A 72,089-nucleotide genomic window follows, 5' to 3' on the forward strand; every position below is an offset into this window, starting at 1 on the left:
CAGTATAAAAGCATAGACATACTCCTCTGGTAATTATCCAATACACACTGAATATAATCTTGTGTAGCTTTTGCATGAGACCTGACTCGGTTCATTATCTGACTTTGCCATCGGAGGCAGCTACCCGGCACACAAGCCGGCCCGCATCTAACCTTTCTTGCAGGACTCATCGTCCCGGATATGAGAGGAGGCTCAGTCTAATCCGAAGTATAATTGATCCAGCATCAATACCAAAAAAAAAAAAGAAGAAAAAGAAGAAAGAAGAAAAAGAAGAAAGAAGAAAAGAAGGAAAGAGAAGAAAAAAGAAGAAAGAAGAAGAAGAAAAGAGGAAAAGAAAAGGGGGAATACATACACAAAGGGCTTTTGGACCTTGTAAGGGAATTCATGTCGTTTGATGGACATTTTTTATTTTTTGCTCTTTCGAGCAAGAGAAAACATGCGATTTTTTTCTTCTTCCAAACAGTCATTGTCTAAGGGTGTGGGATTTGAAATAAAAAATAGGTAGTTTGTTCTTTGTATTTGGGTTAGTTAAGATCAGTTTTAGAGGACAAATGGTGCCATATTGTCCAGCAATTAGATTCCTTAGTTGCTTGCCATCACATCAAATTTGTTGGATTCACCCCCCTTTTGTTTAATCATCCTCTAGTTACAGAGGAACCTTTCTTTTTGGATGAAGAGACTGAATATCTGCTAGATCAAAATGCTAAAGTGGTGCTGGTCGCGAAAGGGTTGGATGGCAGGCCCTTCAGAAAACAAGCGGTTACAGAGGGATTGGTCAAGGCTTGGCACTTAATTCAAAGTGTTTAAGTTTCTCAGATCACAATAGATTACTTCACCTTGGGAAGTATTACTATTTGCAATTAAGGAGTATAAAGACTTCAGTTTAGCACAACCTCTGTTATCAATGTAACTTGCTAGTCTCCTAACTCTATAAGGAGACTAGTAAAACAACCTCCCATGCTCTTTTGAGAAAGGAGAAAAACTTGCTCAAAAGGCAATGAAGAGCGTGGTCATCCTTTTCTGGTCTCCTCCTCTTTAGAGTCTTCAAGTTGAATACACTGGGTGGAGTTGGACTTATAATCAGGAGGTTTAATTGGAGTTATGTTGCTGCTGTATCAGCTCCCCTCTCTTTTAATTCTCCTCTGGAAGGTGAAGGTGAAGCTGTAGCTATCAGGGAAGGCTTACTATTACCCGTGGCTGAGGGAGTGGATCATTTCTTGATTGAAAGTGATTGCTAGACATGATTAGGATGATCCTCTCTGAAGTACAGGTACTCAATCATTTGCGGAATCTAAACAAGGAAATAAGTATATATCTTCATCTTTGCTGTCTTGTAACTTTTCTTTTATTCCTAGAGAATGCAATGCAGTTGCACATTATCTAGCAAAGGAGACTGTCAAATTCATAGGTAAGATGGATGAGTGACAAAACTAAGAAGGATTAGATCCTAAAAAAAAAAAGGGATAAGATAAAGAACGATCATATTAGAGTTGGTCAAGGAGTAGTCCCAAAAAGTAATAAAACTATGAGAAAAGTCGTTTGAGGTGACACAACAACGTTCAACATAGGCCTATAAATACCCTTGTATGGAAAAGTGATATAACACATATTGAAGGAATTCAAAGAGGAACAAACATAAGATAATCTCATAAGACAAGTGGTAAGAAATGATGCATATAGCTTAGGCCTTACATCTAGCATGGCCTCAAACAGAACTGATTGGAAGGCAATAATCCATGTAACCGACCATATTTAGTTTGAACAAGGCTTCTTGTTATTGTTGTTGATTGATTGGTCAAGTACCAAATCTACCTCAAAATGCTATTCCTGCACTTTTTTGATTGAAGTTTTGTTAACAAAGAAAAAGGGAGGTTCGTATGCACTCTCAAGCTTAATCAACAAAGTAACTTACACAGAAAATTATAAATTTAAAAGTATAAAATCATAATTTATACAAAACTTAGAAGACCAGAGAGATTAAAAAAACAAAAACAAAAAACAAAAAACAAAAAAACAAAAAAAAAAAACAAAAAAACAAAAAACAAAAAAACAAGAAAACAAAAACAAACAAACATTGCAAGGGCATTTACGTGCAACCTACTGGGTGTATATGTAATTTTTTTTCTTTCTTTACTCTCATTATATTGGCATAAGGATGTAAGGATGTCAATCAGTTGGATTTATGGCCTTTGATCTGATTCCTTACTACATGTGCTTTAGACACAATGGTGACAACCTCTTATGTAAAGGTTGTAAGTTCAAAGACATCTTATGTTTGAACCTCTGGCTTTCCACACTTAGCTTACGCCCTCCTTCCTATTCTCTGGGCTTGTGGCCCCTAATCCTTATGAATGGTATTATAATGACCGAAGACAAACAGAGAACTTCTTGAAAATCAAAGTTTTATCACAAATAAAAAGGGATTTCATTGGCCTAATGTCTTGCTTAGCCCTCGATTATATTCTATTGGAATTCATAAGAATTTGATGGACATTTACCCAAGGAAAAAAAAAAGAGATTTCATTGGCCTAATGTCTTGCTTAGCCCTCGATTTATTTCTTGTTGGGTCTTATAGATGAAACTAGTAAAAATGCACGTGGAGTTTTTGCTCCTAATGTAATTAGATTGAAGTAGAGTATAGATTTTTAATGATGCATGGTTAAATAATTTTTAGCTCTATTTATGATTTTCTTTTTAAATTTAGAGAAATTACTGGAAGAAAAGATTGAGATATTGAAATAAAGTGTTAGAAGAGAGCTAATATGGGAGTTAAATGTTGTGCCATCTCAATAATCTGTTGAACATGACTGGCCGCGTTCTTTGTATTCCGTTCTGGGGTAGCTACTAATACTATTTTAATAAGTACAGTAGTAGTCTACCCTAACCAAATGGCTCCAAGTATGATGAAACCAACTCAAATTCGTACTAATTGATGTTAACAGTAGGGGATTAGTTTCTGTACGACACAGCAGGATTAGAAGTAGACCCAATCGGGTTGATCCGATCTAATCGGGCGGGTTTGAAATCCTTTGATAAAGATGACAAAAAAACTTCGGTTGGATTGTTAAACTACTTTCATTCAATTCTACCCTAACTGCATGAGCTTCTCGTCTAAAGCATATTGTATTGCCGATACCAAAAGAGCATATGGCAAACCTCTAGATTATTTGGCGTATAAGCCTTTTTTCCAAGAAATCAGGCAATATGTAATGTTTTTCTAATGATTTAGTAGGAATTGACATTGCAGATGTAAACAAGACCATGTCAACTTAATTTGCTCTGGCCTCCGAAGGCAAGGAGTGAAGTGTGAAGATCATCCCAAGTTTCAAAACGATATTGAATTCTGGCCACCTTGTGCTTAAAGCATTTGAATTTACTATAAAGGGTTATCCATAATGAGTATTAGTCCACTGCTTGAAAACATGAAACAATTCAAGAACATAACAGAACCTCAATCTGGAACCCCTCATCACATTTGCTCTCATACATAAGTTGATAGCAACCACACCCACTTGGTTGAAGCCTACCACATGTGGAACTCCTCCCACCCCCAACCAAACAAAAAAATAGCTCTTCATTGATGTACGTGTAGGACCTATTAAGTCTCCACACAAGATCATTAAAGCTCAATTGAAATTATGTATTGAATAGCTTCAAGTTCAACTTGGGTCGCTGAAAGAGCTTTTCTTGACTGCTCCTTAGCCAGAAGAAATTTTCCATCTGGCTGCCAAATGATCCCAGCTCTACTGCCTGAACCATCATTCTCATTCCATGCTACATCCGTATAAATCTAGAAAACATAGAGAAAAAAGAAGGATAGGATTGGATAAAATCTTAAAACTTTAGGTCTCTTGCCCCACAGCCACAAAACGTATTTGGTCTCTCACCAATGGCATCTCAACATACTCCATCAAGAACAAAGCACAACCCAATGTTTTTCTTCTTTTTTTTTTTTTTTTTTTCCTTCTTTTTTTTCCCCTTTCACTGGTCTCACTAATAAAATTCATGTACAACGCTGCAGCCCCTTCTAAACTTACATGGAAGACTCAAAAAAAGGAAACTCTTAACCCAATTCTCAACTAATAATGTAAAATAAACTGACTATGGGAATATAATAATGAAAGAAACTGACTCAGATTCTAGGCAGACGGATGAAGTCCAGTTTCTACCACATTTTAGGCTCATTAAATTGGCCAACAATGTAAACTTACGGAAAAAAAAAATCCTCTGTTGTGCACATCTCTCTGCTGTGCACAGCAGTGCACCACCACAATGCGCCACATAGAATATGCTAAACAAAGAGCTAAGATTAAAAATCAGATTTTAAGTGAAGGGAACCCAAAATCCAATTTTGAGACCCATTTGCTAAATACCCACCCATTTAAAAAAACCCGTTACCTTATACCCGCTGATTTCTATTCCTCCATCTTTCTTCTTCACTGCTATTACTCTTTTCATAAATCTTTCCTCCGTTTATAAACTCCTAAATGACATCGTATTCCTGAAAACATCTTCAATGGTAAAAGCACCCATTGTCTGGGGGAAAATAGTATAAACCCAAAATGCTCCAATGTCTGCAACATAGATCTTTGCAGTTTCATAGATCTTGCAGGTTCTTTTATTTTTTCTTTTCCTATATGCTTCCAAATGTGATGAATAATGAAAATCAGATCCTATATTGCATTCCTTAAGAATTATTTGAACATATTCATTACGGTTCAAAAATGATAGAGACGAGAGGAAAAAAGAGGGTTTCAGAAAAGATGTTTTCAGAAGACAGGGTTCAGATCTAGAAGAATGTGCAATTCAGAGGGTTTGGATGAATATTCTTTATTCTTCTTTATGCTTGACGCAGTACAGCTATTTATAGCTGAAGTAAAATTGAAGTAAAGCTAATAGAACCTACTAGAAGTGACACCTGGAACCCATACACCTTTTACCCAGTGACTACTCTTTCAATTAAAATCTCATTACATATTATAATCCTTCAAAAATGCACGTGGACGAGATATTCTGGAACTTCGTCGCACGACCTCCTCAGGCTGTGAGTCATCAAGCACCATCTCTCCCTCTTCCTGGGTCGTAACATTACTGTCGGCAACCAAAGGAACCTTGTCCTCAAGGTTGAAGGCAGGAAAAATATCGCTCAAGGTAGAGTTGTCAACCCATGTTGCATCCTCCAAAGGTTTATCTTGCCACTGTACCAACGACTGAGAAACACGGTGCTGACCACGAAACAGCAAACGACGACGAAGAATTACCACAGGAACAGGGGCATCCGGAGGTAACAAAGAGAGACTAGGCAGCACCATCGGCGGGTCGCCAACAAAAGATTTAAGTACCGAAATGTGAAAAACGGGGTGTATTTGAGCCCCATCCGGTAAAGAGAGTTTATACGCAACCTTGCCAACACGAGCGACAATTTGAAATGGCCCAAAAAATCGCATCGCAAGCTTATGATTCAACCGCCTAGCAATGGAAGTTTGGCGATATGGCTGCAATTTAACCCACACCCAATCTCCAGTGGAAAACTCCAAATCAGTTCGGTGCTTATCGGCCTGAATTTTCATCCGCTCTTGAGCCCGAAGCAAACTCGCCCGAAGATGGTGAAGGATCTGATCACGAGTACGCAGGGTATGGCCAACCGCCTCATTCGTGGTGCTCCCAGAAACAAAACGAGTGATGGTTGGTGGTGGCTGCCCATACAGAGCTTCATAGGGAGACATCTGAATTGCAGAATGAAAACTGGTGTTATACCAGAGCTCTGCCCAACCCAAAAACTTCACCCACCGAGATGGTTCAATCTCCACAAAAGCTCGCAAATACATTTCCAAAGTGCGATTCACAACCTCCGTCTGGCCGTCGGTTTGAGGATGGTAAGCAGAGCTATGTGCCAGAGTAGTGCCTTGAAGGCGAAACAACTCTTTCCAAAAATTGCTAAGAAAGAGGGGATCACGATCGCTGAGAATCGTTCGAGGGACCCCATGAAGGCGAACAATTTCACTAGCAAATACCTCCGCAACTCGAGTGCTCGTAAAGTTCGCCGGAAGCGCACAAAAATGGCTATACTTGGTCAAACGATCTACAACCACCAGAATAGCGGATTTGCCACCCGAAGAAGGAAGACCAGTCACAAAATCGATAGAAATTTCTTCCCATGTAGCTGCGGGAATAGGAAGGGGCTGTAACAAACCAGCAGGAGCAGTTGTGAGAGGCTTAATTTGCTGGCAAATTGCACATTGAGCCACAAAACACTTAACATCTTGCTTCATTCCTTTCCAGAAAAAATTACCAGCTAGACGTTTGTATGTGCGCAAAACACCGGAGTGACCTCCGACTAGCGTGGAATGAAATTCGTTCAAAAAACGAGTCTTGAGAACAGAATCAGGCGGCAACAATAAACGATCTCGGAAAAAAATCACACCATGACGGACCCGATAAGCTGGAAAGTCATGAGGAGAATTTAATATGTCTGCACTTAACTGCTGCATCTCCGGCGAAGAAGCCAACTCAGAACGAAGTTCATCCAAAAAATCAAATTGAGGTGTAGAAATCAAATATTGCTGCAAAGACACCTCAGGCAGACGAGATAAGGAATCTACAGCATTATTCTCCTTTCCAGGCAGATATTCAATATCAAAAGAATAGCCCAACAACTTTGTCAACCATTGATATTGCTCCGGCGTCTAAACAACCTGAAGCGTGAGCTCCCTGAGGCTCTTTTGGTCAATGCGTATGATGAATCGCCGCCCCAAAAGGTATTGTCTCCACTTTGCCACCGCCTGCGTGATGGCGAACATCTCCCTTACGTAAGTGGAGGCGGCCTGCAACCTTGGAGAAAGCTTTCGACTATAGAAAGCAATTGGACGGCCTCCCTGAGAAAGAACAGCCCCAATTCCCCGTCCAGATGCATCTGTTTCAACAATAAAGGGTTGGTCAAAATTGGGAAGAGCTAACACTGGGGGTTGGGCCAATACTTGGCGAAGGGCAATGAAGGCATGTTGGGCCAAGTCATTCCATTCAAATTGCCCAGTGCGTAACAAATCCGTAAGTGGAGCCGCCAATTTTGCATACCCTTGAATAAAACGTCTATAATAACCTGTTAAGCCCAAAAATCCTCTAACCTCTTTAACACATGTGGGTCTGGGCCAAGACAAAACGGCATCCACCTTAGAAGAATCCACAGCCAACCCATGGGCTGACACGACATGTCCAAGATATTCCATAGATGGGCGCCCAAAGCTGCATTTACTACGCTTGGCATATAACTGGTGAACCGCAGGTGTCTGAAAGACCTGTTGCAAATGCGCCATATGATCCACCCAAGAAGCACTATAGACCAGCACATCATCAAAGAAAATCAAAACAAACCGGCGAAGAAATGGTCTAAACACCGAGTTCCTCATAGACTGAAAAGTAGAAGGTGCATTCGAAAGGCCAAAAGGCATAACCAAGAATTCATAGTGTCCTTCATGGGTCCGAAAATCCGTCTTGGGCACATCCTCAGGGCTAACCCGTATTTGATGATATCCAGCCCGTAAATCCAATTTGGAAAAAACTGTAGCCCCATATAATTCATCAAAAGCTCATCAACAGTGGGTATAGGAAAACGATCCCGTATAGTAATAGCATTCAAAGCCCGGTAATCCACACAAAAACGCCAAGTTCCATCCTTCTTTTTAACCAATAAAATAGGAGAAGAGAAAGGACTATGACTAGGCCGAATGGTACCAGCATGCAACATTTCGATAACTTTTTTTCCAATTCATTTTTTTGAAAATAAGGATAGCGATATGGCTTTACCGTAACTGGTTGGCTACCCTCTTGCAAATGAATCTGATGGTCATTCTCACGAACTGGAGGCAACCCTTGAGGCTCAGAAAAAATGTCCTCATACTCTTCCAATAATTGAAGCAATTCTGGAGTGTCAGAGTCTGGAACTTGGGAATGTAAAACATTAGCTTCAAGCAAAAAAATAATAACATGCAAATGGGCCTCCACTGTTTTTTTTAATCCTTGATATTGTAAGGGCTCAGGATCGTGGGCCTTATTACCCTTCAAACATATGTGATCCATGCCTTTTCCAAAGGAAAGTAAGAGTTGGTTATAATCAAACAAGACTGGGCCCAATTGGGCCAACCATTGGACTCCCAAGATGAGGTCCGCTCCAACCAAAGGTAAGACATAAGCACTGACTGTAGTAGTATATTGTGGAATTTGCAAGGGTAGATGTGGAATTTCACCCTCACTTTGCAAACGGGACCCACTACCAACCATAACAGAAATATTAGGAGAGGCCATCACGGTTAAGCCCAACTGGCGTGCCACCTGTGATCGGAGAAAATTATGTGTCGAACCTCCGTCAACAAGAACTTGAAGCGGATGACCATGCACACGACCGGTAAATCGAAGAGTAGTAGCGCTAAGTTCTCCGGTCAAGGAATGATAAGATAGAGCCGGTGTGGTAACCTCCTGTTCAACATCTTCTGAAAGTTCCATCTGTGGTGCGTCCGCCATTAAAGGCACACAAGGGGTCTCCTCATCATACTCCAACAGAAGGAGATGACGCTGTTTACAACGATGACCTGGTACATAACGTTCATCGCAATTAAAACACAATCCCCGTTCACGCCGTTGCTGCATTTTTGCAAGCGATAATTTCTTAATTGGAAGAGAAGGTGGCGGTAACCCCAATAATGGTGCCTTCAGTGGCAACACAGGTGTGTTAGGCGTTGGTAGCAGAGGTGGTCGCATAGAAAGCGGAGGTGCACGTAGCCACGGTCGCCGACTGTCAACAAGTTTAGCCTCTTGCAAACGAGCCAAACCAATAGCTTGTGACATGTCGGAAGGGCGGAATGCCATAACTTCGCAGCGGATATCAGAGCGTAGTCCAGAAACAAAACAACTGACTAAAAATGATGGAGGAATTCCTGTTGTTCGATTAGCTAAAGCCTCAAATTGACTCTGATAATCAACAACTGTCGAAGTTTGCACTAATTTAGACAAGGAAGCTTGAGCATCATCGTAATCGGAAGGACCGAAACGTGTTTGCAAGGCTTGAATAAACACCATCCAAGAGGTGAATAATTTCGCTCGATACCGCCATTGAAACCACTGTAGAGCTATGCCATCCATATGAAACGAAGCAATTAACAATCGTTGATCATCTGGCGTTCCATGGAAATCAAAAAACCTCTCTGCTTTAAAAATCCAGCCAACAGGATCGGATCCAGCGAAGCGAGGAAACTCGAGACGAACTGTGCGAGTCTGGATCGTATTCGATGCAGTCGGCAACAACGACGACACAGGAGAACCACTAGTGCGATCGCGTGACTCCGATGCCGTAGAGTTCAACCTCAAGATTTGCTCCAATCGGCCATCCAACAACGTCAATCGAGTCACCACCTCTGTTAGAGTGTGGCGCTGTTCGTCCAAAGCCGAGCGGTGATCCGTCAAAGAGATCTGGATCGAACCGAGACGATCACCATGCGCTGCTACAGTTGTATTCAAAGCTTTAACCGATTCATCAACATGCTTGAATCGAGTTCCATCTGCCATGGCAGGTCGGACCAATGATAGAGACGAGAGGAAAAAAGAGGGTTTTAGAAAAGATGTTTTCAGAAGACAGGGTTCAGATCTAGAAGAATGTGCAATTCAGAGGGTTTGGATGAATATTCTTTATTCTTCTTTATGCTTGACGCAGTACAGCTATTTATAGCTGAAGTAAAATTGAAGTAAAGCTAATAGAACCTACTAGAAGTGACACCAGGAACCCATACACCTTTTACCCAGTGACTACTCTTTCAATTAAAATCTCATTACATATTATAATCCTTCAAAAATGCACGTGGACGAGATATTCTGGAACTTCGTCGCACGACCTCCTCAGGCTGTGAGTCATCAAGCACCATCTCTCCCTCTTCCTGGGTCGTAACAAAAAAGCACATGAGAGAGCTTAGAAAGCATACTGTTTCAGCACATTGAGAAGAAGAAGAAGAAGAAGCAGAAAAGAAAAATTCTGCAACTCGTGATTTGGGGCTTTTCTTGTTCTGGGTCGAAATTGGTGATTCGTCTGCTAGATCTTCCATCAATTTCCAAGCGTTGATGACTCCTGGATGTTCTATTTCCTTCTTTTGAAATTTTGGGGACACAAGACAAGGAGGAGACATCGTTACCTGTTTAATAGTTTCCTCCATGGATTCTTGATCGAGTTTCAAAACTCCATATGTGCTTGAAGTGAGAGAGACGACGTGATTCATGTAATCGCTGCCATTCACAACTCCAGTTTTCAGGTTGAGATCCTCCCTGGCCAGTTTCGATGAAACGCAACCCATCCTGTTGTCTCTTCTCAGTTTTCCAATTGCTATCTCTGATGTGAGTAGTGTTAACTGGGTTTTTAAAAAATGGGTGGGTATTTAGCAAATGGGTCTGAAAATTGGATTCCCTTCACTTAAAATCTGATTTTTAATCTTAGCCCTTTGTTTAGCATATTCCATGTGGCGCGCTGTAGTGGTGCACTGCTGTGCACAGCAGAGAGATGTGCACAGCAGATGATTTTTTCCCCGTAAACCTACGGATGAAAAACCCAACACCATACCCAAGCTTATTTTCAATAAAATAAGCCCTTTAGTATACTTATTTGCATCCGATCCCTTCAAAACAAAACTCAAGGCCAACAAATGGGCATAGTGAGTGATTCAACAAAGCTCTCTCTTGAATCTGATGGTACTGCTTAGAGAAGAGAAATTCAGTAACCAATGTCATAATAGAACAAGAAAGCAAGAACCGATCTAAGATTGAGTAAAAGGAACTCATGAAGACAGGAAATGGAGAAGAAGAAATCAAAGATGGAGAATACCAGAGGAAGGAAAGGTCAAAACTACCTGTCATGCTATCACACCACTCTGGTTATTATAAATGGGATCCTTCCTTCACATATAAATCTGCTGGTTACAGCCATTTATTTAAAGAACTAAAAAAGACTCCTAATCAGAATCTAAAGCTGAAACAGAATCATAAATCAAATTCAATCACTACTGTAGAGCCTTAGCCCCATTAAAAGTAAAACAGAAGATTAACAAATAAATTCAAATTATAAAAAACTGAATACATTAATAAAGCTATTATATCCAATTGAGCTGAAACAACAATTTGGACATAGTTCATCTCCACAAATTGCTCCTGCATCACTAAATTGTAAACTATGCGAAAACTACTGTAGCATTGCAGCATACATTTCGTAAGAAGTACTCTAGCACACAAAATGAATATAGCGCCCATGAGTCATCCAACATTACTTCCTCCCCTTCCATATTTAGAACAGGATCACAAAATGTGTTTTTTTTTTTTTTTTTTAAAATGGGTCATAAGGTGGGTCAATTTCACTTAAAACTCTGCCTTCTAATCTGAACCGTTTATTAGGAATATGTCATGTGTCAACTTGTGGTGCTGCACTGCTGTGCACAGTAGAGAGATGTGCACAATAGAGGATTTTTTTCCCTTCTACTCGGGCCTATGACCCTAGTTGATATGATTGGTTTGATGATGAGAAAAAAAAAAAAAAAAAAACTCACAAAAAAAAAAAAGAGAAAGAAAAAGAAAGTAATGTAGACTTTTTTCTTTTTCTTTTCTTTATTCATTTAAAACAAATACACTTCATCATGGACCAGCCGGCCAGATGGGCGAAGCCGAGTCAAAACCCTAGGATAGATCGGTTCGATTGTGCAGGTCTGTCAGGCTCGCGGCTTACCCGAATTGCAGCCCTTTCACTTCTCCCACTGTCTGTTAGTTTTTATCTTCCTCTTTGCCCTGGTTCCTCCTTTCGTTCATAAGTTCCCTTCCGCTGTTCTCCGAGCTAGTGATCCTCGATTATGTGAGAGCAATTCAACGAGGAAAAAGATAAGACAACCGATCAGGAGTGTTTATTGTCAGTATTGTTTGCTCTACCAGGTTCTTCCGCTTTGCATTTCTCCTTTTGTTTTAATAGATCAATTTTTCTATGTTTCTTCAGTTGTATGTTCTTCTTTTTAGTGATGAAATCGATTAGTTGAAGCAGTTAGTACAACTTGCAGGAGAGAATGGTGGTGATACAGTTTATCTATTATCTCCGTGACTTCATAGTTCTATTTGTTTGACAAAATTGCCTAGAAGAGAGTAATATAGAAAACTTTATTAAAAAATTGTGTTTTTCTTTTTAATTATGAAATCAGAATGGGGACCAGACTTTCTCTGTTTTTAGCATAGAATTCGTTTGTGAAAACAATTAGCAGGATGAGAGGAACACTGCCATCAATATAACTTCTCAGGTCATGCACATGAAGTAGTGGCATGAACTGCAGTTTCCGCACTAAGTAGTTACCTCGATCCTACTTGACAGGCAATAAAGAGAGATAACATTTGAAGGAGAAATCAGAGGGGAAGAAGCAGCAGAAATAGTATGGGTTGAAGTTTCAGAAGAAGAAGACATTTTTTCCATTAACGGTGGCAACTGATATCAAGAAAAATGTTTTGCTATCTTATTCACTATAGGATGGGTTTAATATATAATGAAATTCAATAAAAATTACACACATTGTATGATACTATACTTGAGTTTTAGTAGAAATCATCTTAGTAAATCTGTCTTTTGAGTTTCCAACAACCAACTCATTCAACGGATCATTTAAAGAATTTGCAAATGTTCTGTTTAAGCAGAAATTTGAGAAGCATAAAAGAAAGAGGCACTTCGATTGAAATTCTTTTGGCAGATTTTTCAGGTCGGCACTATTGTGTCTTGAAATGGCATTTTCTAGAAGTGCAAAATTCTCTATTGAGTTACTCCTCAAGCGGGTTAAATATTCAATGCATTCTGGGCATTGTTACTGTTCATTGGCGCATGGAGAGGCTTACATTGCTGGAATAACACAATCAAGAAGCTTGTTTGATTCTCGGTGTGCTTCTTCTTATCCTTATCCTCAATTATCGTTTATGAGAAGGTTCAGTAGCGGTGTTCCTGCTTCGGAGCAGATGAATCTTATCAGATTATTGAGGGAAAGAACCAGTGCTCCAATAAAAGATGTCAAGTCTGCTCTTGTTGATTCCAATTGGGACATCGGTAGATATACAAATTTTCCCCTCCTTTATCTTTTGATTCTTCTACGTCTAATTTTGTTTTTAATTATTATTTTTAACTCATGCTTGTCATCTTAAAGTAATAGTTTCTTATGTAGACGCTGCCCAAAAGGACCTGCGGAGAAGGGGCATAGTTCTTGCATCCAAGAAGTCCTCCCGAACTGCTGCTGAGGGTTTGCTTGCTGTAGCACAGAGTGAAAACAAAGCAGCTGTTATTGAGCTTAATTGCGAAACGGACTTTGTTGCAAGGAATGAAATATTCCAGTACTTGGTTAGTATGAGTTCGCCCACCCCTCTTTTTTGAGTTTGATTATGAAACTTCATTATGCTTTAGTTCCTTAGCATGAAGCTTGGGTTTTAGCTTTCCCCGAAATTCCTACATGCATCAGTAAACCATGGAAATGGAGAAAATCAACAAATGGGAACCAATTGATTTCCAATGACTCTTAACTGGGTTGGGGAAAAGTAGAGAGGTTATTCCTTGGTTGTAAGTCGGGAACAGTGACCTTGTCAGGCACTTTCCCATCCATTTTAGATGTTCAGTCACTTGAAATGGTTCGTGAGTCCACTTAAGAGTAAGTAGTGCATTTCTTTTTGGATGAAATATGTCCATGATACATGCTAATTTGACTTGATAACTGCGGCTGATATTTCTCTTTAATATACCAATCTAACTGACATGTGGTCTTTTTCTTCCAGTAACTGTTTTATGAATTTTTATCACTGTAGGCTTTGTCTTTGGCTAGGATAGCTCTGTCAGTTGACAATGCTGCCGAACAAGTCTCTAAAGCCATTCCTATTGGATCAGAAAACTTGGAGGTGAGACTTCCCCCCCCCCCCCCCCCCCCCAAAAAAAAAAATAAATTATCGCAAAAATATTTTTTTGGATGGCCCATAAAGTGCTCAGATATTTTGGAATAGTTTTTATGATCACATTACAAGGGCCTTAGCTCAACAGTGAAATTACTCCATTGAGAGCAAGTGGTTGCAGGTTTTGAGTCCAGAAACAGCCTCTCTGTAAAATCAGGGGTTAGGCTGCATATGTTATGACCCTAACTGGAACCTGCAGTTGCAGACCTCGTGCATTGGGTATGATAGTTTGTATGATTACTCAATCCTTCTCTTCCCCACCCACTACAGTTCCTCCTTCCTGGAGCAGCTTGCTATAATTAAAAAGAAGTCAAGAACTATCATCCAAAAACATGTGTGAATACTGAAATTTGTCAGGAATTTGAAGTTGATCTTTTCATATGTTGTTGTTATGTTATCCTATCCAGTTCCCAATTTTGTTCACTGTTCTTTTTTCCCCTGAGGTGGGGCTGTGGGGGGCAGCTTCACTAAGGCTGTATTTGGTTGGATATAAAAAAGAATAAAGGTTGTGCTTGGCATGTTGGTGAAGTGCTCAATTGCTGAATGCTTAGTCATTGATCCAGCTCTGGGAAACAGCCTATTTGGAAACATGGGTAAACCAATATATGTTTGACATTCCGTGCCCTAGACCCACTGCGTAAAACATCTTTTTTGGGTTGGATGGAGAAAAGAAAATTAAGCATTTTTGTCAGTCAATGATGAGGTTTAAGATGATGAGCTGGGACCATAAACTGGCAGAACCAATTTGGGTGTGAAAATTGACAGTTGACACCTTTCCAGCATATTCAACTACAGGCACCACAGTCTGCTCCTGTTTCTCCAACCTGTAGATGATTTTATTTGTAGCGTTTGCTTGTAAAATCAGCGTCTGATGTCCACATTCAGACCACCATGGTGACTTAACAATCACATGTAATGGTGTTACTTTTGTAGAAAACAGGTTGTAAAAACGTTGCTACACTAATGTCTGTTGGGGGGCTGCTGACTCCGTTGGGTCATTAGGAAATCTAGAAGCACTGTTTTCCTTGAAGCCAGAAAAAAAAGGATACTCCATATCGCCACCCCAGCTACTACCAGCATAGGTCTCTCTATCTTTCTCTTCCTTGCCCTCTCACCTGGCTTTATTTCTCTTTATTCCTCTGCTAACCTGGCTGTAATTTTCTCCCTTGAACCCCATCATGATATCTGCCAATTGCATACCCGCTGTCTCATCCTCTTTCTTTTCTTTTCTGGTAGGAGTTTTCTTGTGAAATCTTCTTCTTCCTTTTTTTTTTGGGGGGGGGGGGGGACTTCACTGCAAGATTTTCTATTTTGCAAATTTTAGGAATTGAATCTCTTAAGCCAATCTGGGAAGACGCAAACAGAGAGTAAATCCTTAGAGATGAGAAGAAATGTACCAAATTTGTACAGTTTTCTTTCCTGGCATTCAAAATACAGCTTAAGAAAAAAGTGTATGATCACTTACCAAAAATTTAAAGAAGGGAGTACTGTCAATCTCCATCATAGTATCATCTGTCACTTACACTAGCACCTGTTTTTGTCAGTTTTGCTCCGTATACTTGTTCTTTCTCTTTTTCTTCCCATTGCTGTTACTTGCTTAAAATAATTTTTTTGGCAAGCAAAGAAAAAATATATTTATGAAGAGGTAAAGAAGCAGGATGTTGTGGATATGTTGTCTGTGGGCGGGCTGTATGAAAAAATGGCACACAGAATAGTGAAAATACAATTCTAGAACAGTTTATCCCCTTTAGACATCAGAGACCTGCCAAGCCATTACAGCATTATTGCAAAAAACAGCTCCAGAAAAAGAGTAATGTTTCCGTTGTGACTCGTTTTGGGGGAATGCCCTTCTACCTCTATAAAATTTGCCTTGAATGCTGATGTGGTTGGTCTGATTTTCTATCTTCTTTTTACATACACAAAAGCTGATCGGGACTGTACTATGGTACAAACTTGGTCTGGACCGGTTGGGTCTGGTCTGGTGTTTCATAGATGAGCCTAATCTTCTTATGGGCTGGGTGAGTTGCACCTGCCCCCCATGGTATCTGCTTTTTGTAATAAGATGGTCTACCTTCAATTTTTTCTTAATATATTGTCTAGGGCCAGAGTCCAGGTGAATTGATTACATTGTGAGGGTCTACAGGAGGGATCGTGAAATCCTGATCGGCATCACTGGATGGGAATTGTCTTTTGTTTATGCCAATATTTTCTCTATTATGATATGAGTTGGTCTCCTAGCCCCATTGTACTCAATTCTCAATGAGAGTTGGTTAGAAAATTGAAAAAAAAGATGATCCTGGTGGAGTTGTAGTTGCTTTGCTAACATTTCTAATAGCATCTGTTCTTTTACGCAGAGCTTGAAGATAAACTTAGACCATCCAAAACTAAGTGGGGAATCAACAGTGCAAAGTGCAATTACTGAAGTGGCTGCAATTATGGGGGAGAATGTGACATTTAGAAGAGGATATCAACTGTCTTCATCTGCGCATGGTGTTGTTTCTTCATACCTCCATACAAGTCCCAAACCAGGTATGGCAGCTTCTGAGAAGTGTTACCATAGTTTGAGCAGAAGAGTGGGGCTCCTTTCTGAGGAAAAATGGTTACATTTCTACTTGAGTTTGAGATGTTGGAGCTGATATTTCCCAGGTTCCATTATCTTGTAGAGGTTGCCAAGCTTGTTTAACTTGGATGCAGGTTTGGGTCGTATTGCTGGAATTCTAACTCTAGAGGTGGAGGATGAAAATGTGCAATTGGATGCTCTCCAGGAAGTTGGTTCACAGCTAGGAATGCATATTGTGGCAGCAAAGCCATTGTTCCTGTCTAAGGAACTTGTCTCCAATGAAGCGCTAGAGAGTGAACGTGACATATTGAAATCTCAGGTACTATGTGATGTAATCTTGCCTGCATTGAGTAATCATGCTGTGCTGTAATAATTGGGATGCTATCAGGATAGTTTTTCATTAGTTAATTTTGAGAAACAGTGTATATGCGTTACGTGGATTACCACTTTGCTTTGCCCATTGGCTGATACCTACTTCAGGATCTAGTGGTTGCACTGTGAGAGGAGCGTTTTAGAGGTGGCAACAAAATGGTGAGGAAGCTTCTTTGGAATATTAATTAAACAAGTTTTCTGCTGAAAAGCCCAGAAAGAAGTCATGTGGTCGGATGGTCAGCTATGAGCTCTTATGCATGTGCGGGTAACTAGGCTAAGTAAAGAAAGACTAGAAATCCTGAACTGATGCGACATGAAGTTGGGAAACTTGAAAGGCATAAAATGGTGAGACTGTGAGAGTGATATCTCATACTCCAATAGAATAATATGGCTTAACTTAAGGCCAAAAAAGAAGGTCCTATTATGGGGATTATGTGTCTAGAATATCAAGGCAAGGTGATATTTTGATTGGGAGGCAGTTCCCTTCTCAGTCTCTCATAGCACTTTAGGTACCTGGCAGTTATCTGTTTATTGGTAAGCAGTTTTTCCATGAGTATGATGCAGAGCCAGCCCCTAATTAGGGCCCTTAGACTTGCTGCCCTGCCCCTTAGAAGCCCATTGACCCCTAGGCTTGCTGCCCAACAGCACTTCAAATCATTATTGCATGTCCATGCTTAGCTTCTTTGTTTTTTTCCCTCCTTCCCTATCAGTGATAGTAAGTCAGAGGCAATTTTGTAGTTTTGTCCAATTAGTTCTAGTAATTCTTTAATTAGTGTCATTAAAGGGTCCACGATTTATGGTCCCAGTCAATGTGAAGGTCTGAGTTATAAAGACCTACTCGAGTTATTATTTCTATTTCTTAAAGGGTCCATGATTTAGCCCAGTCAATGTAAAGGTCTGAGTTTTATTAAAGACCTACTTGAGTTAGTATTTCTATTTCTAAGTCGAAGTCAATTAGTTTGTATTTTCAGTTTGAGTTTATTCATGCATTCTATTCATTTAAAAATTCCAGCTTGTCATGTATAAATATGCCCCTCCACTCATGGGAAAGGCACCAATTCAGACTTTCAAAAAAGTATTCTCCGATTGTATGCCCCTTTGTTACTGTTGTTATTGTAAGCATGTTTTGTTTAGTTTTGTAGGTCCAAGATTGAAGAAACACTCAGGTTCTTGGTAAAGTCAAACTAGATCTGTGCTATGGCTGAATAAATTACCTTCAAGAAGCCATTCCATTCACTCGGAAGCTCTACAAAGCTCCCCATACCAGTATCTGGCAGTTGCCTCCATTCCCCTTCACCACCTTATAATTATTATTATTATTATTTTTATTTTCTTGAATTTTGAGACCTCCAAAGACTCCCAAACTTCAAGGTCAGGTCTGTGCCAATCTAATTGTTAGATTTGTCCCATATCTGGAGGATCATTTCCTTACGTTATTATTTACATTTCCTCCAAGTTTTAGGTCATTCTAACACCTATGGACCCCTAGTTCCCCATTCATCACCTTCCACGATCACGTTGATTTCAATATATACTTTTTTAGTATGAAATCTCCTTGAATATTCGATCTCATAACCAAAATCGTTGCCTAGTAGTCAGTATAGAAGAAAATTCGATCGAAATTGTCGAAATTTTGGTCGAAATGTCTGCATTTTTAAAAAACGAAACGAAATTCCAATTATTTTGGAAAAGTGTCAAATTTTGACAGAAATTTTGGAGATTTCGACCATTTTAGAGGTTTTGACCGAAATTTCGACCAAAATTTCGAACATTTCAACATTCAAACTTGTTTTTCCTTAGTTTTTGTTGATTTCTATCCCATTTTCACCTAATTTCCACAACTCCTTTGCCTTCAAACACCTCTTTTGCTCATTTATTTGCCTCCAAATTTCCTCCTAAGCCACAACAGTTACAAAGGAAACTTAGGCAACAATAGAATGTGAAGCATAAGCCATACCCAACAATTCCAAACTTCCCCTTTTTTATTTTTGTTTTGTTCATGCCTTAAATGATCTTGTATTGCCTTGAAATTAATATATGTTTAGCCTAGGACTATGATCTATGATTGTGTTTTATCACTTATCTTTTTATTATTTGCTACCATTTTTTCATTTTCTAATTTTAATAATTATTTTCTAAAATTATATATTTTTATTTTATGTATATATGATATATAGGCTTCAACTTAATATATGTGAGACACCATCACTTGATCTAGTCAGTCATTTTATTTGGTTGACTTGTTGTATATTTAACCATTCTACCAAACAATTCATGTATGCTGATGATTCTATGCCTTTATACAATACAGTTTGCACTTGTCGGAACCAGTCATTTGTTAGTATACTTGAATGATAAATTTTCAATAGTTTTTTCTTTGGGCAAAATACTAGTTCCATTGTGTTTATTATGCTTGAAATAGGTAGTATTCTAGAATCCAAATCATTTTGAGTCCATATGAGGCCCGAAATTAAAGTTTCAATTTCCAGTAAAAAGTGTCCAGTTTCAACCGAAACATCGAAATTTCGGCCTTTTGCAAGGTCGAAATTCCTGTTTCGGTCGAATTTTCTTCCTTGGTAGTCACATGGTCTAATGGCCACATCAACTATCAACATGTATCAGTTGGTATACCATATGAGTATCTTTCAGGTTGTTTTGGTATGTATCATGATGTGGGGCCTATATCAAGCCCTGTCGGCCAATATGCATCAATGCTCAAGAACTTTTGATGTATGTAAGTACATATTGATAAGTACATGTCATATTACCAATGCAAGGTTGGTCAATTGGAAAGATCCATACCTCTCAGTGGAGAGGTCATGGGTTTGATCCTTGTAGATGACATATATAATATCCCCACCCCCTTATATATAAAAGCTCATGTTTCAAAAAAAAAAAAAAAAAAAAAAAAAAAAAGTTTAGGTCATATTGAATCAGTCCATATCAATTGATACAAAGCAATACATCTCGGAGACACTAGTTTCTAAAACTGTGATGTATACTGGTATTTGTTAGGCATCACGTAAACACCAATACATATCACCCTGTATTATATTGTATTGGTCGATGCTTTAAACCATGATCACAGACCTTTATGCATGAGTCTTTTTGATGTGTGGTGGTGGAGGCAAAAAGAACAAGGGGAAGTTGATTTGATTGAGAGTGTCACGTAGTGTTGTATGGGCTTCCTAGGTATAGTGAACCAACAGAGAGAGCCTATGAGCTGTTTGCTGAATTTGTCGCACACCATGTGTGCTTGTGTAAGATGAGGGGTTTTATTTTGGTATGATAAACATGTTGGACCAGAACTGAGCTAGATAGGTATTCTTTGAATATGATCGTGCGAGTCTTTTTTTTCACTGCTTTGCTGGGTAGGCACTTTTTTATTTTTATTTTTATTTTGGTGTAATAAACATGTTGGACCAGAACCGAGCTAGATAGGCATTCTTTGAATATGATCGTGTATTTTTTTTTCCACTGATTTAGCTGGCAAGGCACTTTTATGTTTTCTTCCCAGTTTTTCTGCTATTAGTTCTCGACGACCAGCTCGTTTACGGGCTGATTGTAAATTAGATTGTCTACAAGCAGCCCAACCACCAGAAGGGGGGGGGGGGGGTCCATTAGCCCCCCTTTTTTTTTTTTGAGGGCCCCCCCTTATTGGGTTTTTTTTTTTGGTTGTTGCTTTTTGTTTTAAAAAAAAAAAAAAAAAATTTTTTTTTTTTTTCTTTTTTTTTTTTTCTTTTTTTTTTTTTTTTTTTTTTTTTTTTTTAGATAATTTTTTTTAATTAAAATAACTTTTTTTTTTTTTTTTTTTTTTTTTTTTTTTTTTTTTTTTTTTTTTTTTTTTTTTTTTTTTTTTTTTTTTTTGTTTTGTAATTTTTTTTTTTTTTTTTTTTTGAACTTCTTCGAGAGTCGGATATTGAGATGACCACCTTAAGAGCTCTCCAACCAAGTTGGAATAACTAAGATGCCTGCACACACAAAGAAAGCAAGAACGGTCCGGCCTAGTTTTGGTCGGGGAACCGCCTCCGACGCTCAAATCAGCCTAGGTAACAATAAAGGTTCTTGAGAGAATTCTCAAGAACGTAATGAGTAAGTACTCAGATGAAAGTTCTCGTTACCTTTCTCCATGTTGGAGGTAGGTTTATATAGAAGTTACCTGGAGGCGGCGATTCCTTAGATTCCGGATCGTTAGTTGAGGAGTGAGTGGAGTAGTGGAATAACGGCTCCTTCTTTGTCGCACCTGATATCGCCGTTATGATGACTCACCTCCCCAATTCTCGGAATAGATATGCTGAGTGTTTATGCGTAACTAACTCTTCTTGACTTAGTCAAGAGAGTCTTCTGAGAAATGCTAGAGTTGGATATTTTTCCCAAGTGTGGCACTTCTCCAACGAAGAAATGAACTCGCCAAGAGGGAGGTGTCTCTCCCAAATGAGGCCCTCGGGACCTTCTTTAGGGAAGAGGTGAGCCATCCCACATGGGAGGTGTCTCTCCCGAATGAGGCCCTCGGGACCTTCTTCAAGGAAGAAACCAGATTACCAAAAGAGGTGTATTTGTCCCAGAGTGAGGCACTCGGGACCCTTTATGAGGGAAGAGAATCATCAACCCGAGGGGGGTGCATCTCTCCCGAGGGGGGTGCCCTCTCCCGAGGGGGGTGCCTCTCTCCCGAGGGGGGTGCCTCTCTCCCGAGTGGGGGTGTCTCTCTCCCGAGGGGGGAGGATCGGGACCATATTTCCCCACAACAGAGCCCCCCATTCCGTGCGATTGACTTCTCGAACGTATGGAATGTTACTCCCAGGCTTCTTAGAAAATTTTCTTTCTTCTTGGATAAACTTTTAAGACGTCGTCTTGAATGAGAGCCATTATTTCTCCAAGGCCTTCGTAATTCCCAACCGTCGTACTAATTCACATTTATTGCTGCTCCTGATATGCGAATGGTCGTGTTATCTCGGCCGTTGATCTATTCGATCAAGGGCCGTTTGATTGAGATCTTGAGTCCCTTAATCTTGACCGTTGTGTCTGTTCATTGTTGGTCGTTGGATCGCGACCTTTCATGTGCCAGATCTCAACCGTCGCTTTGCTTGATTCACAGCCGTTGGATGTGTCTCTTCATCTTCCTACTCCTCACTATAAATAGAGGTTCAAACCTCATTTTCAATTTTTTGCTTGCAAACTCCCTCTCGAAGTCCCCCCGATCGCGTTGCTTGCTTTCTCCAACTCGCTATTCCAATCTTCAAACCAAGTAAGTTTCTCTAACTTTTCTTCGTTTCTTTCCTTTGTCATTTCCGTATTATGGATAATTTAAGAAAAGGCAAGGAAATAGCCCGAGCTCCCTCCCGACTGGAGGTCCCGACCGCCACGATCTCCAGTCCCGAGACGTCTTCCCGAACCCAATCCATGCATTATTCCAGTGAAGATGCTTTCTCTGGCTCTTCTGACTCTCGTATTGTGAGAGCGACTGCCGACTTAGCTAGGGACGACCCTCTTGACCAAGAACCTCTTTGCTCCGACTTAGGAACGGACTTAGTCAACCTTGGTCTTTCTATGGATTCTTCGGATGAGCGGGAAGTTGATAGTATTAATCAATCTCCTAGTAAATTCCGAGTGAGTCAGAGGCATTATTCGCCTCGCCCACCCCTTTCTCGTCCCCAAGATTGCCACAATCGCTGGCTCGCTTTTATTTTCTCCGAATTGCTTTCCGAAGAAGCAATTCTCGAAGAAAGGAACAAACCCAAGACGCCCTCTCACATTGACTATAACCTCAAGTCTTCGGGTCCCGAGTTCTATCCCGGAGATCTCAACCCCAAATATCTCCAGCGTCTAAGGGATTTCTGCGAAATTCCAAAAGACTATCTCTTTCAGCTCCCGTCTTCTTCTAGTCGGGTTGGAGAGCCCCGAACGGGGCCTTCTCCCTTTACTACGATGCCTTCTTAGGAGGTCTTCGCTTTCCCGTTCAGAAAATTTTTGAAGACCTTCTCGTCCATTACGGAATTTCTCCCTCCAACCTTATTCCGAATAGTTGGAGAAGTGTTTCTTGCTTTGTTGGTTTTTGTCATAATGTGGGAGTCGAACCAACATTCCCCCTTCTTCATCGTTTCTTTGAAGTTAAGAGTCAATCAAAAGGGGTTGGCTCTCTCTTCTTCGTCGGGCAACCGACGCTATGGAATGGTCGTGCAACATCATTTTGCCGAAGTCTATGCCTACCTCCACCAAAGGGGTGGAGACATCACTTTTTTTTTTGCCAGCCCCAGTTCCGCCGCCTTTCCCAACTTCTTTTGTGAAGAAATCCAACTCTGATCTTAAAAGACTCAACAATCCCATTGAGTTATCCGCTGCCGAAGAAGCGGCTTTAGAAAAGATCATCCAGGTCGGCGAAGATTCAGCCGCAGTTCACGGATATTTACCCGAGTATCCGGCTGCTCTTCGCTTGTGGGGGCTTTTCTCCGGGTGAGCCCCTTCTTCATTGACATTCTTCAATTTTGTATATTTTTCTTATCTTCGCACTTTCTGACTTTCTTCGTTTGTTGTCGCAGTGTCTAGCAAATTGGATATCGACGCTCTTCGTGCCTTGACAACTGGGAATGTCAAAGAGGCTTTCGCCTGAAAGCCAGCGAAGAAAGGTGGTGCCACGGACACGGGTCCCGTTGTCCAAGCTCTCGGCGCTCCGGGGTCGTCCAAGCCTTCGGGCAAGAAGACCGCAAGGAAGAGCATCTCCTTGGGAGGGGGGCCTCCCGAGATAGGTATTCCCCGTGCTTCTCCTTCAAGCCGTTCGGGAAGGCCCTTGAAGAGGGCTCGGGAGAGTGAGAAGGCCGTTGAGGAGGACTCCCCAAAGTCCCCTGTCTTCGTTCCCGGCTGGGATCTGACTTCTTCGGACACCGTGCTGGGGGACTCCAACACCGCGCATCTTGGCTTCTTGAGGGGATGATCCCTTCGGACCGAAAGTATCTGAAGGATCTTTCGGACGACAAATTCTATGCCAATGCCTACAGGTAATTCTCCATCCTTAGTCCCTCATAGTTCTCCAAGTGATTTCTTTAACGTGGTATTCCGTATTTTCTCTAGGTTCTTCTCTGGAGGGGCGCATTACATGGGCGAGTGCCTAATTCGTTCCGAGCACTTGAGAGATCAGCTTCGAGAGCTGAAGGAAGATCAGGAACGCACCGCCGCAGACCTTTCTGAGTCTATTAAGACTGTCAGGTCATTGAAGAAACGTGACGAAGAAAGGGGCTTGAAGCTGAAGGAGATATCCCAAAGCAAGGCGGCTCTCCAGGGGGAACTCTCCGAGGCCAAGGAAAATTTGGAAGAGGCCCTTCAAGAAATGGAGAAGTTAAGGCGTGAGAAAGCTGAGATGGAGTCCATTGCCGGGCAACTTCGCGAAGAAGTCCGAGTCGGTAAGCTTCCCCGTCGTGCCGATGAGGTGCCCGAGGTGGTCCAGAAAGAGATCATCACTTCTTACCTCGGCACTTCTCAGTTCAAGAATCTCCAGGTGGCTCTCTCTGCTTCGACCTACCATCTCGGGCTTAATGACGCTTTTACTGCTGTTCTCCGACGGGTCGATATTCCTAACCCGAAGGAATTAGGCGGAATGCTAGACGGTAGAGTTTATGAGACTCTTAAAAGAGCCGTACCCGAAGGGGTTGTATGCCAAGAACCCTTCAGCCCTCCCGACCCTTTTCTTTATGTTGATGATGATCAAGCGGGGGGCTCTGGAGAGAGTCTTGAGAAGGAAGCTCCCGGTGGCGACGGGCTTGGTGAAGACAATCCTCCCGAGCTTGAGAATTCTCCTGAGAAGTGAAAGACTTCAGCCTTTTCTTCCTTCCGTTTTCTGAGAAACGTTTGGAATTTTTATAAACAATGTTTTTTGAATTTTGCGCAACTTTGCGCTTTCTCTGTAATATTGGTCCTTGTGGCCAAATGTTTTGAATAGTTGCGCAACTTGTTGTTTTATTCAAACTGAGGCATTAAGCTTCTCTGTTGACTGGTCTCGTGTGTCTTCTCCCTTAGCGTAATGCCTTAGGGTTGATGATATTTTGATTTCTCCCAAGCCTTTATTACAAATGGTCCCGAATATGGTCCCGAATGAAGGACTTGGGGAGAAATGTATCTCATGGATAAAATTCCATCTCATGAGAGTCTCACTTGGATTTTCATGAGAGGTGGGGAAAACTCCCGAGTGGCTACCCGAGCGAGGTCCCGAGTGTAACGCCATTGAATAATTCCATCTCATGAGAGTCTCACTTGGACTTTCATGAGAGGTGGGGAAAACTCCCGTGTGGCTACCCGAGTGAGGTCCCGAGTGTAACGCCATTGAATAATTCCATCTCATGAGAGTCTCACTTGGATCATGAGAGGTGGGGAGAAACTCCCGAGTGGCACCCGAGCGAGGTCCCGAGTGTAACGCCATTGAATAATTCCATCTCATGAGAGTCTCACTTGGAATTTCATGAGAGGTGGGGAAAACTCCCGAGTGGCTACCCGAGCGAGGTCCCGAGTGTAACGCCATTGAATAATTCCATCTCATGAGAGTCTCACTTGGAATTTCATGAGAGGTGGGGAAAACTCCCGAGTGGCTACCCGAGCGAGGTCCCGAGTGTAACGCCATTGAATAATTCCATCTCATGAGAGTCTCACTTGGAATTTCATGAGAGGTGGGGAAAACTCCCGATGTGGCTACCCGAGCGAGGTCCCGAGTGTAACGCCATTGAATAATTCCATCTCATGAGAGTCTCACTTGGACTTTCATGAGAGGTGGGGAAAACTCCCGTGTGGCTACCCGAGGGGAGGTCCCGAGTGTAACGCCATTGAATAATTCCATCTCATGAGAGTCTCACTTGGACTTTCATGAGAGGTGGGGAAAACTCCCGTGTGGCTACCCGAGTGAGGTCCCGAGTGTAACGCCATTGAATAATTCCATCTCATGAGAGTCTCACTTGGAATTTCATGAGAGGTGGGGAAAACTCCCGAGTGGCTACCCGAGCGAGGTCCCGAGTGTAACGCCATTGAATAATTCCATCTCATGAGAGTCTCACTTGGACTTTCATGAGAGGTGGGGAAAACTCCCGTGTGGCTACCCGAGTGAGGTCCCGAGTGTAACGCCATTGAATAATTCCATCTCATGAGAGTCTCACTTGGAATTTCATGAGAGGTGGGGAAAACTCCCGAGTGGCTACCCGAGCGAGGTCTCGAGTGTAACGGCCATTGAATAATTCCATCTCATGAGAGTCTCACTTGGACTTTCATGAGAGGTGGGGAAAACTCCCGTGTGGCTACCCGAGTGAGGTCCCGAGTGTAACGCCATTGAATAATTCCATCTCATGAGAGTCTCACTTGGACTTTCATGAGAGGTGGGGAAAACTCCCGTGTGGCTACCCGAGTGAGGTCCCGAGTGTAACGCCATTGAATAATTCCATCTCATGAGAGTCTCACTTGGACTTTCATGAGAGGTGGGGAAAACTCCCGTGTGGCTACCCGAGTGAGGTCCCGAGTGTAACGCCATTGAATAATTCGAAGAAATAGATGTCGGCAATGAAGACGTGGATTTATTGAAAATCAAATGGTCTTTCGACTTTACCTGCAAATGTTACATATTTGGATTAATTCTATTGATAGAATTTCCGAAGGTTCATGGAATTCCAAGTTCGATCAATTGTCTCGCCCGTGGCCAAGCTTTTTAGCTTGTAGGTTCCCTGGTTTCGTCTCTTGTTCGACGAGATAAGGTCCTTCCCATGTGGGTGAGAGCTTGCCTTGGTTTCTTGGGTCTGAAGCCGCAACTTTGCGGAGCACTAAGTCACCCGTACGATGTCTTCTATTTTTTACCCGAGTATTGAAGTATCCAGCTACTCGGTTTTGATATCTTTGATTCCGGTATTCCGACATGCTCCGTATTTCGTCTATTAGATCAAGATTACTCTTCAAGCCTTCTTCGTTTGCTTCTTCATTGAAGTCAGTATATCTCTTTGATTCTGCCAATACCTCCACATGGACAAGTGCTTCTGTGCCGTAGGCTAGCCGAAAAGGTGTTTCTCCCGTAGGAGTTCTAGCCGTGGTGCGATATGACCAAAGGACGCTTGGTAATTCTTCCACCCATTTGGTTCGACTCCGCCTCCAAGCGCTTTTTTATTCCATCCAACAGCGTCCGATTGGTTATTTCAACTTGCCCATTGCTCGCGGATACGCCACGGATGATGTTCTATGCTCAATGTGATATCTTTCACAAAAATTCTTGAAGCCGGCTCCGATAAATTGCCTTCCATTGTCAGTCACAAGGATCTTTGGGATTCCAAATCTGTAGATGATTCTTTCTTGAAAGAACTTCTCCATTTGTTTCTCAAGTAATGGATGAGAGAGGTTCGGCTTCCACCCACTTAGTGAAATAGTCGATTGCCACGACCAAATATTCTCTATTGTTGGCGGCCTTAGGGAGCTTTCCCACCAGATCCATTCCCCACATGGCGAAGGGAATCGGACTGGAGACAGATGTAAGAGGGACAGCCGGAGTCTTCGGAACGGATGCATGAAGTTGACATTGCTTGCATTTTCTCGACATATTCCACGGCATCTTTTCGAATAGTCGGCCAATAAAGGCCTTGGCGTATTATTTTATGGGCCAAAGCTCGGCCTCCCATATGCGCCTCCACATATTCCTTCGTGTACTTCGGCTAAGGCATATTGAGCTTGAGAAGGGCCAACACACTTTAGAAGAGGTTGTGTGACCGATCTTTTATAAAGTTGTTCTTCAATAATGGTGAACTTCGCCGCTTGATTTTTAACTCGCCTTAGCCTCCTTGACGTCTTCCGGAAGGATATCGTTCTTCAAATATGATATTATTGGGCTCATCCAACTAGGCTCTTCTTCAATATCCATCGCCTCGGCCTCCCGAATGCTAGGAATTTCTAACTGTTCAATATAAACGGCTGAGCCTAAGGTCGAATATTTGGATAAAGCCAACTTGGATAACTCGTCTGCTACTTCATTTTCCTTTCTCGGAATTTGCTTTATCTCAAGATGATCGAAATAATGGCGACAATCATCAATTTTGGCTAAGTAATTTGCCATTCTTGTTTCCTTTGCCTCGTACACGCCACGAACTTGATTCACGATCAATCGCGAGTCGCTTCGGACTTCCAATTCTCGGACTCTTAGGGCTCGGGCAAGTCTTAGTCCCGCTAAGAGGGCTTCATACTCGGCCTCATTATTAGAGGCTTTAAAGTTGAATCTTAAAGCATAATGAATAGTGAACCCATCCGGGCTGATAAGCATTAGTCCCGCCTCCACTCCCCGAAGAGTTGCTCGAGCCGTCAACATGCAAAGTCCATAACTCGGACCGGGTGAATTTTTTACTCCCGAACTAGGCATGCTATTCTCAAGAATGAAGTCGGCCAGAACTTGTCCCTTTATGGCTGGACGAGTTCTATACTCAATTTGATACTCGCTCAACTCAATAGCCCATGTGACCATTCTTCCGGCTAAGTCCGGGTTTCGTAGTATCTTCTTCAACGGGAAGTTGGTCAAGACTACAATTGGATGAGCTTGGAAGTATGGTCTGAGTTTCCGAGATGCGATTACAAGTGCTAAGGCTTGTTTATCCACATCCGGATATCGTGTCTCGGCATCTATTAAAACATGACTTATGAAATAGATAGGGTTTTGTGAAGTACCTTCTTCTTTTACTAAGACCGCGCTTACCGCCGCCTGGAGAAATGGCTAAGTATGTGAATAATTGTTCTCCCGTTGAAGGTCGGGCTAAGAGAGGTGGAGTCCCGAGCTTCTCCTTCAACTTCTCGAACGCTTTCTGACATTCATCGGTCCATAAGGTATCCTTTGCCTTCCCGAGCTCTTTAAGAGCTTTGAAGAAAGGCAAGCATTTCTCACCCGATCGTGAGATAAATCTGTTTAAGGCTGCTACTCTTCCGGTTAGACATTGGATGTCTCTAACCGTCCTTGGTGACTCCATCTCGAGCAAGGCTTTGATTTTCTCCGGGTTTGCCTCAATTCCTCTTCGGGATACCATAAACCCAAGGAATTTTCCGGAAGAAACTCCGAAAGCACATTTCTCCGGATTTAGCCTCATCTCGGTATGTTCTCAAAGTATCAAAAACTTCTTCAAGATCTTCCAGATGACTTCTTCGGACGATACTCTTTATGAGCATATCATCCACATATACTTCCATATTTCTTCCTATTTGGTCTTTGAAGACTTTGTTTACCATTCTCTGATAAGTGGCCCCAGGCGTTCTTCAACCCGAATGGCATTACTTTATAAAAGTAACTTTCTCGATCCGTCATGAAGGCCGTATCCTTCTCGTCCTTGGGATTCATCATAATTTGATTATATCCCGAATAAGCGTCCATGAAGCTCAATACTTCATGTCCCGCTGTAGCGTCGATCAAAAGGTCGATCCGAGGAAGTGGATAGCAATCCTTTGGGCATGCTTTATTCAAGTCCGTGTAATCTGTACACATTCTCCATTTGCCGTTGGCTTTCTTCACCATGACTACATTCGCCAACCAAGTTGGGCATTCTATGGGTTTTATAAAACCCGATTGCTCTAGTTTCTCCACTTCGGTCCTGATGGCAGCATGTTTCTCGAGCGAAAAATTCCTTCTTTTTTGGATCATTGGAATTGCATCGTCCCTTATCCATAAGCTATGTTCTGCAATTCTTCGATCTATTCCGGGCATGTCTTCGGCCGACCATGCGAATACATCTAGATTGTTTTGGAGAAACTCGGTGAGTTCTTCCTTGAATTCCGTAGGTTGTTCGGACCCGATCATAGTCCCTCTCTCGGGAAGATCCGGATGAAGTTGAATTCGCTCAAGCTTTTCAACTGGTTCGGCTCTCTCGCATAGCTTCTTCATCCCGGTCATCCCGAATTTCAATACTCATTGTATTGCCCGATCTCTCGGCTTTTTTGACTTTCTTAAGATAATTCACATAACATTGTCTGGAGAGTCGCTGATCAGAAGAGCACTCCCCGACTCCCGCCGTGGTTGGAAACTTCAACTTCATATGTGTTGGAGAAACCACCGCCCCTAAGGCGTTAAGAGTTGGCCTCCCGAGTAGAACGTTGTAAGCTGAAAGGTCCCGAACCACCATGAATGTTGCTTGGACGATCGCATCCCGAGGGGAGGTCCCGATCCTTAGATCCAATTGGATAGTCCCTTCGGATATGGCGGACGACCCGGCGAACCCATATAAATGAGTCCCGCATGGAGTCATCATCTCGTCCTCAAACTTCAATTTCTTAAATGCTTCATAAGATAGTAAGTCGGCGGAAGATCCCGTGTCCACAAGAACTCGGTGAACTTCTCGGTTTGCCAATTTCACTTTGATAACTATAGCATCGTCGTGAGGAGAAGTGACGCCCTTGAGATCTTCGTCGGTGAAGGTTATTGGATCTGGGCATAAGTCATTTCTTCGTTTTCTTGGCAATTGCATCGATCCAACGAACCGTGCCTTTTGCTTCGCCTTCTTAATGGATTCTTCCGTCGGATTTCCCAAAACGATGTAAATGGGGGAAAACTCCCGAGTGTCGGGTTTCTTCTCGGGATTCTTATCCGCCCTCTCGGGACTTTTGGATCTCGAGTCTTTTAGTTGATCTAGGTGGGGACTTCTCTCGATCTTGTCGCTTCTTCTCGAAGATATTTTTCAAGTTGCCCCGCCTCGGATGAGCTTCTCGATCTCGATCTTTAGATTTCTGCACTCATCCGTATGGTGACCGTAGTCTTTGTGGAAACGGCAATATTTTGTCATATTCCTATCTTCGGGTCGGGCTCTTATCTTGCCCGGCCACTTCAAGTTGTCGTTGTTTCGATCCGTAATAGAATTTCTCGACCTCTTAGTATTAAGAGGTGTAAAGTCTCCATTAGCGAGTCTTTCTTTCCAAACTCCCTTTTTGTCATCTCTTGCCCGAGCATTTGAATTTTGACCTCTTTCTCCATAATTCTTCTTTTCCTTTACGCCTCTCGTAGACTCTTCCCGGGCTTCGATAACTTCTGCAACCGTTGCTTGTTTTTGGCATTTCTTGAGAAGTGCTCCATAAGTCCTCGGCTTGTCTTGGAGTAATACCTCGAGCAAACGTCTTTGGGTTATTCCACTCCATAGCGCATTGTACGCCACCGTATCATCCAATTCTTCAACTTCAATAGCCACTTTATCGAACTCGAGAAGAAAGTCCCGAACGGACTCATTTGGTTTTTGCCTCGATGGCAAAAAGGCTATCTCGCTGTCTTCTTACTCCCGATGCAACTTCGGAATCGGGCAATAAATTTTCTCCCGAGTTCTCGAAAGTTTTGGATGGATCTTGGCGGTAGGCTAGAAAACCATTTTATCGCCGGGCCTTTGAGAGATGCCGGGAAAGTTCGGCATAATAGCTCATCTTCTCGGCCAATAACAGCCATGACCGATTTAAAATAACTAATATGTTCTCGAGGATTGGACTTACCTTCAAAGGGAGTGAATGTCGGCATGATAAAGTTCGGTGGAAGAGGTGCTCTCATGACTTCTTCTCGAGAAGGGTTCTCTATCAACCACATCATAGTCGCCATCGAGGTCCCGATCATCAAGTCGTCTCTCCATGGCATCTAATCTTCTCCCGAGACCATGCGCCTCTTGACGCACTTGCGGAGACCGAACACTTCCGAGATCAGAATATTGGGAAGTTGGTCCATGAGAAGATCCATATTGACTAACCGACCCTCTCGGGTTATTAGATCTAGAATGGCCTCTTCCGTGACTTTCTCCTTCTTGCTCCCGAACTCCTTCATTTCTCGCGCCCTTTTCTAGGTAAATCTTGAGTTTGCCTAAGCCCAGCCAAACGGTGGAACACACTTCCCCTTGACCGATCCTCTCGGGGACGTGGCTCTTCAATATGCACTCCTTGAGATCTTTCTCCAACCCGTTCGGCTGGTCTCCTTGGTATTCCGGGGATTTCTCCTTTCTTCATTCATCGGGCGTTGCCTATCCCGAGTCCGACGGACGGCTTCACGCCTTCGTCCCTCTTGGGAATTTCCGGGGGTCCGGATGGTACCCCGATCTGATGGACTAAGCCTCGAACAACTCCTTGGAGTTCCAACATTTGTTGTTGGACTTCTCTTTGCATATTCTGCAAATCGGCCACTGTCGCTGGAATAGGAGGTTGACTCGAACCGCCTTCTCCAAATGGAGTTGGAATAGTTAACGGGGGATTCTCCGGAACTCCTTCTTGACCTTCCTCTGGAATAGGAATTTGTCGATCTAGAGAAGGGAGAGTTTGTTCTTCAACACGTCCGTTTTTCTGTCTCCCTTTCTCTCGCTCGAGTGAGAATTTGAGAACTTGCCACCCGAGGTGTGGTACGTCTCGTCATGACTTTTTGTGACGTTTCCCACGACGGCGCCAAATTGTTGCGTCTAGAACTTCTTCGAGAGTCGGATATTGAGATGACCACCTTAAGAGCTCTCCAACCAAGTTGGAATAACTGAGATGCCTGCACACACAAAGAAAGCAAGAACGGTCCGGCCTAGTTTTGGCCGGGGAACCGCCTCCGACGCTCAAATCAGCCTAGGTAACAATAAAGGTTCTTGAGAGAATTCTCAAGAACGTAATGAGTAAGTACTCAGATGAAAGTTCTCGTTACCTTTCTCCATGTTGGAGGTAGGTTTATATAGAAGTTACCTGGAGGTGGCGATTCCTTAGATTCCGGATCGATAGTTGAGGAGTGAGTGGAGTAGTGGAATAACGGCTCCTTCTTTGTCGCACCTGATATCGCCGTTATGATGACTCACCTCCCCAATTCTCGGAATAGATATGCTGAGTGTTTATGCGTAACTAACTCTTCTTGACTTAGTCAAGAGAGTCTTCTGAGAAATGCTAGAGTTGGATATTTTTCCCAAGTATGGCACTTCTCCAACGAAGAAATGAACCTGCCAAGATGGAGGTGTCTCTCCCGAATGAGGCCCTCGGGACTTTCTTTAGGGAAGAGGTGAGCCATCCCACATGGGAGGTGTCTCTCCCGAATGAGGCCCTCGGGACCTTCTTCAAGGAATAAACCAGATTACAAAAGAGAGGTGTATTTGTCCCGAGTGAGGCACTCGGGACCCTTTATGAGGGAAGAGAATCATCAACCCGAGGGGGTGCATCTCTCCCGAGGGGGTGCCTCTCTCCCGAGGGGGTGCCTCTCTCCCTCCCGAGGGGGTGCCTCTCTCCCGAGGGGGGGTGCCCCTCTCCCGAGGGGGTGCCTCTCTCCCGAGGGGGGTGCCTCTCTCCCGAGGGGGGGTGTCTCTCCCGAGGGGGAGGATCGGGACCATATTTCCCCCCAACAATGGCCGGGGGGGGGGAGGCAGATATAAAAAGGGGGGGGCAAGGGGGGGGCGCGGCGAAAGAAGGGTGGTGTTGGTGGTGGTGGTGGGGTTTGGGGGTAGATTGTTGGTTTTTTTTTGCTGGGGGGTTGGTTGGATGTTTGGGGTCTGGAGGGGGTGGAATGGGGTGTGGGTTGTTTTTTGTTTTTTAAAAAAAAAAAACAAAAAAAAAATAATAAAATAAAAAAAAAAAAAAAAAAAAAGTAAAGGTAAAAATATAGAATAGAATAAAATAAGGAGAGAAGAAGGGAGGAAGTGGGGGTTTTTTGGGTGGGGGTTGGGGGGGGGGGGGGTTAGAAGTTAGAACTCATAACTTACTAAGTTTCAAACTTTCAAGTACATAGATAAGTAGACAACAAATGAACAGATTGTTACATTGCTATTGTGCTAGCCTACTAGTGTTAGGTCTAATAGATTTGTCCTTGTAATCTCTCCTCCCCTATACCAAGCACAATACATATCCTATGACATATGGACCATATGGTTGTCCAGGTGGTCAACAATTGCAGCTCTATGCATCACTTCATCTACATGGCTAAGAAGTCCTGATGGTGGGAAGTGTGAATACATAACTCCTGATAGAGGGGCCAGTGGTTGTAGTTGAATGTTGAAGGTTTGATCCACAAACGTACATGACCCCTAAGAAGAACCTTGGTATTTGAAAGGGACACCATAATGAGCATAACCATAAGGTCTCGTTAGTGTCCGACTTTTTTAGCCCGGGGGGACACCATAAGGTCCATGATCATAAGGTCCATAAGTGGAACCAAAAGCAGAACCAACACTCTTAAGAGCACTATCATGTAACTGGGAATCGGCGGGTCTATACCATCCTGATCCTCTAGAGGTGGACGCTCTAGAATCATCTAAGCTCATGGATCTCCTCGCATCAACCGGATAGTAAGACCCATATAATGTGTGCCCATTGTGTTGTATCTGAGTTGTTTTTCCTTCCCCTTCTTGGTATGTCAAAGCAGTATGACCTCGAGATGCAGGTCCACCGTGGTCCGAATCCTGTGTCGCATGGATGATCTGACTCTCATTTGTGAATTTTGGTGGTAGACCTCCCCATCCCTGACTCTTAGTTGATGTTGGTGCTCGTGGTGGTGGATCAGTGGAATCCTGATCACGAGGTCCAAATGTGGTGTTTGAATGCAACAGAGTTTTAGAAATTAGGTGAAATGAAGGAAGAAAACAACAAAAAGTGGGAAAAAAAAAAAAAAACTCAAAAGGGGTCGAAATGCCCACTGGGGAAGCTGGGAAAGCTGGGAAAAGCTTGGAACCTGCAATATAGCGCATGTTCCGATAAAAAAGAAGTAATTTATAACGTGAATGTGTCATTTCAGCCAAAACTGGTCGAACCTGAAATTTCGGCCAGTTTAGACCGAAATTTCCCCAAGTTTTGATTAAAAAAAAAAAGAAGGTACTGGGACGAAATTTTTGACATTTCGTTTCATTCTCAATTTGCAGGTATTTTGGTTGAAATTTCCCCAATGTCGACTGAAATTTATCTGATGGGTAGAAAAATGATTTAAATAATGCCACTGTTTATGTGCCATTTGTGTGGTTTTCCCCCTTTTTCAATGAAAATGTTGTTTCTTCTGTTCACTCTTTCAGGCTGAATCATCAGGGAAATCTCAAATGGCCATAGAAAAAATGGTGGAAGGTCGTTTGCGGAAGTATTTTGAAGATGTAGTCTTCATGGAGCAGAAGTTTGTTGTAAATGACACTATCACTGTCAAGGTATGTGAAGACTATGTTCCAAGTGATTAAATCTTATTTATTTTTCACATTATCAGGGGGATGGGGCTAGAGAAGAAAGGAAGTTATTTGTTTATTAACCCCTGCAGTATTTTTATCTTGAAATACTGTAGGAATATTCATTTTTGTCTGTTATAGGCCATGCTTTTGTTCTCGGTCATTAAGTGAGTCACTTTTTATTTTATTTTTATAATTTTTTTTATTTTGCTGAAGGATAGCTGATGGCAGGATAATCTTAGATTTCTTCATTTCTGTGCATTGTTGACAAAAGCCATTTGTTTAGTTAGTTTAATGTGTAGTCTTTTTTGGTTTTCACACATTTGGAAAGATAATACTTACCACGCAACGGATGACTTTTGAGTCATTCTCCAAAGGAATGCTCCAATTGTGGGAACCACCTTCCTTCAGGTCCCCTTTTTTTATTTTTATTTTTTTGTTGTTGGGGGGGGGGGGGTATATTCCTACATGTGTGCATGTCCTGAGATTATGATGAGCATGCGACTCCTTTGTTGGTGGTAATAACACTCATTGTCCCAGCTATGCTATATTCACATAAACATTGCACTAACTTGGCACTCTTAACTACAGAGTGCAAGCTGCAAGTTGAAGTCTAAGGAACTTGTGCTAAAGGCACGGATGATTAGAGGTTCAAATCCAGGATCAAAATCCTAGGTTGTGGATGCTATGAGACCACCCAATTGCTAGATAATTCAACTAACAAAAGTAGTGGCTCTGCTTTAAGTACTACAAGTCAAGCTTACAAAGGAAAACAAGTAGAATAGCACATATGAATCGGGAAGGGGTATTAATGGAAAAATAATTAAGACTTAAGGAGAATAAAAAGATAAAAGGGGGCACTATTGGAAATAGGCACGATGACAAAAGTTAAAAACAACATAAAAGAGAGGGCATTATGGTAAAATAAACCAAAGAATTATCTTTTGTTAGAGGGGAGAGTAGTGTCTTCTTCCTCCAACCAAAGCTAAGAACAGATCAAGTATTTGAACTCCAGCAGGGCTAGTCCTGACTTTTTAAACGTTGTTAACACTGATCAACGTTGAGCTATTGGTGTTAACACTGATCAATGTTGAGCTTTTGAAGTCAACTCCCCTGCTTATGACAAATATTCTGCACAGTCACAACCTCTTCACCCTTTGGTTCTGAGATTGTTGATATTAGGGATTCTGAATCCTTTGCTAGCCTTGCAACGGCTGAATCAGCCCTCTTTGGGCCATGCTACTGCACTATGTCAAGAAATCCTATTAATTGGGTTCTCTACCACCTGCAATCCTTACTGAGTCAAGAAAAGATGAGTGGGATTTCTAGGTTTGGCTTAATTGAGTTTGACCTCTTGGCCTTGTCTTTTGGTCTATTTTGCTAGTATTATGTATTTCATTCTCTTTCTGTGCCCTTTTATGTTTGCTGTAAGGCTTGGTGCCGCCTGTTGAGCCTTCTTGCTTCTTTTGTGTATTACTCTCCCCCTTCCTTTCATTTGGTTAGATTTTTTTCCAGCTGAATGGTAATGAATTTTTTATTCATCCAAAATAATCCTACTTTTAGCTCTTCCAAAGCAACAACCAATATCAAGTTGGAATAAGGAACAGCAACGGATTGAAGTGGTATGAAGTCCAATTCAGCTGTAAGTGGATCCCGAACAATAACTTCGATCTCAACCTCATGATACAAAAGCTATTTGGGAACAGTCACTAGCGTTTTGGTCACCCTATGAAGGTGACCTTAGTCCAAAGTATCTGATCAAGGTGGGTTGTAGAACTGGAATTTTAAAGAGCTTTCTTAAGTCAACAGTACTCTTATGGGGAAGGGAACTGTAACAGAGGTAGAAAAAGGGATAGGGAAGTAGCAAGAAAGTAACTAGCTGTTTTGGCCATGTTTTTGTCTAACAGTCGACCTGTATGATGCGTGGACCTATATAACTAGCTGTTGAAAAACTAGCCGTCATAAGCTCAATAAGCCAGATGGTCACTTGATGGTTGACTTAAAGATTGACTGTTAGGCTGACGGTCTCAACTGTTAGGCTACAAACTCTGTATGGTCAATACAGCCAAATTGCCAGTTAGTTGACCTGCGCTTCGACTGTCACTTATATCATGCAGTTTAATGTGAAGTTTGTGAAATGATAAACTATTCAAAAGTCTGACGTTATAGTAGCTCATGCACTCATGCACTTACGCTTAAAACATGAAAATCTGAAATTGCATTTTTATGCAATTAGAACATGCCATGTGTCCTAGGCTAAATGCAGGGTCTTGATATCTTGTAAAATCTTCAGTCCTTTGCTTTTGAAGTATATCTTCTTGTGTGAAGACATCCTAGGTAGAATCCCTCTGCTTGATGTGCATTTTCAGGCTTGATGGTCAGGTAAGTAGGTTCTGTTTATTGCACACTCTCAGGGTTGATTTGTCCTTACATGCTAAAGTGCATCAAAACTTTGTTAGTATACACAAGGAGATTGTTAGTGCATTTTTATATGTTTGTGATCTTCAAAAGAATCAAAACTAGTTGAGGGTCATTTCACGACTTCTAATGTATGCTCTCTCTTATGCAAGCTGCCCAATATAAAAGATTAGAATAATTTAAGATTACTCATGTGCTGCGAAGGTCCAAATGATTAGGCAGGAGACTGTGTCAGTGCAAGGCTCACATGGTCAAGATGTGAGAGGGTTTTGGGAAGCATTCCTCACTGTTGGCATGGATTCACCCCCACCTTTTTATAATTTAACATATTGACAACTCAACTTTATCAATTTTGGGCACATGGATCCTTGCCCTCCAAGCAACTCTATTTGAGGTTATAGTAGATACAAGATCTAAACCACGCATGTCTTTTCTCATCACTTCTCCTAAGGTTCTTTCTCCTTGCGTTCAGGTAGACTGGCAAATTCAGTGTGACTCCTAATAATAGAATATGAAGATTCGTAGTCTTCCTGACTTATCCTTTTTGGTGTCGTCGTATATTTACAGGGAAAAAAAGAAAAAAAAAAGAGGTTCTTAGAACAGGTACTTAACACGGATCCTGTCCCTCTAATCTAATCACAGCAGCCAAACGAGAATCAAGCAGAAAGCTTCCAATAATTGTTTGATTTGATTAAAACTACCTCAACTGTCTTACTCAAGCGGTGAGGGTTGGGCGGCAATGATGGTAGAAATAGGGCATCCTTACGGACTTCTGAATCTTTCTTTCTCAAAGATTCCTGCCTAGGCCAAGTCGACTAGGATCGCCCCTGTACCATCAAATACAAAGAAGGAGCAGAGGGCTTCGACCACTCCATGACCCTCCTCTTGAACTAAAAGGCTTAAATGTGCTTCCAATGGCTTTGGCATGCAAGGCAATGAAATTGGTGCTTATACAAGCCATCATATGAGTATTGTCTACCCTACCTTTCTCTACTGTACATGGAGGGAAGCTCTGCTTCCATATGTAAACTCGTACCACACTACCCATTTTCCTGGAGAAACCGATAAGATATCTCAGAAGTGGTTACTTGATGCCCCCAGGAGGGGGCAAAAGAGATTATAAGAAGGGGAAGGGGAACAGGGGGGGGGGGGGGGGGGAAGAAAAAAGAAAAAGTAAACTTGGATCTACATCCAACAGATTATACCTGCCAAGAAATAGTATTTTGTTTTGGTCCGACCTATAGTCACATATGAAAGAGTGGACGGAATAAATTTAGCAAGGATTTCCCCTGAGGATTTGTTGCAGGAAAGGGTTGATGTGCAACTTCGAGTTGTCAATTATATCCTTTTGGCTTTAGCTCTTTTAATTCTTTCAATCACTCTTCCATGCCGAATAATTCAAAGGCCTCAGTTGAACATGGGCCTTCCTCCTCAAAAGGCTTTCCTTGTAGCTAACATGTATTGGAGCTACTCCCAGATCAGCTCTAGTATGAGCATTTGGAACTATTGTAGGCTTTCTTATAATTTATAACTAAAAGGTATGGTATGGTGGGAGATGGAAGATATTTTATTCTGTAGTAGATTATTATGTTATCGGTAATTAGTATGAACTGACGGTGGACCTTAGTGCAGTGGTAAGATTGCTTCATTGTGACTTAGTAGTCATGGATTGGAGTTGAAAAACAGCCTCTCCATGAAACGGGGGTGAGGTTGCATGCATTATGATACACTAGAGATTCCAGAGTGGTGGGGGCATCATTTACAGGGTAAAACCCTTTTTTTTTTCTGGGTCCTATCTGGTGTACCACCCCCTTTAGACTAGAAAACAAGACCGGGCCTTGGGTTCTGGTCCAACCATATTCAGGCACCTACATGTAACTTTCGGCCCATGAACAGTTTTTTTTCTTCCTTACATTGTGTTCTTGGGGATTTGATTACTTTAAGATTACCAGTATGATGTTAGGCGTCTGTTATTGTACAAACATAAGGCATTATGGGGAAATTTTGACTGATGGCTTCTTCAATTTCTGCAGTCACTTCTAACTGATCTTTCTAAGAAAGTAGGTTCTCCTGTGAAGATAGGCAATTTTTTCAGAATGGAAGTTGGAGAAGGAATGCAAAGGTAATTCCTGTGCCCTTACTCCCTCTGTTTTGAGTTAAATGGTTTAATATTTTAGTGAAGTCCTTATGTTACCCTTTCTGTCTTTGCATTTCTCGGGGTAGGAGTACACCTTTTTTTGAACTAACTACCCTTAATCTGCATGTGCTTAGTTTATTTACAATTTGTCTATGCAGATTAATACCAAGAAAAAAACCTGAATTAAATTTTGTCTATTGTTTTGGCTGCTATTGAGTGCAACATAATAGTAGTGACAGAATATAGGCAAGAGTTCCCAAGCAGGATGCATAGGACACAGCACCCTATATAAAATCTGTTAATGTGCTCTGTTTACTTGTTTGTGTTGATAGAACTTTCTAGTATTCCTTCTCTAAGGATTCTGAAATCCTGCAGGCAAGAGACATCTGGTGCATCTGAAGGTGTGGCTCAGGCAGCTTAGATTTGCATTCTATGCCCCTCAATTTGAAGAAATTTTTCCTTCAACGTGCCTTAACTTATTTGGTAATTGTGGTTATTTTTGCTTCTTGTGAGAACTTCCCTCATTTTCTGCACAATTTTCAAATTTTTACTCTATTTCTTTTACATAAGATGAGAGCAGTGGCAGTGAAAACCAATTTATTTCGTTTGCTTACCTAATCAATCAAAATTTTGTCATGTAGATCTCCTTATCTTCTGCAATTTTTGACTTGATACATGTTCTATCATCTAGCAATTTGTACTCATCCGGTATCTTAAAACTCCTAGTTCCGTGATTGTATATTGGTTACTGTTTCTGTAGTTGTGGTCTCTTCGCTGCTGGTTGTTTCTTAGCTCACACTATTCTAAACACAACTCTAGTAATTGAAATTGTCAGTAGTTTCTTTCTCAAAACAAAGTAGTTATAAGTTCCGGACTTTATAGTTTCTGTTAGATCTTTGAAAGTGGATTCTAAATTTGAGCGAACAATTTAGAATAAAACTGTGTTTATAGTTGATCTACAATCAATACAAAATGCAACAAGCTATCAAATTTGACGACTTTGTTGATCTATCTGAGCTCTCTTATTTTAAAATTTTGAATGAATGCCTCTACGTATAAGGCTGTCACCACTGTGTCAGAAGCACATTTGTGCTCATAGTAGTATCAACATAGATGAAATTCTTTGATCTTAATGAGGGTAGAGTGATACACACGTTGCATATCTGGTGCAAGAGACACTGCATGTAAAGAAAATGGCTTAAGATCAATGTTTAAAGTATCGGTATCAAGTATTGTATCGGTTAGATGATTTTAAGAGACGTATCGTCCGGTATCGAGTATTGTATCGTTCTAGCTAATGTATTTTAGTATAATTCAATGGAGAGACGTATCGAGATGTATCGTATCGGTTTGGTCAAATATGGATACGTATTAGCTAGTATCACATGGTATTGTGGGATACTTTAAACCTTGTTTAAGATAGCTATGGCACCAGCTCTTTGGCAAAATTGCATGCCGGCACCTAATTCCAAGATTTAGTTACCCTGTAAAATACCTAACTTGTCCATAAGCCATATTTCTGTTCCCAATAATATACTCTCCAATAAGGCATGAACTTCACATTGTCTGTTTTGCAAAACCTCTCTCACATTAATAATTTAAGGCGTGTACTCCAATCAATTCAGAAACAAAAACCGTTCAGCCTACCAAAACAGTCTTAGCCAACTAAGGATAAAGAAAAGCTAAATCTTTCTCAGAGATTATTTTATTTGTAAACTACTTAACATTGATTTCCAAGACTCTTGTAGAATGGGAGCGCTTGGGATTGGTCAAGTAGAGCACAGCATCTTTCATTTCTGTCTTTATCTTCTTGCTTCCAATGTCGTCCGGCAAATCAGTTTGGTTTCTGTAGCTTCTGTAGCTCTCTGCAAATCATCCTTCCTCATCCACCCTTCATCTGCAACCGCATCTTTTTTGCTTCATGACCACCAGGAGATTCTTCCTTCTTCTTGGGAACCTTCTCCGCTTTGACCACAAGTATCTTCTCCTTCACACACAGACACCTTAACCTCATCTTTGAGCATGCCAGGAATATTGAATTAGATCACTTTCTTGTTCAAGAAGCTCTTGCAATGAACGAACAAGAGAACGGTGAACTCTTGTCTGCAATCAAAAGAGGACTCGATAAGTATCTGTATGCATTCATATATATATATATATATATATATATATATATATATATATATATATATATATATATATATATATATATATATATATATATATATATATATATATATATATATATATATATATATATATATATTTTGGGTAAACAATGCATTCATGATTGATTTCATGAGAAACTGATTAAATCAATCGTGAATGCATACTTATTGAGTCCACTTTTGATTGTAGACAAAAGTTCACTGTTATGTTGTTCGTTCATATCTTCATGAACAAGAAATTCCAGAGCTTTGTGATCTGAACTCACTCCCATGACTATATCTTTCTGAGCACTTTGATACTGATAGAACTTGTGTCCTTCTATCTTCTGGTTTTCCTGGAAGACACTATATATGTACAGATTTCTTATAACAACATTTCGAGTTTTTGGCCTTTGGATCGGCGTAAATGAATCTAATACGTTGATTTTGGAATCGGCAAGAGTTGTAGTTGTATCCATGACTACCTGATCCTTTGTGGATGGATGTTTTGGGGTTTGTTTGTGATATGGAGAAATTATGATCAAACTGGGTTCATACTTGGTTCGACCCTCGACCCCGGTCGGGACAGAGGGAACCGACTCGCTCCCAAGCGAACCGGATCCAGAAGATGGCTTGCTGAGGAAGAAAACTTATTCAGCTACAAGCACGCCCTAATCCGACTTATGGATTAGGTTAATTACTCTAATGATGGCAGACTCGAATTGATGGCTGCGGATAATCATTATCGAAGGGATAATCATCACATAACCTAAAGGTTATCTCAGGAGTCCTCTACTAGTCCAACTAGTAGAAGTCTATTACTCAACGGATCTAACTGTTAAGATCCAACGACTACCCGAAGAAGGCTCAAGTGCATCCAACGAATGAGATTCGAAGGCACACTCTATATAAACCTCACTGCCATACGAGGTGAGGAGGATCTGGAAACACATACAATCTGAGACTCAGACTCAGATTCAGATATAGACTGATAGACGTAAACTATCAGCGGCTTGCGATCTAGATCACCTTTCCCAGTTCTTTATTCCTTAGCTCTGTGCTTCTAACAGAGCCGTTTGTGATTAAGTTCATCAACTGACTTAGCCTTCGGAGGTGGACTCCCGACCCCCGCGGTTGGGCCACATCTGACGCTTTCGTTTTGCAGGTCATCACGAGGAGATCTAAGGGCTGAGCAGATTTTGGACGCATCATTTGGCGCCGTCTCGTGGGAAACGACTTGAAAAGCCATGGTGACTAGATCAGCAGGCAGCAGCAGCCGGCACAAACGCAGTCCCGGTGTTCAGATCCCTAGAGCGAATAATCCAGATATTCCCCAGGGAAGCCAAAATCCTATCGAGGTAGATGGTGGTCAGGGAAGACGTAATCCTCCTGATACATTCCAAGATCAATTGGATCAGGTAAAGATTCAACTCTTGGAGGTGAGCCAAGCACTCCGCATGCTCACCAGACGAGTGGTTTTACCACAAGAACCTGATCAACGTGATTCAGGGAGACGTGCATTGCCACGTGATCAAAGATTGGCTGAAGACCGGAATATCGGTCAGAATTTTCGTGAAGGAGACAGAGGACCTAGGAGGATTGACGATCAACCTAGGCGAGACGATCGGTTCGACAGACCGCAAGAGAGTACAACTGATTCAAATACAAGGTTAGATACAGGGGTAAGAACTCACTCACCAACTGTCAGAAGAACCGTTCGTGGTGATCGAGCAGTTCGCAACGAGCGGAATGCTCGGGAAGGACGGGCTGTTCGTGATGATCGAATAGCACGGGATGATCGTGTTAATCGAGGTCGTGATCATATTGCTGAAGATCACTCGACCCAGATTGGTCAGGAATTGGCCAACATCAATGAGAAATTAGGGCAGTTGGCTAAGGGAAGAATAACTGAGGATATTTACTCAGTCATTCGGAAGACCCCCTTTGCCGAGCCAATTGCGGGATATCAGTTTCCCCATAACTTCCGTTTGCCTACCTTTTCTACATTCGATGGCTCCGGAGATCCAACAGCTCACATCGGCTATTACCAACAAACCATGGCAGTTTCAGGTAATTCTGATGAAATTTTATGCATGGTTTTTGGTTCATCTCTAACTGGAGCAGCACAAAAGTGGTTTTCGAACCTCTCCTCTGGAAGGATCGTAAACTTTGATGAATTGGCGCGCAAATTCATAGGGCGATTCCAGAGTGGAATACAGGTCAAAAAGACAGAGGAAACTTTGTTTACTGTCAGACAAGGAAAAAACGAATCAATCAGAGAGTTTCGAAAAGATTCAACAAAGTAACGATGGAGATAGAAAATTTGGATGAGCAAGTAGCCAAAATCGCTCTATTCACGGGACTCACTAATCGGAAACTCCTGGAGTTATTACTACAGGATATGCCTGGGACTTATGCTGAGTTGGTACAGAGATGCCAGAAGCAGGCTGAAGTTATGGAGATTCTAGATGCGCGCCAAGGAGATAATAAAGTCTCCAATAAGGAACTGAAGGCTCCTGAGCCGAAGCAGAAGCCAAAGAAAAATATCCGTGATCGGGTTGGAAAATCTCAGGATTGGCGCCAAAGGTCTCCCGGTAAAAGTGAGTACACTCCATTGAATGTTCCTCGGGCTGATATTTTAAATATCATCAAAAGAAAAAATATCTTGAAGTGGCCGCCTAAAATTCTTTTGAAACCCGGAGAGCAACAGGATCGAGAAAAGTATTGTCGATTCCACAAGGACTATGGTCATTATACAAATGACTGTCGTCATCTGAAAGCAGATATTGAGAGATTAATATCTCAGGGACACTTGTCCAGTTTTGTTAGCAGAAGGAGGGAGGAGCCACGTGAGCCTCGTGCGGCTGCTCCTAAAAGGGATCGTTCGGTTAGTTCAGAACGATCAAGGGAGATTCCAAAGTCAAAGAAGGGCTAGGAGGTGATTGAAGCTACTCAGTCACCGATCCTTACCATCTTCGGAGGACCAGAGCCCGAATCACTCAGGAGTTTGAAAACAAAATCCAAATTTGTCGGAACCGGAGAGACGCAAAAGCGAAAGAAGCTGAATGGTGAAGATTCTATCACCTTTGGCGAAGAAGACTAAAGAGGCGTTTGTTTACCTCATGATGATGCCATAGTCATCAAGGTAGAGATTGCACGTCGGGAAGTGCATAGAGTTTTGGTTGATACAGGGTCTGCAGCTGACCTAATTTCTTACGAAGTGTATCAGAAATTGAAGGTAGATCAGGACTTGATGGAACCTTCGTCCACACATCTATATGGTTTTGCAGGGTCATCTACGGTGGCAGAAGGATCGGTCCAATTGGACTTATCTATTGGAAGTTTTCCTAAGGAAACAACCGTACGAATCAATTTTTTGGTGGTTCGGGAATTGCCAGCTTACAATATTATCCTCGGGCGACCATCTTTATACAAGATAGGTGCTATTGTTTCGATAAAACACCTGAAGATAAAATTCCCAACTTATATGGGAATTGGTCAAGTCTCCTCTGACCAGAGGATCTCTCGGCAATGTTATGTTGCCTATTTAAAAGACAAGGAGGGCCCGAGGAAGGTAACTGCCCTACCTATAGAAGTTCGAGACGATCGGGAAGAAGCAGAGATGCAAAGACCCGAACCAGTAGAGAAGCTGGAACAAATCCAGCTGTGTACCGATGATGAGAAAAAGATTACTTATATCGGGTCTGAACAGCTGGAGGAATTTAAAGATGAGTTGAAGTTATTTCTTCAACAGAATAAAGATGTATTTGCATGGTCTGCTAAAGACATGCCAGGAATCGATTGGGCTGTCGCAGAGCACAAACTATGGATAGATCCTAAGGTGAAACCAGTGATACAGAAAAGGAGAATTTCTCCATTAAAAAGTATGAAGCCGTTCGTAGCGAAGTTGAAAAACTTAAGAATTCTGGTTTCATAGAACCAATTGAATGCCCAACTTGGTTGGCCAACGTGGTAATGGTAAAAAAGGCGAATGGGAAGTGGAGGATGTGTACAAACTTGCCCTAAAGATTAACAAGGCTATCCGTTGCCTCGGATTGACCTCTTGATAGATGCGACTGCAGGATATGAAACTCTAAGTTTCATGGATGCCTACTCAGGGTATAATCAGAACCTTATGAATAAGGAGGATGAAAAGTTTACAGCTTTCATGACTGATCGTGAAAGCTATTATTATAAGGTCATGCCTTTTGGCCTGAAGAACGCAGGAGCAACATATCAGAGGGCCGTCAACAAGATTTTCAAAGATCTGATAGGAAAGAATGTTGAAGCTTATGTTGACGACATGCTAGTGAAGAGCTTTACAAAAGCAAATCATATTGCAGATTTGACTGAGGTATTCACAATACTGCGAAAGTATCAAATGAAGCTGAACCCAGAAAAGTGCGCCTTTGGAGTTTCCTCGGGCAAATTTTTGGGCTTCATGGTATCACAGAGAGGAATTGAGGCTAATCCTGCCAAAATACAAGCTCTGGTTGATATGGAGGCTCCCAAAACTGTTCGTGATGTGCAGTGTTTAACAGGGAGAGTTGCTGCTTTGAATCGGTTCATCTCCAAGTCAGGAGAAAAATGTTTGCCTTTCTTCAAGGCACTCAAAGATTTGAGGGGCAGCAAGGAAGCAAAATGGACCGAAGAGTGCCAGAAAGCTTTCGAGGAATTAAAAGAAGCACTAGGAAGATCTGGACCGAAGAGTGCCAGAAAGCTTCAAAAGATTAGAATGGAGTTCAGTATCAAAACAATTACAAGAGCTGGATACAATCTTCGGTCAAAAAAGAAAGTCATCATCGGTGATTATTAAGAAGTCATACAAGATCGTCACAACTTTGCTAGAACAAACATATGAGTCAACCATTGGTGTGGATTCAAGGAAAAGAAGAGGAGAAATGAGGATTACAAAAAATATCTCGGTATGCATAAGATCCTCCGCAATTTCATACTCTTTGTCCAGCTTGTCCAGGAGAAGTATGGTCCTCGACCAAACTTGCATTCAAGACGAGCTCGTCATAATTGACTCATTCCAAGGGAGAATAAACAGGAGAATCTTCCAGATAATGCATAATATCTGGATCGGAAGGTGGATGATCAATCTTATCTTTGGTCTAGTCGAGAGGAGGAATACCCATGTTGGTAAATACTTCAGGATGGCAAACAACACTGTAGGGAGTCGTATCAAAATGAGGATCATTTCTTAATATTGATTCCCATACTTCGTTCTCACCATCCCGGTACGCCTGCAAGTTATAAGCATTCAGCATATCAACAAAGGGCTTACTGTGTAAATACTTGATGATGCAGGCTCTGCGAACATCAGTTGGAAGGGATTCGGGCAAAGGAACAACAGCTTGCCTTTGAGGTAACGTTTCAGATCCTTTGGCTCCTGACTTTCCAACTGCTCGCTCCAGTTGCCGGATCTTCTCCCTGGCATCATCCAAGTCCGACTGAAGACGACCGATCATTGAATTCTTTTCTCCTACCACCTCCCAAACTAGTTTCCGAAGGCGAGCAATCTCAGCATCTTTAGCTTCAAAGAGTTCCCGAAGCCTGGAAACTTCATTGCTCAACCTACTGAGCCTAGAGACTGCTTCCACTTGGTTGTGGAAGTTACCAGTAAGACTCCTACAAACAACTTCCAAGTTAAAAAGGAGCAAAAGAGTAATTTTTCAGAATCAAAAGATAATGAAGAAAGACTTACATCACCAGAGACTTCGTAAAGACTTCATCTGGAATTTTGGAAAGAACTGCTCTCTCAGAAGTCATTCGAGCAGCAGTACACCATTCCAATTCTCTGTCAAACTCGTTTGACACTAATTCAGGCGAAGGATGAGAAGGATGAGCTGCATCAAGAGAAGGATGAGCTGCATCACTTATCACCCGACGGCACTTCCTGGTGGCAAAATCCTCCAACTCCAAAGGAGAGGAGGAGGATGCCAAACAAGCACTAGAATTGGAAATAGGAGCAACACCTGTTGGGACCACACCTTCATCAGATGCCAACATAGTTGCCTCAGATGCCCGAAGAGTCTCCTTCGGGGGTGCACCAATGGTTTTTGCAGCAGGGGCGTCAGCAGCACCATCAACAACCGAGTGATCAAGATCTTCCTGGGAAAGACGAGCGATCACTTTGGGCAAAAGAGGCGCAAGGACGGCATCAATAGAAACTGTGGGAATCTGACTTGAAGATTCACCAACAGCAGTCGCCTTACGCTTGGAGGATTCACTAGCTGAAACCACCTCACTGGCCCCAACCACCGCCGACGGAATGATTTTTTTGCTAGACTTCGCTCTGATAAAGTTCGGGTTGATCTTGGGAGCCACTATATACACAGAAAAGCCGTATCAGTACAAATATCCAACGACGACAAAAAAGAGGGAAAACCCTAGTTCTCTATCACTTGTGAATAACCCGATTAACTAAACCCCAAGTAGTACTATTGTGCAGTTTACTTAGGGGGAAAGGGGGAAAGAGATGAGTAATCAAAAAACTCACTTGTTCAGAAGTTGATAGAGCTATTGTTGGAGTACGAGGAATATGCAACCAAGCAGAAGGACGGAATGTCGCTTTAGCACTTTAGCAAATCTAACTTGCAGATAGCAGGATAGATGAAGAGTACCCACGAAGGCTTTAAATAGCCTCAGGTATTAAGACGACGGTTGAAAGCTAAGGACAACCAATGGCCCAGATCGAAATGACGCTTCGAAATCCGCAGAAAGCAAGATCAACGGCCAGAGGGATGCCACATGGAAACATGTGGAGGCAAGCACCCGATGCAGAGATACCTCCAATTGTCGCACCGCCATTATAATAATGGGTGTATTGCCAATTCATTGGAAACAGTGAATGGTATACCAAAGCAAGAAAACGTTTGGACTTCGTAGAAGGGAAACGTGTGGACTTTGCAGTAAATGAAGTAGTGAGGAAGAATTTTGCATCTTTCCAAAACACATCTTCACAATATCTCTACAAGATTATTATTCGTCGAGGAATGTAAAGCTAAGTGATAAGTTTTATCATTTATACTTCGATATTCAAGACAAGAGTTCAGCAGGGAAATGGAAGGGCCAAACATGAAAAAGAAGTGTCTATTCATTAACAAGGAGGTCAATCTTTACAAAAAAAAAAAAAAAAAAAAAAAAAAAAAAAGGTAACTCCCTAAGCCTCTTCTTCATTGTTGCCCGAGGAACCCTGGTCGGGAGGACTTTTCTTAGGATCTTGAGAAGAGCCTTCCTCAAGAATGACATTGACTGAGTCCTCTTTAGCAGCAGCTTGAGACTCGGCTTGTGATTTCTCCTCTGGAAGCGCCGGCTTGTCAGCCAGATATGCATCATATTGAGGGTCAGCTGGAAAAGGATCATTTTCTTCCCGAGCCCAGTCTGGGAGATCCATGCCTAATTTCCCGAAGACCTCTTTATGGCACACCTCACTGAAGGGAGCAGTATCGAGGTTAGGGATTGATGCGAGAATTCGCTCCCAAATGTCGTTCTGCCCCAAGCGATAAGCTTGAATGTTGTAGGCACCTAGCAGCTCGGAGAATGGTACGCTGTTCAGGTATTTCCGAACACACTCCTTCCGAAGCCCTGGCTTTATATGCTCGGGCTTGCTAGGGATCGCCAACTTCAGATATTCTTCGTTCTCCCTACATCGGAATTCAAGCCTGTCACCGAACAACGTGGCAACTTCCTTTTGCTTCTTGGCCTCGCGCTCGGCAGCAGCGGCACGAGCCTTCAAAGCATCGAGGGCCTCCTTGAGGGAGATCACTTCTTCCTCATGCTTTTTCTGTAGCTCCTCAGCAGCTGCAGTCAGCCGGTCTATCTCAGAATTGGCCTTGGCCAAATTCTCTTCACAGGTTTGCAGCAAGGAGCTGGTGCGGCCTGTCACATCCCCCTAGCCGGTACCCTATCTGGATTACCCGGGGAAGTGATCCACAGCCCAAAAGATCAAGTTTAGGAACAATCATATCCATTTAGCACAATAACATAATCAAAAGTAAGAACAAATCATTGTATTATAATAAGTTAATAATAAAATTCAAGAAAAGATCTCAAAAGAATCACTAAGAATATCAGAGTGCGAAAACATGATACCAAATCAAAAGACAACTGTAGAGTATAGCGGAAATATACTCCACAACATATGCGGAAGGTAGATCGAAATCTAAGTAAAGCTCTAAGCTAATACAAGTAAAGTAAAAGATAAGTCTAGAAGAAACAAGAGAAATCTAATCCACATCTTCAGTCTTCATCTTCTTCACCTTGCCCTTCCTTATATAGACCGTCATCATATTTCAAACCTGCAGAGAAGTCTAACAAAAGATATGGTACAAAAGGAGTGAGTTTCGAAAGAAACCCAGTAAGGTAGTTAAATCCATAATAACATAAATGGCAGGATTTCAGAACAAACATAAATGCAATATGGTATGAGACAAACAATGAATATATGAATCTAACTCTATGTATGCTGGTCTCTATTGGCAGACATGCTTTAAGTCATAGCACCATACTTCTTTGGGAATGTCTCATCACACAACGCCGTTTGGTAGTGGGTCCGGCATCCCTCGGGACATTCCATGGCTGGGGGTTAAGTCACCACTCTCTCACATCACCATTGGTCTAAGTACTGGCGCATGTCAGGGTAAAGCCTAGCCAAATGCAAGTCTTCTACTTAGTTACATCAAGTCGGATCCAGAGATACGTCTATTCCTCGCCTCGGCGATCCTTTCCGGTATCCTTCACACTAGAGTCCTCATAGTCCCTGACTACGGACTCATCAACCCTATTGGTTATCCACATATGGTAAACGGGAAGCTCTCACGTCCCCTCACGGGTTGGTTACCGGTCTTGAGCGCCCGTGAGCCCAAGTCTATCCATATGCAACCCTACCAATAAATGGCCCCCACAATGTGATTCCTGTCCTCTCACGGGTTGGTTACCGGTCTTGAGCGCCCACAAATCCCCATTGCTACCACGGGTCGTTCGGTCTCAATACCCTTCCGAATCGGGTCTGATATAACGGGGTATTCCTAGCCAAACACTACTAGACAGCCCTAGGTATGAAAATCAATAATTCAGGAAGGTGTCAATGGGCATCTTTGGAGAACATCCCATACTATTCCCTTCGATGTCCAAGGACAGAAGTGTCAAAAGGACACCTCTCCTTCCCGAACCATACTTAATCAATCACAATCACAAATCAATCATATCATACACATTTACAGTATATAGAAAATATACCATAATAAGATTCATCTCATATACAGTTGACAAATAAAGACTTTCATAAACTAAAGAAAGCAAGTAAATAATGCTACTGTAATTGAAGTAAATACAACAGTAATATATTCATAAAAGAATCTAATTATGGTAACAAATCCGAAAGATTCTAATATAGAAACTAAAATCACACAATCTATGCTATTATAGAAGTAACCATCCTTACCTTATATAACTTGAAGAGAATCTCCAAGGATCAAGGAGAATCTTCCCAAACTTGGCAAGAAGGTCCTAAACAAGTATATATATCATATTAGGAAAGAAACCTAGAAGGAAAGATATCAAAACATCCAAAACAGACCAAATCTGGAGTTGCTGTACTCATTGGTCGATTGGATTGGTCTACTGTCTCAGTCGACCAATGAGTCGACCAATAGAGACAGTGGCCTTCAAAATCAGAGTTTTAAGAATAAAGAACCGAATTTGGTGGTTCAAAAGGGTACCAAACAAGGGGGAAACTACTATGACAATATCCTAGTATATAGAGGACTTCAAAACACTAATCAAATCAAGTCTTCAACTTAAAAATTAGGAAACAAAAGTTAACATAATTAGATCAATCATGGTTCTTGAAGAATTCATAGTAACAATCATGGACAAGAACGATAGGATGATGGATCATTGATTGTGATAAAGAAATCATGAAAAGCATGCATAGATCTTCAAGAAAAATAGATCTAAGACTGAAGAACATGAATCTAAATAAGGAAACAAAACTTACCATAAATGTATTAGTCATGGTTCTTGGAGAAAGCATGGTATGATCAAGAAGAAAGAACTAGAGATTGATAGGTTACAACTCTTGTAAAGAAAACACAGCGATTGACTACTAATATGATCAATAAAATAGATCTAAGAAGATCATAATTTGAATCAAAAGATGAACAAAGACAAGATCATGATTTAGATCATGATTCCTTCAAAATCTTGCAATGATCATGGTTAAGATCATCGCATTAGCCATTAATCCTTAGGAAGATAACGAGGGATGAGTAAAAAGATGTTTGCAATAGAGAATGCAGCATCTTCTCTACTATGTCAGCCCAAAAAGGAAAGAAAAACAGAGATGGAGAAGAAGAAGAGAGTGTAGACATACCTTTGATGCAAGAGGAAGAAGATTACTTGAGTTCTTGCGAGGGATCAACCAAGGATGCAAGGAAATTGATTAGAATGGAGTTCTAACTCGTTCCAGAGGCTTAGGAGGCAGAGGAGACGAACTAATCCCGAGATTGGACTTAAATAGAGCAAGAAAGACCTAAATCTGGAAAACAGATCTCATTGGTCGATTGGATTGGTCTACTGGCCTCGACCAACCAATCAGTCGACCAATGGAGACAGCAAGGTACAGATTGCACTGTTTTGGTCATAACTTCTTCGTTTGAAGTCCGATTGATCCGAAATTCGAAAGGGAACTTCACACACACATACTAAGACTATCTAGCATGAATTGGGCATCATCCATGGTCCAAAAACCAGTACTTTATAATTTGGGAACATGAGCTTCTAAAATGGAAACAACATGGTTCTCATAGCAAACTCACCATGGATTCAAGGGAAGAATTAGAGAGAACAAGGCTTCTCTCTAATGGAATATCAAGAACATATCAGAGGCAAGAATAACTAAATAGAAAATCAAAAGAATACTAATCCTAGAATGAGAGGAATCAAAAATAGAAACTTACTAGAATGCTTATATCAATGGTCAACATAGAAGGCTAAAATGGCTAGAAAGAAAGGGGAATTGATTCAAAGAGATGAAATACATTAGAACAGCAGTAAGGCTAAGATCAAACATGTTAAACATTAATTAGAAAAGAAGCTACAGTAGAATGATCATGCTGTCCAAAACTCAACCAAAATCAGTGAAGAATTGAGGAGATTCACCATGTGGTTTCAAGGAATGGATAGAGTGATTGGGGGTTCACTCTAAGACATAAGGAGATTAGAGAATAGGTAGTTATAGTAGTGTAACACCTTCTCCACAATCAAAACATCAAGATAAACAATAAGAAGAAGAAAGAGAGAAGAAGGAGATAAAACACTAAAATCAAGGTCCAACTTCAAGGTGTAACATTAAACTAACCTTTCTTCACCCAAAATAGATAGCCCCCGGTGTCCGGCCTGGTTTGGGGATGGTTTCCCCGGGGCACCCCGGGGCAAGGCTCCCTTGGTTTGTTGGAGGGCAACAACCAGGTGCGGGGGGGGGGGGGGAAAATATTAGAAGAAGTCATAACAAATTATGAAAAAACAAGTAAGCAAGAAGACTGGTACCTTGTGGATTGACTAACAAGGGAAATGTCATCCAGGGCTTCAAATTCCTGGCGATCAGAAGGAATAAGACTGAGGGAGCTCCACTCTGCAGCTTTCTCAGGGTCCCGAGTCACCCTGTCGGTCAACTTCAGGGTCCACTGGGGGGTGAAGACCTCCTCACAATCCGTTGTTTTGGATTTTTTATGGGAGGAAGCATCAATTGTATCATGCCTCCTTTTGGTTCGGGCGGAGGAGGAGACATTGGACCTCTCCACCATTGGCTTCTTCCCTTTACCCGAAGCATCAGCCATGGGCTTGATATTCCTGATACCCCTATAAGAGGGGTCAGGAGAGGGAACAAAAGCCTCTTGATCTACGGTCAAGGCTCTGGGTGATCGTTGCTCGGTTGTCACAACGGCCCTTGCGGCCTTCATTCGCAGGTTCTCAGGGTTCATTCTTGGAGGCACTGCAAAGAAGAGCAAGAGTCAGAATTAAAGACATATCACTTCAGTAAAATTAAAGGATGATGGTTAGAAGCTCACAATGAGCCAAGCCCCAGATCTGAAGAATGGAGTTATACTCCACCTCAAGTCCATGTATCTCTTGATACCATGGAATGGATTTGATCTTCCTGACGGCCGACTCGTCTTCTTTGGATAAGGGAAGGCCTCGGTTATTCTCGGAAGAAGAAGTAGACCGCCTCCAGGCGGTTGGGAAGTTAAGATCCGATGGAGGCGCTCGACATAAAAAGTATCGTTCGCGCCATCTTTTGTGGTTAGAAGGGCAAGTTCCTTTGGCAAGGATGCTGCCCCTCCAATCAAGTTCGGCCTTATTGCGTTTGGACAGAAAAACCCATCCGGGAGGATGGGAGATAGAATGAACATGAAAATGTACAAAGAGAGAAAGAGATGGCGTAATGCCAAGTTCAAAACACAAACCCAAGAAGCCGACGATGATACGCCAGCTATTGGGAAGGAGCATTCGGGACAAATGTCCCAATGATTCGAACTGCGGAGAACAAAGGATTAAAAAAGGGAAAGCGAACCCCGCTTTCCAGTGCATCTATGTACAGAGAAAATTCACCCGAAAGGGTTGAATCAACCCTCTCATCAGGATGGAGAGCCCTAACCTGATAAGAGGAAGGAAAATCAAAATCTTGGATGGCTGAAAGAAGGGTTTCCTCCTTGTAAATGGAGGGAACAGAGCCAGGTCCACCTTCGGACCTGGAAGTTTGAGGCTGCTTGGAAGACTCGGCAGTCTTGAAAGATCCAGACTCGAGGAGGACAGAAGGAGTTTCGGTTTTTCTCTCTAAACCTTTTTGAGAAACTTCAGCAAACTCGCGCCAGATGACAGTTAGGGTTTTGTTATCACTATCCGACTGTTCGGAGGGAGGAGAAGCAAAAGCTTCATTACCACTACTATTACCAACACTGGGTACCAGAGAAGCCCTATTATCCGCCATTACTTGTTTCAGTAAACTACAAAAAGAAAAAGATCAGTAAACTTATTGATTCAGTGAGGCAAAAGCTTGAGAGCAAGAAGGCGCGAAGTAGACAACAAAAGTTCAAATTCCGGACAGGAAGAATGAAACCTACGAAGACAACGAACCGCTTTTAAAACACCCGCACGAGTGTTCGGGAATCTGAACGATCGAGATTGATTCAAAATCGACGATTGAGATTAGAAGACGTTTTGAAAGTTTGAACTCACGAATCGAAACCAGGCGTTCGGAAACCGTCGCTTGGATTATGTGAGCCACAACAGATCGATTGAAAGGAGACACGTGGCCTTACCCTCACAACGCTCGAGGAAAAGTGACCACCGCATTAAATGTGATATGACATTTAATGGAGCACGCAGAGACTATCGCCTGACGAAGAACCAGGTTAAAAACCAAGCCCTCGGGATCGACCGAAAGCTTGGTCTGGGGGGCTCGTGATATGGAGAAATTATGATCAAACCGGGTTCATACCTGGTTCGACCCTCGACCCCGGTCGAGACAGAGGGAATCGACTCGCTCCCGAGCGAACCGGATCCAGAAGATGGCTTGCTAAGGAAGAAAACTTATTCAGCTACAAGCACGCCCTAATCCGACTTGTGGATTAGGTTAATTACCCTAATGATGGCAGACTCGAATTGACACTGGCGGATAATCATTATCGAAGGGATAATCATCACATAACCTAAAGGTTATCTCAGGAGTCCTCTACTAGTCCAAACTAGTAGAAGTCTATTACTCAACGGATCTAACTGTTAAGATCCAACGACTACCTGAAGAAGGGTCAAGTGCATCCAACGAAGGAGATTCGAAGGTACACTCTATATAAACCTCACTGCCATACGAGGTGAGGAGGATCTGAAAACACATACAATTTGAGACTCAGACTCAGATTCAGATACAGACTGATAGACGTAAACTATCAGCGGCTTGCGATCTAGATCACCTTTCCCAGTTCTTTATTCCTTAGCTCTGTGCTTCTAACAGAGCCATTTGTGATTAAGTTCATCAACTGACTTAGCCTTCGGAGGTGGACTCCCGACCCCCGCGGTCGGGCCACATCTGAAGCTTTCATTTTGCAGGTCATCACGAGGAGATCTAAGGGCTGAGCAGATTTTGGACGCATCAGTTCGTGTGTGTGATGCCAGATTTTTTGGTTGAATATTGTTTAAAATGAAAATTAACTCGAGAAGCTCTACTCCACTTCCTCCACTGCCCGGGTGATGCAAGATTCAAATTCAAGAGTTGTAACTTAGTTGGAAACTCTTTATGAATTTTTTTGTAAGTCATGTACATACAATTCGACATCAATATACGGAATCACAACAGCTTTCCAATCATGGATGTATATTGGATCAAGCAACTGAACCACGTTACAACATCATGACTTCTTCTCTGTTTCTTCTTCTTCTTCCTCACTTACAATATCAATTTTCAAAAAGAATGAATATTAAAGTCCTAATGCCACCTCTAAAAGCGAATATATTGATTGCCAACTTTCCACAATCCCCTCCTCCACACCTTCAATGGAATTGAAAGATGATAAACCCCTTTCCCTAGAGAGTGTAAGATCACCCAATGATACAACTTCCAGGATTTCCTCATGAGATCTCACAACTCATTCATGGTAGTAAATTAAAAATTTGCATGTCTAACCACGGAGAAGTGAAATTGGTTCCGTTGCAATTCATACTCTTGTTGCAGGATAACAATCCTATGATACGAACCAGCTTGCCTAGGAGATGGAATGGAGTCGATCTTAAGCATTTTTAATTTGAACTCCTCACCACACATGCATATGATTTAAACATTTTAAGTCATCACAAGGGTCCAAATGAAAAAAAAAAGAACATTCTTTTAATCGAATCTAATTTGGTCAACTGTAGGGGCTCAAAATGACAAATCAAAAAATAAAATAAAAAAATAAAAAATAAAAAAATAATCTGACAAACCTAATGGGACCCACAATGTAGACAAATAAGCTAAAATGGTTCTTGTGAACGTGTGAATTACTTGGAATCACATTATAGATGCAACTATGTGGTTATGTATGCACGTAGATATGTCTATGATTTTGTGTGCTCAAGTTGTACCCTAGAGCTATGGGCGCACCACTTCAACAAGTATGCCCTGATTTGCGATCGACAGTCGACCCTTAATTTTTGAGTGCTCAACATTTGACATTTTGAATTTGAGATTCACCCACAGCCAAATGATTAACGAAATCAAGATGTTTTACTTTGGTTTTATTACTAATCAAACCTCTTTTTTTATGAAATTACTATTGCCCCCCTCACTTCTAACGATGTTAAGTGGTTGTTAACATCAAATATGTAATGTCTATTTTGCCTTTCATTAAAATTAAGAAGTTAAAAAATATGATATTACCTTCATTTTTGAAAACTATATTGAATGTCAATTATATCCTTAAAATCTTATATTTTACAATAAATTTTGACTTTGGTGGGACGACACACTTTTTACAATGGTTAGCATATATTAGCAGATTTTCAATTTTCAACTTTGAATTACATTTGATATTTCCTAATATTTTAGTTTCTATTTTAAGTTTTATTTAATTTTTTTTTTTTTTTTTTTGTGATTTTTTTTTATAAAAAAAAATAATTTTTTTTTTTTTTTTTTTTTTTGTGGCGTTACATTTTATTTTTTTTTTTTTTTTTTGAATATTTCGACTTTGAATATTTCCTCAAAAAAAAGGATGTCAAAAATGGAGACATAGGCTTTATTGAGAATCAAATGGTCTTTCGACTTGGTTGCAAATGCTACATATCTGGAATAACTCTACTGATAGAATTTTCGAAGATTCATGGAATTCCAAGTTCGATCAATTGTCTCGCCCGTGGCTAAGCTTTTTAGCTTGTATGTCCCTGGTTTCGTCTCTTGTTCCACAAGATATGGCCCTTCCCATGTGGGTGAGAGCTTGCCTTGGTTTCTCGGGTCTGATGCCGCAACTTTGCGGAGCACTAAGTCACCCGCACAATGTCTTCTATTTTTTACCCGAGCATTGAAGTATCCAGCTACTCGGTTTTGATATCTTTGATTCCGGTATTCTGACATACTCCGCACTTCGTCTATTATATCAAGATTTCTCTTCAAGCCTTCTTCGTTTGCTTCTTCATTGAAGTCTGTATATCTTTTTGATTCTGCTAATACCTCTACCGGGACAAGTGCTTCTGTGCCGTAGGCTATAGCCGAAGAGGTGTTTCTCCCGTAGGAGTTCTGGCCGTGGTGCGATATGACCAAAGGACGCTTGGTCGTTCTTCAACCCATTTGGTCCGACTTGTCTTCAGATGCTTTTTTATTCCATCCAAAAGCGTCCGATTAGTTATCTCAACTTGCCCATTGCTCTGTGGATACGCCACAAATGAATCTTAAGTTCTAGACGCAATCTTAAGGTGGCCACCCGTGGGCGAGTCTTTCTTTTCAACCTCCCTTTTTATCATCCTTCGCCTGAGCATTTGAATTCTGACCTCTTTCTCCATAATTCTTCTTTTCCTTCATCCCTCTTGTGGACTCTTCTCGGGCTTTGATAACTTCTGCAACCGTTGCTTGCTTTTGGCATTTCTTAAGAAGTGCCCCATAAGTCCTCGGCTTATCTTGAAGCAATACCTCAAGCAAACGTCTTTGGGTTATTCCACTCCATAGCGCATTGTACGCCACCGTATCATCCAATTCTTCAACCTTGATAGCTACTTTATCGAATCTGAGAAGATAGTCCCGAACGGACTCATTCGGTTTCTGCCTAATGGCAAAAAGGCTATCTGCTATCTTCTTACTCCCGATGCAACTTCGGAATCAGGCAATAAATTTTCTCCTGAGTTCTTGGAAGTTTTGGATGGATCTTGGCGGTAGGCTAGAAAACCATTTTATCGCCGGGCCTTTGAGAGATGCCGGGAAGGTTCGGCACAATAACTCATCTTCTCGGCCAATAACGGCCATGACAGATTTAAATAACTAATATGTTCTCGAGGATTGGACTTACCTTCATAGGGAGTAAATGTCGGCATGATAAAGTTTGGTGGAAGAGGTGCTCTCAAAACTTCTTCTGAGAAGGGTTCTCTGTCAACCACGTCATAGTCATCATCCAGGTCCCGATCATCAAGCCGTCTCTCCATGGCATCTAATCTTCTACTGAGACCATGCGCCTCTTGACGCTCTTGAGGAGACCGAACACTTTCGAGATCAGAATATTGGGAAGTTGATCCATGAGAAGATCCATAGTGACTGACCGATCCTCTCGGGTCATTAGATCTGGAATGGCCTCTTCCGGTGCTTTCGCCTTCTTGTTCCCAAACTCTTTCACTTCTGCGCTCCCTTCTGGGTAAGTCCGGAGTCTATCTAAGCCCAGCCAAACGATCGAAAACACTTCCCCTCGTCCGATCTCCTTGGGGAAGTGGTTCTTCAATACGAACTCCTTGAGATCTTTCTCCAACTCGTTTGGCTGGTCGTCTTGGTATTCTGGGATTTCTCCTTTCTTCATTCACCGGACGTTGCCTATCCCGAGTCTGACGGACGGCTTCACGCCTTCGTCCCTCTTGGGAATTTCTGGGGGGTCCGGATGGTACCCCGATTTGATGGACTAAGCCTCGAACAACTCCTTGGAGTTCCAACATTTGTTGCTGGACTTCTCTTTGCATATTCTGTAAATCGGCCACTGTCGCTGGAATTGGAGGTTGACTCGAACCGCCTTCTCCAAATGGAGTTGGAATAGTTAACGGGGGATTCTCCGGAACTCCTTCTTGACCTTCCTCTGGAATAGGAATTTGTCGATCTAGAGAAGGGAGAGTTTGTTCTTCAACACGTCCGTTTTCTATCTCCCTTTCTCTCGCTCGAGTGAGAATTTGAGAACTTGTCACCTGAGGTGTGGTACGTCTTGTCATGACTTTCTGCGACGTTTCCCACAGACGGCGCCAATTTGTTTATTCAGTAGTGAGGTCCCGAGTGTAACACCTTTGAATATTTCCATCTTATGAGAGTCTGTATTGGATTTTCATAAGAGGTGGGTGATTTCTCCCGAGTGGCTACCCGAGTGAGGCCCCGAGTGTAATGCCTTTGAATATTTCCCACAGACGGCGCCAATTTGTTGCGTCTAGAACTTCTTCGAGAGCCGGATATTGAGATGACCACCTTAAGAGCTCTCCAACCAAGTTGGAATAACTGGGATGCCTACACACACAAAGAAAGCAAGAACGGTCCGGCCTAGTTTTGGCCGGGGAACTGCCTTCGACGCTCAAGTCAGCCTAGGCAACAATAATGGTTCTTGAGAGAGTTCTCAAGAATGTAATGAGTAAGTACTCAGATGAAAGTTCTCATACCTTTCTCCATGTAGGAGGTGGGTTTATATAGAGGTTACCTGGAGGCGGTGATTCCTTAAGTTCCGGATTGATAGTTGAGGAGTGAGTGGAGTAGTGGAATAGCGGCTCCTTCTTTGTCGCACCTGATAGTGCCGTTATGCTGACTCACCTCCCCAATTCTCGGAATAGATATGCTGAGTGTTTATGCGTAACTAACTCTTCTTGACTTGGTCAAGAGAGTCTTCTGAGAAATGCTTGAGTTGGATATATATATTCTTCCCGAGTGAGGCACTCGGGACCCTTCTCCAACGAAGAGATGAGTCTGCCTAAGGGGGTTTTCTGTGCTTCTCAAGGGAGAACACTATTCCTCCCGAGTCTTCAGAATAATCATGTCCCGAGGGGGTTTTCTGTGCTTCTCAAGGGAGAACACTATTCCTCCCGAGTCTTCAGAATAATCATGTCCCGAGGGGGTTTTCTATGCCTCTTAAGGGAGAACACTATTCCTCCCTAGTCTTCAGAATAATCAAGTCCCGAGTGGGTATGCGTTTTCTCCATAAGGGATTCTGATTCTCAGAATCCTCCTAAGAGGACTTCCCTTAAGAAGCCTTCTCTATCCCGAGTGGGGGTGTACGTTCGTCCCGGGGGGGGGTCCTCGGGATATATGTTCTCCACAACAAGTAGTTTCTTTTTAGAAAATAAAAATTAATTTAAAGTTAATTTTTCTCCATAGTTAATTAATGATAGTATTATAACTTGCAAAAGAGTAAATAAGTAAAGAGAAAATTGTAGGGTTATTTTTGAGTTTTTGAAAACATATATAGATGCCAAATCATCAGTAAACTAACTGAGCTTAACGGAAGGGGGCATTAGTAAGTTTAGACAAAGTTAAAGGTTGGATTAACAATTTTAAAAAGTAGAGAGGATAAAGTAGTAATAAAATCAGAGTACAAGGGGGCAACAGTAATTATCCCATTTTTTTCACTATTATTATTAATATTTTAAACTGTAAAAATACAACCAAGCGATTCAGGAATTAATGTATGATAGTTAATCCTGCGGTTAAACATGCAAGAACCATCTGGACCGTCCATCATGTTTGCTGGATGTATTTATGGAAGTTAAAATGAATTAGTATTCATCTCAATCAGATAAACCTAAAGAATTAATTCACCTAAAATAAAATAAAGAATAAAAAACCATGCAAGAACCTTCTGGACCGTCCATGTATGCCGGATGTGTTTATGAGAAGCTACACTAATTAATTAGGATTCATCTCAATCAGATAAACCTAAACAATTAATTTCAATTTTCTTGAAATAAAATAAAGAATAAAAGACCATGCAAGAACCATCTGGAGCGTCCATCATCCAAGTGGGTCCCATTCCCAAGCCGTAGGATGCATGGAGAATAGAATTTTGAAATTAGGCGGGATGGAGTTCTCCAAATACGTCTTACATATGTATATAAATATCTGGTAGAGTCCTCGATAGTACTTGATGCGAAGAAATTATGATCAAATCGGGTTCATCCCTGGTTCGACCCTCGACCCCGGTCGAGACAGAGGGAACCGACTCGCTCCTGAGCGAACCGGATCCAGAAGATGGCTTGCTGAAGAAGAAAGCTGATTCAGCTACAAGCGTGCCCTAATTCTACTTATGGATTAGGGTAATTACCCTAATAATGGCAGACTCGAATCGAGGGCTGCGGATAATCATTATCGAAGGGATAACCATCACATAACCTAAAGGTTATCTTAGGAGTCCTCTACTAGTCCAAACTAGTAGAAGTCTATCGCTCAACGGATCTAACTGTTAAGATCCAACGACTACCCGAAGAAGGCTCAAGTGCATCCAACGAAGGAGATTCGAAGGTACACTCTATATAAACCTCACTACCATACGAGGTGAGGGGATCGAAAACACACAATCTGAGACTCAGGTTCAGATACATACTGATAGACTTACACTATCAGAGCCCTGCTATCTAAGATCACCTTTCCCAGTTCTTCATTCCTTAGCTCTGTGCTTCTAGCAGAGCCGTTTGTGATTAAGTTCATCAACTGACTTAGCCTTCGGAGGTGGACTCCTGACCCCCGCGGTGGGGCCACATCTGACGCATTCGTTTTGCAGGTCATCACGAGGAGATCTAAGGGCTGAGCAGATTTTGGACGCATCATTTGGCGCCGTCTGTGGGAAACGACTTGAAAAGCCATGGTGACTAGATCAGCAGCAGCCGCTGCACACTCAATTCCGGTGTTCGAGATCCCTAGAGCGAATAATCCAGATATTCCCCAGGGAAGCCAAAATCCTATCGAGGTAGATGGTGGTCAGGGAAGACGTAATCCTCCTGATACATTCCAAGATCAATTGGATCAGGTAAAGATTCAACTCTTGGAGGTGAGCCAAGCACTCCGCATGCACACCAGACGAGTGGTTTTACCACAAGAACCTGATCAACGTGATTCAGGGAGACGTGCATTGCCACGTGATCAAAGATTGGCTGAAGACCGGAATATCGGTCAGAATTTTCGTGAAGGAGACCCAGGACCTAGGAGGATTGACGATCAACCTAGGCGAGACGATCAACCTAGGCGAGACGATCGGTTCGACAGACCGCAAGAGAGTACAACTGATTCAAATACAAGGTTGGATACAGGGGTAAGAACTCACTCACCAACTGGCAGAAGAACCGTTCGTGGTGATCGAGCTGTTCGCCACGAGCGGAATGCTCGGGAAGGACGGGCTGTTCTTGATGATCGAATAGCACGGGATGATCGTGTTAATCGAGGTCGTGATCATATTGCTGAAGATCACTCGACCCAGATTGGTCAGGAATTGGCCAACATCAATGAGAAATTAGGGCAGTTGGCTAAGGGAAGAATAACTGAGGATATTTACTCAGTCATTCGGAAGACTCCCTTTTCCGATCCAATTGCGGGATATCAGTTTCCCCATAACTTCCGTTTGCCTACCTTTTCAACATTCAATGGCTCCGGAGATCCAACAGCTCACATCGGCTATTACCAATGAGACCATGGCGATTTCGGGTAATTCGATGAAATTTTATGCGGGGTTTTTGGTTCATCTCTAGATGGAGCAGCACAAAAGTGGTTTTCAAACCTCCCCTACGGAAGGATCGTAAACTTTGATGAATTGGCGCGCAAATTCATAGGGCGATTCCCGAGTGGAATACGGAGTCAAGAAAACGGAAGAAACCTTGTTTCTTGTCGGACAAGGAAAGAACGAATCAATCGAGAGTTTCGAAAAGATTCAACAAAGTAACGATGGAGATAGAAAATTTGGATGAGCAAGTAGCCAAAACTGCTCTATTCACGGGACTCACTAATCAGAAACTCCTGAAGTTATTACTACAGGATATGCCTGCGACTTATGCTGAGTTGGTACAGAGATGCCAGAAGCGGGCTGAAGTCATGGAGATTCTAGACGCGCGCCAAGGAGATAATAAAGTCTCCAATAAGGAACAGAAGGCTCCTGAGCAGAAGCAGAAGCCAAAGAAAAATGTCCGTGATCGGGTTGGAAAATCTCAGGCTTGGCACCAAAGATCTCCTGGTAAAAGTGAGTACACTCCATTGAATGTTCCTCGGGCTGATATTTTAAATATCATCAAAAGAAAAAATATCTTGAAGTGGCCGCCTAAAATTCTTTTGAAACCCGGAGAGCAGCAGGATCGAGAAAAGTATTGCCGATTCCACAAGGACTACGGTCATTATACTAATGACTGTCGTCATCTGAAAGCAGATATTGAGATATTAATATCTCGGGGACGCTTGTCCCAGTTTTGTTAGCGAAAGAGGGAGGAGCCATGTGAGCCACGTGAGCCACGTACGGCTGCTCCTAAAAGGGATCGTTCGGTTAGTTCGGAACGATCAAGGGAGGCCCCGAAGTCTAAGAAGGGCAAGGAGGTGATTGAAGCTACTCGGTCACCGATCCTTACCATCTTCGGGGGACCAGAGCCCGAATCACTCCGGAGTCTGAAAACAAAATCCAAATTTGTTGGAATCGGAGAGACGCAGAAGCGGAAGAAGCTGAATGGTGAAGATTCTATCACCTTTAGTGAGGAGGACGAAAGAGATGTTTGTTTACCTCATGATGATGCCATAGTCATCAAGGTAGAGATTGCACGTCGGGAAGTGCATAGAGTTTTGGTTGATATAGGGTCTGCAGCTGACCTAATTTCTTACGAAGTGTATCAAAAATTGAAGGTTGATCAAGACTTGATGAAACCTTCATCCACACATCTATATGGTTTTGCAGGGTCATCTGCAGTGGCGGAAGGATCGGTTCAGTTGGACTTATATATTGGAAGTTTTCCTAAGGAAACAACCATCCGAATCAATTTTTTGGTGGTTCGGGAACTGCCAGCTTATAATATGATCCTCGGGCGACCATCTTTATCCAAGATAGGTGCTATTGTTTCGACAAAGCACCTGAAGATAAAATTCCCGACTAATATGGGAATTGGTCAAGTCTCCTCTGACCAGAAGACCTCTCGGCAGTGTTACGTTGCCTATTTAAAAGACAAGGAGGGCCCGAGGAAGGTAACTGCCTTACCTATAGAAGTTCGAGACGATCGGGAAGAGGCAGAGATGCAAAGACCTGAATCAGTGGAGAAGCTGGAACAAATCCAGCTGTGTATTGAGGATGAGAAAAAGATTACTTATATCGGTTCTGAATAGCTGGAGGAATTTAAAGATAGATTGAAGTTATTTCTTCAACAAAATAAAGATGTATTTGCATGGTCTGTTGAAGACATGCTAGGAATCGATCGGGCTGTCGCAGAGCATAAACTCTGGATAGATCCTAAGCTGAAACCAGTGATACAGAAAAGGAGAAATTTCTCCATTAAAAAGTATGAAGCCGTTCGTAGCGAAGTTTAAAAACTCAAGAATTCTGGTTTCATAGAACCAATTGAATGCCCAACTTGGTTGGCCAACGTGGTAATGGTAAAAAAGGCGAATGGGAAGTGGAGGATGTGTACAGACTACACAAATCTTAACAAGGCTTGCCCTAAAGATTGCTATCCATTGCCTCGGATTGACCTCTTGATAGATGCGACTGTAGGATATGAAACTTTAAGTTTCATGGATGCCTACTCAGGGTATAATCAGATCCTTATGAATAAGGAGGATGAGAGATTTACGGCTTTCATGACTGATCGTGAAAGCTATTATTATAAGGTCATGCCTTTTGGCCTGAAGAACGCAAGAGCAACATATTAGAGGGCCGTCAACAAGATCTTCAAAGAGCTGATAGGAAAGAATGTTGAAGCTTATGTTGACGACATGCTAGTGAAAAGCTTTACAAAAGCAAATCATATTGCAGATTTGACTGAGGTATTCTCAGTACTGCGAAAGTATCAAATGAAGCTAAACCCAGAAAAGTGCGCCTTTGGTGTCTCCTCGGGCAAATTTTTGGGCTTCATGGTATCACAGAGGGGAATTGAGGCTAATCCTGCCAAAATTCAAGCCCTGGTTGATATGGAGGCTCCCAAAACTGTTCGTGATGTGCAGTGTTTAACAGGGAGAGTTGCTGCTTTGAATCGATTCATCTCCAAGTCTGGAGAAAAATGTTTGCCTTTTTTCAAGGCACTTAAAGACTTGAAGGGCAGCAAGGAAGCAAAATGGACTGAAGAGTGCCAGAAAGCTTTCTAGGAGTTAAAAGAAGCACTTGGACAACCACCGATCTTGTCCAGACCATAGAAGGGGGAATTATTAAAGCTATATCTAGCGACGTCCCTTTCAGCGGTCAGTGCGGTACTTGTTCGTGAAAAAGATAAAAAACAGTGGTCGATCTACTATGTAAGCCACGTGCTGCTAGATGCGGAGACAAGATATTCACAGATTGGGAAGCATGCTCTGGCTCTCATGATGGCCGCCAGAAAACTAAGGCCATATTTTCAGGCTCATCCAATTGAGGTATTTACAACTTTTCCTCTAAGTAAAGTTCTTAATAAACCTGATTTGTCTGGAAGGATGGTGGCCTGGTCAGTTGAACTCAATGAGTTCCAAGTGAGCTTTAAGCCCAGAATTGCAATCAAGGCTCAGGCATTAGCCGATTTTGTAGTACAAACTACTGCACCGGTGGAACCCACCATCGAGGATCCCGTTTTACCAACCACTTGGGAGGTATATGTGGATGGTTCGAGTAATAAAGATGGAGCAGGAGCTGGAATTCTATTAAAAAGTCCAGCAGGATTTATTATTCGATATGCTTTGAGATTTGCATTTGAAGCAAGTAATAACGAAGCAGAATATGAAGCTCTGATAGCAGGACTTCGGTTGTCAAAAGCATTATCTATTGCAAATGTTACTATCTATAGTGACTCTCAACTTATAGTCAACCAAGTCCAGGGGGAGTATGGTATTAAAGAACCACGCTTGCAGAAATATCAAGAGATAGTGCAGGCATTTCAAGGCCAATTTCGGAATTTGAAGATATCTCAGATTTCGAGGAATGAAAATTCAGTGGCAGATGAGCTATCCCGACTAGCCAATGCCAAAGAAAATAATCTAGACCCTTCGGTCTATATTGAAGAGATAACTTTTCCAAGTTATCATGAGAAAGAAATTTCTTATATTGAAGCAGAACGTTGCTGGATGGATCTGATAATCGAGTATCTGAGAGATGACAAATTACCTGAGGATCCGAAAGAGGCAAAGTTGATCAAGATTCAATCAGCTAGATTTGTCATTCAAAATGGGAGACTATACAAAAGATCTTATTCTGGACCCCTTATGAGATGTATAGGCCACGAAGGAGCAAAATCAGCTTTGGCTGAAGTTCATGAAGGAATTTGTGGAGCTCACATGGGTGGACGAGCCCTGGCTCACAAAATTCTGAGACTTGGGTTATATTGGCCTAAGGTCCAAGAGGCTGCTATGGAATATGTTCGTCGGTGTGGTAACTGTCAAATTCACGCTACAGTATCGAAGCGCCCAGCGGAAACCATGACTTCAATTCTAGATCCCATTCCCTTTGCGATGTGGGGAATTGATATCATGGGCAAATTCACCAAGGCGTCAGGCGGACGGGAATATCTGATAGTAGCAATTGATTACTTCACAAAATGGGTTGAAGCCAGTGCACTGGCAGCAATTACTGAGAAAAAAGTGGAGAAATTCGTGCTTGAATCAATCATATATCGTTTTGGAATTCCAAAGATTATCGTCACTGACCATGGAACTCAGTTCGATTGTCCGCAATTTGAGCAATTTTGCGGAACATATATGATCGAGCATCGTATGTCCTCAGTGGCATACCCCCAGAGCAATGGACAGGTAGAGGTTACTAACCTACTGGAAGGAATAAAGAGAAGACTCGAAGCTGACAAAGCTTCTTGGGTCGAAGAACTTCATAATGTACTGTGGGCCTATAGAACTACGGTTCGAACACCCAAAGGAGAAACTCCATTCAGGTTGGCATATGGATCCGAAGCATTGGCACCAGTGAAGATAATGGCGGGGACATTAAGGGATCGTGAGTTCGAGGAAAAAGCAAATGAACAAGGACTGCTTGATAATCTTGATCTGTTGGACGAAGTTCGGGCAAAAGCAATAGCACGAACTCAACATTATCAAAGAAGGATAGCGTCTCATTATAATACTCGAGTGAAGAATCATCGGTACTTAGCCGGAGATTTGGTGTTGAGAAACACCCTAGCTTCCGACCCACGTCACCAAAGAAAATTGGACCCTTCCTGGGAAGGACCTTATATGGTTGTAAAACCGGTCGGTTCGAGAGCTTAGGGCTGAAGAACATCAACACCCAGAAAGAGTTGGATCGTTCATGGAATGCTAGGCATCTCAAAAAGTTTTATCCTTGATGATGATTTCAATTTTGTTCGCGATGTAATCATTTTCAACTCAATCAATGCAATTTTTGGCTTTCAACAAACTATCTTTTGATTGGGGGGCATCATACACCACATTCAAGAACAAGATCCAACTATAAGGCATTGGATGAAAATTCGTGTGGGTCCTTCAACACTTATGGAATTTTTTCGGACTTTCTTAAGTCGAGGCATCGGACGAAAATCCGAGTGAGTTCCTTTGGCAAAGCGTCGGTTTAAAACCCGAGTAAGTTCCTTCAAGACATATTGAATTTTTGAATTATCCTTAAGTAAAGGCATCGGTTTAAAACCCGAGTGAGTTCCTTCTCAGACTTATTGTATTTCTCCGGAAATCCTTAAGTAAAGGCATCAGTTTAAAACCCGAGTGAGTTCCTTCTCAGACTTATTGTATTTCTCCGGAAATCCTTAAGTAAAGGAATCGGTTTAAAACCCGAGTGAGTTCCTTCTCAGACTTATTGTATTTCTCCGGAAATCCTTAAGTAAAGGCATCGGTTTAAAACCCAAGTGAGTTCCTTCTCAGACTTATTGTATTTCTCCGGAAATCTTTAAGTATAGGCATTATTTCAAACAACTAAGACCTAATTCAACAGCGATTCAAGTGGCTAGCAAAGTTCAAGATGAAGTCAATTTCTTATTTCTTCAAAAGATCGAAAGAGGCCAGTATCAAAACAATTACAAGAGCTGGATACAATCTTTGGTCAAAAAAGAAAGTCATCATCGGTGACTGTTAAGAAATTATACAAGATCGACACGACTTTGCTAGAACAAAACCATTGGTTTGGATTCAAGGAAAAGAAGAGGAGAAATGAGGATTACAAAAAATATTTCGGTATACATAAAATCCTCCGCAATTTCATACTCTTTGTCCAGCTTGTCCAGGAGAAGTATGGTCCTCGACCAAACTTGCATTCAAGACGAGCTCGTCATAATTGACTTCTTCCAGGGGAGAATAAACAGGAGAATCTTCCAGATAATGCATAATATCTGGATCGGAAGGTGGAGGATCAATCTTATCTTTGGTCCAGTCAGGAGGAGGAATACCCAGGTCGGTAAATACTTCAGGATGGCAAACAAGATCAGTAGGGAGTCGTATCAAAATGAGGATCCTTCCTTAATATTGATTCTCATACTTCGTTCTCACCATCCCGAACGCTTTGCAAGTTATAAGCATTCAGCATATCAACAAAGGGCTTACTGTGTAAATACTTGAAGACGCAGGCTCTGCGAACATCAGTTGGAAGGGATTCGGGCAAAGGAACGACATCTTGCCTTTGAGGTAATGTCTCAGATCCTTTGGCTCCTGACTTTCCAACTGTTCGCTCCAGTCGCCGGATCTTCTCCATGGCATCATCCAAGTCCGACTGAAGACGACCGATCATCGAATTCTTTTCTCCTGCCACCTCCCAAGCTAGTTTCTGAAGGCGAGCAATCTCAGCATCTTTAGCTTCAGAGATTTCCCGAAGTTTGGAAACTTCATTGCTCAACCTACTGAGCCTAGAAACTGCTTCCACTTGGTTGTGGAAGTTACCAGTAAGACTCCTGCAAACAACTTCCGAGTTAAAAAGGAGCAGAAGAGTAATTTTTCAGAATCAAAAGATAATGAAGAAAGACTTACATCACCAGTGACTTCGTAAAGACTTCATCTGGAATTTTGGAAAGAACTGCGCTCTCAGAAGTCATTCGAGCAGCAGTACACCATTCCAACACTCTGTCAAACTCGTTTGACACTAATTCAGGTGAAGGATGAGAAGGATGAGCTACATCAAGAGAAGGATGAGCTGCATCACTTGTCACCCGACGGCGCTTCCTGGTGGCAAAATCCTCCAACTTGGAAGGAGAGGAGGAGGATGCCAAACAAGCACTAGAATTGGAAATAGAAGCAGCGCCTGCTGGGACCACACCTTCATCAGATGCCAACATAGTTGCCTCAGATGCCCAAAGAGTCTCCTTCGGGGGTGCACCAACGGTCTCTGCAGCAAGGGCGTCAGCAGCGCCATCAACAACGGAGTGATCAAGATCTTCCTGGGAAAGACGAGCGATCACTTTGGGCAAAAGAGGCGTACGGGCGGCATCAATAGAAACTGTGGGAATCTGACTTGAAGATTCACCAATAGCAGTCGCCTTACGCTTGGAGGATTCACTAGCTGAAACCACCTCGCAGGCCCCAACCACCGCCGACGGAACGATTTTCTTGCTAGATTTCGCTCTGATAAAGTTCGGGTTGATCTTGGGAGCCACTATGCAAAAAGAAAAGCCGTATCAGTCCCGAAATCCAACGACGACGACAAAAAAGAGGGAAAACCCTAGTTCTCTATCACTTCTGAAAAACCCGATTAAATAAACCCCAAGTATTACTGCTATGCCGTTTACTCAAGGGGGGAAGTGGGGAAAGAGATGAGTAATCAAAAAACTCTCTTGTGCAGAAGTTGATAGAGCTATTGTTGGAGTACGATGAATACGGAAGCAGGCAGAAGGACGGAATGTCGCTTGAGCACTTTGGAAAATCTAACTTGCAGATAGCAGAATAGATGGAGAGTACCCACGAAGGCTTTAAATAGCCTCAGGTATTAAGACGACGGTTGAAGGCTAAGGACAACCAACGACCCAGATCGAAATGACGCTTCGAAATCCGCAGAAAGCAAGATCAACGGTCGGAGGGATGCCACATGGAAACATGTGGAAGCGAGCACCTGATGCAGAGATACCTTCAATCATCGCACCGCCATTATAATAATGGATGTATTTCCGATTCATTGGAAACAGTGAATGGTATACAAAAGCAAGAAAACGTTTGAACTTTGCAGAAGGGAAATGTGTGGACTTTGCAATAAATGAAGTAGTGGGGAAGATTAATGCATATTTCCGAAACGCATCTTCATAATATTTCTACAAGATTATTATTCGGCGAGGAATGTAAAGTTAAGTGAGAAGTTTTATCATTTATACTTTGATATTCAAGGCAAGATTTCGGCAGGAGACAGGGAAATGGAAAGGCCAACATGAAAAAGAAATGTCTATTCATTAATAAGAGGGTAAATCTTTACAAAGAAATAAAAGATAACTCCCTAAGCCTCTTCTTCATTGTTGTCCGAGGGACCCTGGTCGGGAGGACTTTTCTCAGGATCTTGAGAAGAGCCTTCCTCAAGAAGGGCATCGGCTGAGTCCTCTACAGCAGCAACTTGAGACTCGGCTTGTGATTTCTCCTCTGGAAGCGCCGGCTCGTCAGCCAGGTATGCCTCATATTGAGGGTCAGCTGGAAAAGGATCATTTTCTTCCCGAGCCCAGTCAGGGAGATCCATGCCAACTTTCCCGAAGACCTCTTTATGGCACACCTCACGAAAGGGAGCAGTATCGAAGGAAGGGATTGATGTGAGAATTCGCTCCCAAACGTCGTTCTGCCCCAAGCGATAAGTTTGAATGTTGTAGGCACCTAGCAGCTCGGAGAAAGGTACGCTGTTTAGGTATTTCCGAACACACTCCTTTCAAAGCTCTGGCTTTATATGCTCGGGCTTGCTAGGGATCGCCAACTTCAGATATTCTTCGTTCTCCCTACATCGAAATTCAAGCCTGTCACCAAACAACGTGGCAGCTACTTTTTGCTTCCTGGCCTCGCGCTCGGCAGCAGCGGCACAAATCTTCGAAGCATCGAGGGCTTCCTTGAGGGAGATCATTTCTTCCTCATGCTTTCTCTGCAGCTCCTCGGCAGCTGCAGTAAGCCGGATCACTTCTTCCTCATGCTTTTTCTGCAGCTCCTCGGCAGCTGCAGTCAGCCGGTCTATCTCAGAATTGGCCTTGGCCAAATTCTCTTCACAGGTTTGCAGCAAGGAGTTGGTGCGACCAACCCGGCTCAATGCTTCCATGTGTTGATAAAAGCTCAACACAGCATTCCTGGGAAGGCAAAAAATATCAGAAGAAGTCATAAGAAATTATGAAAAAATAAGTAAGCAAGAAGACCGGTACCTTGTGGATTGACTAACAAGGGAAATGTCATCCAGGGCTTCAAATTCCTGGCGGTCAGAAGGAGCAAGACTGCGAGAGCTCCACTCTGTAGCTTTCTCAGGATCCCGAGTCACCCTGTCGGTCAACTTCAGGGTCCACTGGGGGGTGAAGACCTCCTCACAATCCGGTGAAGCTTTGGATTTTTTATGGGAGGAAGCATC

The 72,089-nt window shown here is 42.2% G+C and overlaps 1 protein-coding gene across 2 annotated transcripts; it reads left to right on the top strand.

Annotated features, from left to right (window-relative positions):
- Nucleotides 1-11,738: 11,738 nt before the first annotated feature.
- Nucleotides 11,739-40,436, top strand: LOC148999140 (elongation factor Ts, mitochondrial-like). 2 transcript variants are annotated; one of them, XM_089141440.1, is made up of 9 exons: nt 11,739-11,949; nt 12,756-13,093; nt 13,209-13,381; nt 13,840-13,929; nt 16,335-16,509; nt 16,675-16,859; nt 34,870-34,995; nt 39,462-39,550; nt 39,941-40,436. In XM_089141440.1, exons 2-9 carry the CDS (start codon nt 12,778-12,780, stop codon nt 39,984-39,986), a joined length of 1,200 nt encoding a protein of 399 aa, XP_088997566.1. In that variant the 5' UTR covers nt 11,739-11,949; nt 12,756-12,777; the 3' UTR covers nt 39,987-40,436. The 2 variants fall into 2 exon arrangements, with proteins under 2 accessions (XP_088997566.1, XP_088997565.1); XM_089141439.1 differs by having other exon boundaries at nt 11,740-11,949; nt 12,747-13,093; nt 39,941-40,434.
- The last annotated feature ends 31,653 nt before the right edge of the window (nt 40,437-72,089 follow it).

This window comes from Hakea prostrata, unplaced genomic scaffold (genome assembly GCF_041222555.1).
Source record: "Hakea prostrata isolate BN-2017 unplaced genomic scaffold, UWA_Hpros_2 contig_35, whole genome shotgun sequence".
Lineage (NCBI taxonomy): Eukaryota > Viridiplantae > Streptophyta > Magnoliopsida > Proteales > Proteaceae > Hakea > Hakea prostrata.

What these genes read in the sequence shown, in the direction of transcription:
- LOC148999140 (XM_089141440.1), top strand. Translation starts at nt 12,778, where the DNA reads ATGGCATTTTCTAGAAGTGCAAAATTCTCTATTGAGTTACTCCTCAAG. An exon ending in ATGAAATATTCCAGTACTTG is followed by an intron (nt 13,382 to 13,839) that starts GTTAGTATGAGT and finishes TTATCACTGTAG; the next exon opens with GCTTTGTCTTTGGCTAGGAT. An exon ending in ATGACACTATCACTGTCAAG is followed by an intron (nt 34,996 to 39,461) that starts GTATGTGAAGAC and finishes CAATTTCTGCAG; the next exon opens with TCACTTCTAACTGATCTTTC.